Raw genomic sequence first — 72,089 nt, forward strand, 5'->3', positions numbered from 1 at the left:
ATGCAATGGATCAGGCTTTAAGTTTAGAGAAAGAGAGATTAAAAATCAATAGGTAGTTTCTTTTGTTTTGCTTGAGCTTTGCCTTGCCTGAGGACGGACAAAGTTTAAGTGTGGGGGGATTTGATGAGACTAAAAAGTACCATATTTTTATCCCCTAATATTCACTCTTTTACATTTATTTAGCACTTAAATGGACTCATTACTGTTGTATTTCGATTCAGGGCATAACCCACAACTTTTATTTTTTGGGTTTTGACAAATTCGGTTGGAATCGAGTATGAAACCGGGCCCGAAGTTGGAGCAAGTTCGTAGCCAGACCCATTTCACAACTAAAGCCCAACTCGCAGAAGAACCTTGAAGTATCCCAGGTTATCAAGCAGCCCAACTCAAATTCAAGAGCCAAGAGTCCCAATTTCGAATGTTATCTCTTGAGAGAGAGTCTTATCAGATCTAAAGTTTTGAATGTAATCCTAGAAAGATAAAAGGATTGGATTAGATCACTAGATAATGGATATTATAGGATTAGTTCAAAACAGATCAGGACTTTCTAAGCTAAGGTTAATCTCCTAGAAGGAGTTGGAAAACAACCCTTTCCCTCAGCTATATAAGGGGGGGGGGGGGGGACCAGCTCTAGCATCACTCAAGCATCCAAGAAATCATTAAGCAACTCAATCTATCAAGAAGAGCAGTTCGTCCTACTGAGAAGCAGAGCATGGAGGGATCGAAATTCATGAGCAGCTAACCTTTTTCTTTCTACTTCAAGGGGGGAGGTTCGATTGTGTCATCGTGAGGTTCTGTATTTAATTCAAATCTTGCTTTTTAATTCAATTATTCATTGGTTCTTGTGCATATTCTCATTGGATGTTAATGTTAATTAGTCTGACAAATTAATTAATGTTGATTTTCCTACTGTTATCCATAGTTCGGTGATCCGTAATTGTCACGAGTAATGGTACAAGTAGCAATTAGGTTAATATCTTTCTAGGTCAGTTGTTCATAACAGCCTTTGACCAATGTATTGACATGTTTTAACCTAAAGGGAATCGATGGAACACAATTCGATAATTGCAACCATCTCAATTATTGTTATTTTGGTTTAACTCTTTTCACAAAGCTTAATGCTATCACTAATTGATATGGAATGATATCGTACCCTATCGATTAGTGATAAGTGTTGATTGAATGCTGGGTCTGGTCAGCTGAATTAGGAAAACACAAGGTTTATTATGGCTATCTTAATAAATCTAAGGTTAAATGCTTGATCTGCAAGACCACTGAAGTCTACCAGTGATTCGACATAGTACCTCTTTTACTGCAGAAATTTAATTGTGAGACTAGCACTAATTTTGAGGGCTTCGACAACCCGTGATCGGTCTCCCCTATAAAATGGGAGGTGGCGAGCCATTTTACTTTGCCATTTTGAGTGAGTGGTCATAGGAGCTCAGCGAGAGTTAGTTCTCGACTGGTGCTTCAGGTGTCTTGTAGTGTGACTCTTCGGTAAGATGTCTTCATCTTCCTTGTCGTTTTGTTCTTCCTCTTCATCTAGCTCTTGCACGTTGGGTAATGAGTCTGAGCCGAGGTCTCACCCCGAGGCCACCGCGCTCATGGCCTGTGAAACTGATGCCTAATTCCCTTACATACTTAGTCGTCCTTCTTTGCTACTACTCACTTCACAATACATCACCCTGTTGATGTTCACATACTTCTTACACCTGAAGAAGCACTAGTAAGGCTATTATTACTTTTTGGCTTGGAAACACAATAAGGTGCTCATTGAAGCCCCCTCGGTGAAATACTAGGAGGGGTTCTTCATGCACTGTCCGGGGGGCTAGCCATTCCCTGCCGAGCTATCAATCCCAAGGACTAAGATGAGGGCGTCGACCGAGACCGAGCTATCTAGGGAGGAGTTAGCATCCATTAGGAGGATAGTGAGAGTAGATGTGCAGGAGTGCACATCATTTTCCAAGTTGATCCGTGTTGAGCTGATAGAGCCCTGGCTGGTCTGTCCCTGCTTTAGTGAGTTCCCATTTGCTCTGCTTCCTCGGCTTTGACTGACTTGGTTTTTTCTAGCAGATATGGCTGTTGTGGATGAGGAGGAAATAACGAAGTGCATGCAAGTTGCCGCGTAGAGGAGGGCGACGGCCTAGGCTGTGGCGACTCATCAGTAGCGTCGCCCCGAGGTCGTGAACCCTTGGCTGCACAAGAGACTCTGGCTAATTGGGAGAGATGTGGTGGACATTGTCTCTAAAAGGTCTCCACCATGGTCCACATGACGGAGAAGTCTTGAGGTCCCATCTCCAAATCTGGTGGTGTTGGCAACCGAGCTGTATAGGTCGGGTTGGAGTGTTTGGCCGAAGGACACTCTGGAAACTGAGGGCATGCTTGAGCAGCTAGCTAGGGGCATTCTGTTGCCCGAAATCCGTAGGGAGACTAGTGACTACATGAGCAGGGTGTTGGAGAGCATAGCCATCTAGGATTCTGTTGCGGTAAGGCTCTTTGCACTGCCTTTTCTACTCATTAGTGTGACTTTCCATGCTCATTGACTTGCATTTTCCTTTTGTAGGTTGTCTATGCGATGACGAAATTGGTTGACCAAATGTGTACCCTCCGTTAGATGGCTAAGTCTCGGGAGGGTGAGTTCTCCCATCTACAAATAAAGATGGCCAAGCTTAAGCAAGTGGTGGCGGCCAAGGACGAAGAGTTGCGGTGTCTGAAGAGTCATGCTCGTGAGCTCAAGGGGACTGTGACAAGGCACAGGAGGCAGAGGTGAAACTGCTTTGCACCAACGAGGCGGTTTCCAAGTACAAGGAGTCTGAGGAGGAGTTCTAGATTGCCCTTGACGATTTTGTTACGGGCTCCTGGCAAACCGTCTTTGCTCACTTCCAGAGGAGGGTCATGCGCAAGTACCCTAAAATCACCACATGGTCCCTTTGATGTTGAGGCACTACGAGTTGAAAATTCTGCCCCGACTAGTAGCTTGGCCACCCCCGAGGAGGTGGACCCTACAGATAGCAAAATTGGCCTGGATTGGTGCTATTTTCTTCTTTTTTTTGTACATACCTTTGTATGCCAAGCTTATAATCATTGTATCAACTTCTTAAGTAATGGGACTTTAGTCTTTTTGCCGAGCATGTTTTGTGTTGTTTCTTCTTCTAAGTTGTTCCACTTCCGAATTAGGTTGGTCGATAGGGTCCATAGGCTGTGCTTCTTCTATACTTGCTCTTAAGCTAGTCGGGGTTTCAGACTTGACGTTGTGGTTGGGGTCTTTGGCTCTATGGCCTTGGTTTCATGTTGGCCGAGGTCTTGGGCTTGACACAAGATAACTAGGGTGGTCTTCAACTTCGTGGCCTTGCTCTCATGTTGGCCGGGGTCTTGGGATTGTTGAGGTCTTTGACTTCGTGGCCTCGGTCTTATTCTAGTTGAGGTCTTCGGCTCTATGCCCTTAGTCTTATGCTGGTCGAGGCTTTTGGCTCTAATTCTCATTGGCCGAGGTCTTTGGCTTAATGGCCTCAGTCTTATGCTAGCCGAGGTGTTTCCAAGATCTCAACGTTATCGGGGAGCTTGGTGGCACCTGGTCTTAGAGAGCTTTACGTTCTTTGACTAGGCTAGCTGTGGTGCTCAGTTAGGTTTGCTTTGGCTACAAGCCGGGAGGGTGTGCAAAGTTTGATGGCCATCCTCTTACCATTATGTGGCGGGGACATCGTTCCTGTAGTGTCCATGAAGGGCTTGTTGGGCCTCAGCCGTTATAGATCAATTGGGTCTTTGTTGAGGTTGCCATCGTAGTGCAACCATTGGTTAACGTGGAGTTCATCCAGACTGTGTGTGGGCGTTTGGTTGTTTGTGCTTGAAGAAAATTCCTTATTTATTGTGTACAACCCCGTCGCCACTAGTGCTCAGCGCTAATTGTCGTCAGTACATCTTAGTCTTGGCACTCTAGCTCCTCATAGTATGTCTTTAGCGCCTAGTTCCCCCCTTTAAGGGTTGTCTCGCCCGAGATGACGGCAATGACCTCAATTGAGGGAGCTCAGGCTGGGGCTCGTCGGTGCGGTGCAACTCTTCTCTGGGTCTATGCTCTTTTATATCGATGAACCCACAAAGGTATCCACATCAGACAAGGTCTTCCGGGTGGTGGCAAAGGTCATGGCAAGTTTCAGTGTCGTAATCATGGTCTCAATGGAAATCACAATACCTGTCCCGATTCCTCTAGTTGCCCTAGGTTTTCATTTTTTTGACCCACTTGATGAAACTGTGGTTGAGGATCTGCACCAATATTTTTGCCCATGTCATGTTCATGGGAGTAAAGTTCTTATACATTGACGGTAGGGTCCTCGATCATGTTGGTCCTCTTTACTCCTTTGTAGTGCTTGGGCTTCCTCGGAGTTCATGTACTTCTACACATGATTCATGAGCACGGTTAGATTGGGCGAAGGATTCTTTTGTAGCGAGAAGCTAAAAATTGAGGAGTGCAACCCACTCATGATGGCTACCACAACTACCAATTAGTCTAGAGCTTGGACTTGAAGGGCCACGATATTGAACCTTGCCAAGTATTCCCTCAAGGTTTCTCCTTTCCTTTGCCGTACTTGCATGAGGTTGACGACGTCTTCTAGTACCTTTGGTTGATGGTGAATTACGCCAGGTAGGGGTGGATTTGAGCCGAGCCAAGCCAAATACTTAGCTATTCAAGCTCGGCTCGCAAGAATAGTATCAGGCTTGAGATTGAGCTCGATTGAAGCTAGAGACTTGAGCTCGAGCTCAACCTGGTTCATAGCTTGCAAGTTTGAGCTCAACTATAAGCCAAGTATTTTTTTTGAAAAATAAAAATTATATGTATAAAATTATTATTGTTTATTTTTTAGACAAAAAATTAAGAATTATAAAAATTATTAAATATTGTATATACAAAAAAATAATTATAAAATTATTTACTATTATACATGGAAAATAAAAATACTATATTAATAAAAATTTTATTATATGTATGTATGTATGTATGTATGTATGTATGTATGTATGTATAATAAAAATTATTTATTTAATACTAGGCTTGCAAGCCTCACGAATTGAGCTTCACTAGGCTCAAGTTTAGCTCGACTAGCAAACAAGCCTATATATCAGTCTTGAATTCGGCTCGAATCTCAATTTAAACTGAACCGAGCCAAGCTCGAATAGCTCGTGAAAGGCTCGGCTCATGGCCACCCCTAGTGCTAGGAACTATGCCTCTAATTGTTCCTAGGAATATATGGACTGCACTAGAAGGAGGCGTACCAGGTTTGGCGAAAAAGGCCTTACAGATGAGACCCTTAGAGGAGCCGTGTAGCATCACTATCGCCTTCAACCCCTCAATGCGATTGTTGGGATCCGAGGCTCCATCGTACTTCTCTAATTGAGGGGGTTGCCATCTGACTAGGGGAAGTTCATCAATGATCTCCTAAACGAAGACGAGTTCCTTTGTAGGCTGTTTGTGGTGCTGCTCTAAGGATCAGGCCATCAGAGGAGCTGTGATTCTATCCGCTTGGTTGTGTTCCAGTTCGGCCAAGTGCTCTCTTAGTTTCTGATTTCTGCGTCATTGTCGGTTGAGACCATGTTTGCGGATTTTTCCCCTTTTAGGATCGTAGGCTAGTCTCAGACCGAGCTAGGTTCGGCTATCGAGATTGATGAGACTGAAAAAAACCCTATTTTTGTCCCTTAATTTTCATCTTTTCACATTACTTTATCACTTAAATAGACTCATTACTCTTGTATTTCGGTTTAGGGCAATAAAGAAGGCAATTGGAAGAAAACAGGGCAAATCGGGTGATTTTGCATAGTTTCAGTGATAGTCAGTAATCTAGGCCTAACTCTCAATTCCAGACTCCGAATTGGACAATTAAAGAAGCATTAGAAATACGAAAGGAAGGCCCACAACTTTTATGTTTTGGGTTTTGACAGATTCGGCCTGAATCGAATACGAAAACTAGCCCAAAGTTGGAGCAAGTTTGCAGCCAGGCCCATTTCACAACTTAAGCCCAACTCACAAAAGTACCTTGAAGCAGCCCAAGTTTTAAAGCAGCCCAATTCGAATTTAATAGTCAAGAGTCCAAATCTCGAATGTAATCTCCAAGGAGAGAGTCTTATCAGATCTAAAGTCTTGAATGTAATCCTAGAGAGATAAGAAGATTGAGATTAGATCATTAGATAAGAGATAGGATAGGATTAGTTCAAAGAAGATCAAGACTCCCTAAAGATAAGATGATCTCCTAGAAGGAGTTGGAAAACATCCCTCTCCTTTGGCTATATGAAGAGGGGGACGAACCATCTCTAGCATCACTCACTCCTAGATCCAAGAGTTCATCAAGAAGCTCAAGCAAGCAGTTCCGGCTATGGAGAAGCAAAGCATGGAGATTGCGCAAATCATGAACAACTAAGTTTCTTTTTCTGGTTCAAGGGGGGGAGGTTCAATTGTGTCATTGTGAGGTTCTATAGTTAATTTATTTTATTGCTTTTTAATTCATGTATTCATTGATTCTTGAGCATATTTTTTATTTGATGTTAATGTTAATTAGTCTGACAAACTGAATTAATGTTGATTTTCCTACTACTATCCATGATTTCGGTGATCCGTAATTGTCACAAATAGTGGTACAAGTAGCAATTAGGTTAATATCTTTCTGGGTCAATTCTTCGTGACAGCCTTTGACCAATGTATTGACATGTTTTAACCTAAAGGGAATCGATAGAACAAGATTCAATAATGACAGCTATTTCAATTATTGTTATTTTGGTTTAACTGTTTTCACAAAGCTTAATGCAATCATTAATTAATATGGAGCGCTATCGTACCCAGTTGATTAGAGATAAGTGTTGATCGAATGTTGGGTTTGGTCAACTGATTTAGGAGAACACAAGGTTTATTATGACTATCCTAATAAATCTAAGGTTAAATGCTTGAATTGCAAAATTGCTGAATTTTACCTAGGATCGATGGCCAATTGATTCAACCCGAACCCTTGAATCAGAATTCAGTAAGACTGATTTTCTCTTGTTTGTTTAGTTTGTTATTGCTTTCTTATTCTTTTAAATTTTAGTTATTTTCCCACTCAATTACTTTATCCATTCGGCTAAGAGATCATTGATTTGCTCCCTGTCGAATTTGACCTAATACCACTTTTTACTGCAATTATTTGATTGTGGGACTAGTACTAATTTTGAGGGCTTCGACAAACCCATTAGAGATCAACAATTGTTGTTGATGTTGGCTGAGCCGTTTGCCAGTACCCGAGTGGCAGAGTGATGGGATCTACTACGGGTGTCATGCATGTGAGGCCGGGTTGGGGAGTTGGATCTTTTGGATGGTTGTAGTCGTTTGTAGTCGGATTGAGCCCTATGCCTATTTGCGTGACTCCTTTTGCGGTCCTTGGTGTGAGGATCGACTATAGTAGGCACCTGCGCGGCAAGGGAAGTAGCTTGGGGGGCGTATGTTGGTTGCCCTAGCGTCTCCATCATGGTGAGGATACGATTGACCTTCTGTTGCATGGCTTGGAACTGCGTAGGGTCAATTGCTACCTAATGTTGGGGCTCTCAAGGCGGGGAGCTACGAAGTGAGCGGGATCCCTAAGATGGGGAACGGGCTCTGGAGCGGTTGGATGTGTTCTTACACAAGGTTGCTTTTAGTGCACGAAAAGGGATTTGGGAAATGACTTTTTGAATGTTTCCCACAAATGATGCCAATATGATGTTGTCTGATATGAGGTATTCCAAACCGAGGGCGCAATTAGATAGTCCTGCCAACTGGATGAGGCCAAGGTGGAAGGATGAAGTCGCGCACTGAGATCTACAACCAGGAGAAGGGTCAAAGGCCCGAGGAGTTATTCCCTGGGTAGGTAGTTCGACACTCAAGTTAGTAGGATAGAAAGGGATGCAGTCGGGACGAGCAAGTTGAGACAATGTTGGTTCGAGTCGAAGAGATAGTTGTGAAGAGGTATTCAAAGAGTGATGAATTCCAAGAGTCCCTTACCTCGAATGTGTTAGACAGTTTTGTATGCCCTTAGCTTCAATCAAGATGATGTATTTTATGAGTTTATTGTAAATGAATAAAAGTGCATATTTGATTCATGTTCCCTTGGTATGTTTCTGTGTAATATCCTTAAACTGGACACTTAATGAGACTCGTGTTAGTTTAGAATGTTTACAGCTAGTGGGTTGGTCTGGGGAGACCTATCCTGACAAGGCTGACACTGTGGTGCCACCAAGTCGGTTGGGGTGGTTTGTCTCAGCTACTAGGGTGAGATCCTAGGCACATATAGTGTAGGATTAATTGAATCTATGAACTGGACCAAATTTCTAGTATTGCCTTGTACCTTGGAGATTGATGGGCAAAACTGGAAAGTTACACCCGACTCCTAGACTTGATTATGATACTGCACTAGGTGTCAGATTGGACTGTATACCAATCAGTGAGATCCTTAGCGGGGGTCAAAACCTAGGTATGTTGGGACAATCTGAGAATTCATCTAAGTGGGTGATCATAGTGACAAGATCAGCCCCTTTGTCGGACAAAGGTAATGATTGGGGATGCACTCTCACTGATGGAAACCAAGACTGCTGGCAGCTGATTTCAATCGTTGAGATTTGTTTTGCAAAATATATTTTATATGAGATATAAAAGTATATATAAATATATATTATGGTTTCAAAAGATTTGCAAAATGTTTTAATTCCCGAGATCCATATAAGCAGAGAGTGCAACACTGTTCCTTGCAGCCGAGGGAGAGGTCCTCTTTTGTTAGGCAGCGTATGATCATTATTGGCTGAGAGGTTAAGTGTAAGACCATTGAGGATAATACCTGATGGGCTAATCTTGCATCTGCCCACAGTCCCTGGGTGTTACAAGGTGGCTTGGCGTAGGGATCACTTAGGGTAAGTGTTGGACCCATAGAGACCATGAGATGGTTTTCAGGGGGTGCACTGTCCATAACAGTGTATTCGACCAGGCTTTGTAACAAAGGCTGGGTTAAACCCACGTGGCTGATGTGTAGATCAATGTTTGGGTCCCACGCCATACAAGGAAGCCCAATTGGGCAGCAGTTTGAAAGGCTAAGTGAATACATAACCTTAAATGGGCCTTAAGTCCATTTCGAACTGGGCTAATTTGATTAGTCATTTAAAGGGGTGAATTTTGAGATGGATCAGCTGATAGGATTGGGCCCAGACCCTATCCACTTAGAGAGTCCAAGATCTAAATAAGATTTAGATTTGGAAGCCTCCTAATTAGATTGGGAGATGGCTGATCTAATTTGCAGATAAGATAAGGGTTATCCTTTATTACTTAAAGGGACTTCCTATCCAAATATGATTTGGATTAGCAACTCTTAATGGGATTAGGAGCTGATCCCTTTGAGATTATAAAATGAGGAGGGGGCGACAACCTTTAGACATGCAACCAACACACTATTGTCTTCAGAGCTGAGATCACAAGAAGAGAAAATATGTACCCTGCGAATACTCTCTTGCCGCCTCCCTCCTGCAGCCGCCACCTCCAGTAGTTCGATCTTGATATCAATCTTTTGGAGAAAATATTGGTTGGAGTTGTATTCACAAGCCATCCAGTTGATTCTTGCAAAGGGTTAAGTTCTTTTGAAAGAACGCTGTTGATTCTGCTCCATCCTGCACTGTGCCATTTTCAGTGGGAGTAGATTTTGGATCCTTCCTTGGGCGTGAAAACCTCCATTGGGAGATACTTTTTCTCTGTATCAAATATAATCCCTTCCTACTCCTTTTGGTTCAGATCTGGTTCAGTTTATGGTTCAAGAATGATCATTGAAAATATGATTTTTTAAATAGGGAATTCGATTCCCAGTTGAAGGGAGAGAAAAATTTTTGAAATTTGCCCCCTTATTCTGCAATCTTTGGGCGTCCATGTGATGGATATCCTATTCCTTCAGAATGGGGAATACCAAATACCTATTTATAGTTGGGCATTCGTGTCCTAGATGGATAGGGCTTCCGGGATTGTTGAAATGGTGGCATTTGCCGAGGTCTTTAGGAAGTTCCCTCTTCCCTGGTGGAATCTGCTTCCTTGCCTGTGCTGGACATTCCTTCTTACTTGTACTCTTTCATTATGTGTGACATTGGCATGACCTGAAAAAGAGGCACAGAAATCACCACGTGGCATTCTTGGCCAACTTAACCATCACTCAAGAATTGCTAATCTGATCCAAATCCAATCAATTGAAATCTCTTAGTTTTAGGTGATCATACTTGGGACTTTTGTCTTATTGAATGAATAACCTATAGTTGCTACCTTCTAGGGAAAATAAGTTAGGTATTTTTGCTCCTGATTTAATTTCTAAATAAGCTAAGCTTACCTTGTTAGCAACACTATAATTAATCTTCATTACTTATTCAGTTATAAGGCATTATATTAAATATAGTCTCTATATCGTCAAATAGTCGTAGCCCTGGTAGGGGTGATCATTTCTACTAAGGCCTGCAAGGCAGCCAGCCTGCACATTATAGGAAGGCTTTTGCGTTTGACTTTTATAGGGCTTAATCGGACCCGTTCAAATTTTGATAAAAGCTATACCCAAACTTGACTCCATACATAATATTTTATATTATATAAATTATAATATTTAGTATAAATCATTATTTATATTAAATATATACATAATATATTTAATATATTATGAATTCCATGCTTGTTATACCAATTGTCTTAGAAAAACCAATTCCTCCTTCCAAACTGAGTTTAAGGCTCTGGTGAAAGAGTACAAATATAAATATGTTTCATGCAAATATAAAACTTTTGTATTATATTTTGTATTTTCACTCTTGTTGATCAGGCTTAATAACCTATCTCAACAGCCTTAGCAGCCATGTATTGAAAACATCTCTATTTTCCTTCGTGACAAGATGTTCCCGATATATAACTATAATGCTTGCTTGCTGTTAAGATTAGATCCGGTCTTAAATGGCAATTCAGATATCCTACCCACAAGAATCCAGTCTCTCTCCTTTTTTCTCTCTCTAGTGTTTGTATATTATCATTTATAGGGAGATGTTCCTATATTTGGTTGCAATGCAAATAATTTTTCATTAATGCAAAACAATAGCAGTGCAAATGATTTGAATATAAATTTTGACCTATTTTTGTTTTAGATTTTAACTTATTTTATTTGATTGGAATACAAATGAAGTAAATTAAGACATGAAGCAGAATAAAGTAAACTCCAAAAATAAAATTAAACAAAAATTTGTATTTTTTATATTTGCATTCTCATGCACTTGTGTTGGCAAATAAATTTACACTCTAATCAAAGGCAGCCTTAATGTACAGATGTAGTGAGGCGTGAGAAGGATTATTGTGGGTAGATCCAAATGGAGCCTAAACTACGCATTGACAAAACAATGGTTGTTGCTTCGAACCATTTTGCACATCGCTCGTGTCTACAAGGTCAAAACGGTATCAGGGGCTAACAGTTACCATTTTACGTGGCAAGGTTAACTCAACCAGCATCCTCCACGTGGCAAGAACAACAATTATTATTGTCTTGCCGAGATGCAATTCGGGTAGACCCATAAAGGGAATGTGTGAATCAAGTCACTGACCACATGTTGATTGTTGATACAACATTCTTCGCCCATTGATCAGAGCCGTTGATCAAATCAACAATTTGGCACGTCTTCCATACCCCTATCTAAAAACAAAAAGCCGACATATACGTAAATATTTCTCCAAAAAAGAAAAAATAATATTAATACCAAGAAGAAACAAAAGAAGGGCTTCTTCTTACCAAAAGTTTCAGTCTCCTTTCTTCCTCCCTCCCCCTCTTCTTTCCTGCATTAAACCCTCTGGATGTGGAATCCCCATTGTTTTTTTTTTTTCTCGTCCCTTCAACTGCCCTGGCCATGAGAGAACAGAAATAGAAACTCCTGCACCTTCCCCTTTACCGGTTCGATCCACTGCCTCTGAACCGCGTGAACAGGTGCGAGTCTCTAATGATCGAAATATAATAATTTCGTTTTCATGTAGGATGGCTAATTAGCGTTGGATTTAAGCACGCGTTAACCGATCGAATCAAGGAAGCTTGGAACGCATATAAATATCAGAAGATTCAGTTCGTATCGTATCACTCTACTTTCTCTGATTCATGCTCTCTCTCTCTCTCTGTTTATATCCGAATTGCAGAAACTAAGTCGATTCGGATTGAAGAACGTGAAGCCAAATGTTTGGTTCGAGTAACCGTAAGTCATCATTTATTGCATTTCGATTCATTTTGTTGTCGGGTTCAGCCTGTGTGTCTATTGGAAAGTTTGCTTGAATTCTTTTATGATATTTGCGCCTCTCTCTCTCTCACTCTGTACTTGTATATATTGGTTTGAAATTTAGCTAGTAATATCGAAAGGATTTTAGTGTTTCTTATGATTTTTGTACTTATATCGGTTGCATTTGTTATTTGTTGCGACGTCTCACATCGTCAATCTTTCGCCTTCCACCAATCGCTTTTCTTTTTTTTTTTGGTTTCTAGATTCACCTCTTTAAATTTGGTTGTAATTATGAATTTCAATGTTGCACGGTGGCAAATGTCTATTTTAGCAGTTCTTTCACCATTTTTTTTGGAAGTTTGGATTTTGGATGCATTCCAAATCTTGCTGCATGCCTGAATCTTTAGTTCACTTTTAACCAACTGTCGAGTGGGTATCTTTGAGTAAAAGGACCGTCAAAAGGATGTTTCTAGATTTTACATAAATATGGTTGCAACTTGTGTATCTTTCTTTTGGTGTGTTATTTCTCATGTGTGTTTCTGTTCTTGGAGAATTTTCTTTTTCAAGTTGTTTCCGGATTTTGTTGCTATAATTGATGAGTGTTCATTCACTGTCGTTTAACAGCTTTTGGGCAGTCTTCCAGCAGCCCGTTTGGATCCCAATCAATTTTTGGGCAGACCAGCAATTCTAACACCAATCCTTTTGCTCCCAAACCCTTTGGTAGTACCACACCATTTGGTTCACAGACAGGGAGTTCCATATTTGGTGGCACATCAACTGGTGTATTTGGAGCAACTCAATCTTCTTCACCTCTAAGTTCTACACCAACATTTGGTGCTACATCGTCACCAGCTTTTGGAAATTCAACGCCTACATTTGGTATGATTTGTGACATATTGTTGAGCTTTCATAATGTGTATTGTTATTGTTAGTTTTTTGATAATAAAGCAAGCATTTTTAACCTGTTATCTTTATCATTGGTCTGATTCTACTCTGTCCTGCACTGTGCCAAGGAACTGTCTGATAGTTTGGATATTGCGATATCAATTTTCATTATTTTCAATACATGAAACATTAATAGCATATGCGGGTATCTTACTTGTTTGTGCATAAATGTAAATAAAAGGCATCACTCCAAACCAGTATCCCAACAAATAAAATAAAATAAAATAAAAGTTTAACTTCCAACCCTAAGAGTGTATGAAACCCTCTAAAAAATTAGTTTGGTTTTGTTTTTCTAACATATATTTATATTCATTTTTGTCAGAATAGAACCTCTTTACCTACATTCATCAAATGGAGGAACTATTTGTTGTCATTTTGTGTATTTGTTATCCATTTATGTACTTTATTTGTTAAATAGCCTTTCTTGACTGGCAATTCTTTTACTTGTTCCTTCTTTTATAGGGTCTTCTATATTTGGGCAGAAGCCTGCATTTGGAGGATTTGGGTCAACTCCTACTCAATCAAGTCCATTTGGAAGTACATTTCAACAAACACAACCAGCTTTTGGCAGCAGTTTATTTGGTTCCTCTTCACCTTTTGGTGCATCAAGTCAACCTGCCTTTGGTGCTACAAGTACCCCTGCCTTCGGTGCTACAAGCAGCCCTGCCTTTGGTGCCACAACTACCCCAGCTTTTGGAAGCACAACAACACCAACATTTGGCAGTACAGGCACAACATTTGGTGTATCTAGTGCACCGGCATTTGGTTCTGCGGGAGCATTTGGGACTTCAAGCACCCCTGCATTCGGTGCTTCCAGCACTCCTGCATTTGGTGCTTCCAGCAGTCTCGCATTTGGTGCTTCAAGTTCTCCTGTATTTGGTGCTTCAAGTACCCCTGCTTTTGGTGCTTCAAGTACTCCTTCCTTTAGTTTTGGTTCAAGCCCAGCCTTTGGTCAATCAACTTCTGCTTTTGGTAGCAGTCCATTTGGGGCAACTACATCCCCTTTCGGAGCTCAGAGTTCTCCTTTTGGTGAGTGCTTTTCCTATATTGGTGGTTCTACAATTTGGAATGCCAATGGTGATTTGCATACTACTACAAAGGGGTTTAGGGAAAAATTTAGTGGGTATATTTAATGTCTTTTGTTCCACAAATACCTGGGTTTTGATATTTTGTTGAAATTTACATACAGGAGCCCAGACAACTACACCAACATTTGGAGGCACAGCATTCGGGCAGTCAGCTTTTGGAGCTCAGCATGGGGGAAGCAGAGTTACACCTTACACCCCAATAGGTGAGGTGGATGGCGGCACTGGTACTCAGCCCGCTGGAAGGCTGGAGTCAATATCTGCTATGCCCACCTACAAAGATAAAAGCCATGAAGAATTAAGGTGGGAGGATTATCAGTTGGGAGATAAAGGTATGCCTTATGTAGTGATATGAATGCCTTGAGATATTCTGCTTTTACTTTCATTATATGTATATTTCTAATTTTTATGCATTTGCATAAATATTTGACATTTCAGGTGGGCCAAATCCTGCTGGTCAGCCTACAGGTGCAATTGGTTTTGGTTCCCCTACTTCACAGCCAAGTCCATTTGGTGCTTCACCTACGTTTGGACAGTCTTCTGCAAATCCCTTTTCCACTTCAACATCTTCTAACCCATTTGCTCCAAAAACGAGTTTTGGTTCTTCAGGTTTTGGTACCTCATCTACTGCTGCATTCAGCTCATCACCTTTTGGCTCATCATCAACAACAAACCCATTTGGAACAGCTTCATCATCTACATCTATATTTGGTGCACCATCAACCCCTGCATTTGGAGCTAGTTCATCCCCATCTCTGTTTGGTGCATCAACAACATCTGCATTTGGGTCATCACCCTCAATTTTCGGGTCTTCTTCTGTTCCAGGAACGACTTCAACATTTGGTTCTGGCTTGACTTTTGGCAATACCCAGTCATCTCCATTATTCCAGTCTACAACACCTTCAATTGGGCAGACAAGTTCTGCTTTTGGACAGGCTACCTCTGCTTTTGGACAAAGTACAATTTCTTCCTTTGGTCAGCAAAGCATCTTCAGTACACCATCAACTGGTTTTGGAGGGAGCCTGTTCTCAAGCACCCCATCTATGCCTTCTACAAGCACTCCATTGGGTTTCAGTCAAACAACTGTAAGTCCCTTGGACAATTATAAACATGTTTATTTTTAACATCCTTAAATTTCTTATCTTGATGTTGCATATGAGAAAGGGGCTGGATGGGGAGGTTGGTTATGGTTGGGAAAACCTCGGCTTGCATCTTACTGAGTTAATTTTGGATTGTCATAAACCATACTGAATTTGCTATATATATGCAATCTGGGGGCTTAGTGCACCATGGAGAGGGTTACTGTTGAGTGTTGTCAATACTGCCTAGGGGTGTAAATGGATCGAATTCGAATCAGATTAAAAAATTCGATACTAGCAGGTAGCAGAATTCTGAGGTGAAGTCCATCCGTAGCCAAAGAGAAAGCAAAAGTGCCTAGGGGTGTAAATGGATCGAATTCGAATCCGATTAAAAAATTCGATATCTGAATTCGTTTCAATATCCAACGGATATTGAAAATTAATATTCGAATTCGAATCCACTTAAATATTCGAATATTCGATTTGATTCAAATTTGACTAATTAATTATTTTAGGTAATTAATAAATATATAAAATAAATATTTTATTTATATAAAGTATATAAATATATAAATATATAAATTATTTATATAATTTAATTATTATATATATAAATTATATAAAACATTTAAAAATTTTATATATTATATATAAGAAAATAATCGGCCGAATTCGGATATTTATCGAATCGAATAAGGTCATATCCGAATTCGAATCCGATTAGCTTTTCGGTATGAATAGGATATCCAAATTTGACTGGTTAGATATTTGAATTATCTGAATTCGATTTGATTATATCGAATCTCAAGTTCGAAATCGGATTTTTGAATACTGTTGACACCCCTAAAAGTGCCCCCAAAATCTAGACACAGAAGATCAGGAGATTAGTAAGTGGGTTAAAGTCTCACCATTGGGTCTCCTTTTTTGGAGCATATAACAAATGTTGATTTTGCTGAGGCCCACTTTCCAACAAAAAGCCTTAACCTTGTCCCTACTATATGGGGTCAGTTACATGAATCTTATTCTGCCATTGCATTCTGTTCAGTGCCATATCCATTGTTAATTTATGATCCTTTAAATCATTTCTAACTAGTTATATGGATTTGATAATCATAATCCATATAATAATGCCACAAGACTGTATATTAATGATGTGGCGACAAATTCTTCTTACAATCTTTTCGATGGTTATTCTTAAATTACTAGAATTACTTTTCCACCTTCTACATTTTATTTAATCCCTGTTAGGTTTAGTTATTGTTTTATTCTCATTCTAGGTTACATTACATTTTCATTTAGTAACTTTTTGGTTTTATATGTTTTTCATTTCTAGTCTTTTCTTTCTAATCCTTTTCAGCCAGCAGAACCTGCCCAGACAACTGGGGTATTTTCCTTCGGAAACTTTGGCCAGACACAAACAGGTATTTTAAGATAGCATGGTTTCTTCATCTTTCATATTTATTTATTTTTAACTAATGGCTTCAACTCTTTCTATTTCAGCAGCTTCAAGTGGCTTTGGTGGTGTGTCAAACATTTTTGGTCAGAGTACCTTTGGACAACCGTATGTTTTATCTCTTTTCTCCTCTCTCTCCTGACTATTTTCTAATTTTTGTCAACTGAAAAACTTGTATCAGTTTAGTTAGTTAGGGCCATCCAATGGATCGGTTTTAGTTTGATCCAGTTGAGTTGTGTCCAACCTACACCTCAACTTGTGCAACAGGATTGTTAGAGGTGGGTTGTGTGGAATCCTTAGTTCCTCCATATGGGGTTTGGCTACGTAAATCCTGTTCTCCTTTTCGCTCTTTTCAGTGTCATATCTGTTGTTAAATGCCCTCAAGTAATTGTCACTAGTTCAAGCCATTTCCTTTTTGGTCTGCCCCTAGCTCTTCTAGACCCTTCACCTTACAACAGGTCATTTCTTCTTACTGATGTTGTAGATGGTCAACATGTGTTTTTTTGGGTTGAGTTGTATTATGCATCTTGCATCTCCATAGTGTTAGTGGTGCATGAAAAGTTGTTTCCTTTGGTATTTCTAATCAAGTGATATCCTTCATATCTGAAATGAAAAATGCAAAGCACTTAACTAAAGATAGGATCTACTGATGTCGGTTTCTCTGTATTATGTTACATGGTTCTCTTTTTCTTTATTCATTTAATGATTCATACTTGTTCATATTTATATCTTTAACAGGTCCGCAACTCAGAGCACTGCTGTTGTTCAACGAGCACCTGTTGCCAATCCTTTTGGAACTCTTCCTGCAATGCCTCAGATATCTATTGGTCACTCTGGGTCTGCGCCCTCAATTCAATATGGAATTTCTAGCATGCCGGTATAGCTTGCCTACCCTAAAACTTGGTCTTTATGTAACAGGAGCTTGTTTGATCCTAAAATATATTATTATTAGGAAATGTGCTTTTGTTTCACTAGTCCCTGATGTTTTACATTTGTGGTTGTTTTTTTTGGGGCCTTTCACAACATTCTGCTTATAACCATTGAGGAAGGGTCTTCTTAGCTGCTATTTAGTAGATTTACTGCACAAGTTCTTTTTTCTTCTTTCTGGATGAGTAATCAAAAAGTTTTATTAACAAACTTAGAAGGATGTAGAAAAAAAAGGGAAAAGTAGATCTGGTGCATAAGCTTTATATGCATGTGCTGTTTTCATGTGATATTACTTTGCTTAATTCATTTAACTTGGCATCATTCCCAAACAGGTTACTGACAAGCCTGCTCCAGTTAGAGTTTCCTCCTTGTTAACTTCTCGACACTTGTCCCAAAGAAGGATTCGGTTGCCTGCAAGGAAATATCATCCAAAAAGTGATGGTCCAAAGGTAAGAATTTGGTTAAGGAAGCTTAATTGAAATTTTTTGTGGTACTGTTTTGGTAAGATAGCTCATCAGATTCATCCCAATTTGGGTCTATCTATATCTGGGGTCTGGTTCCAATATGAAAGCCATTTACTGGAAAAAAGCTTAATTGCTGTTTTATGCAGGTTCCGTTCTTTAGTGATGATGAAGAAGTGTCTGGCACACCAAAGGCAGATGCTCTTTTTATCCCAAGAGAAAATCCAAGAGCACTAGTTATTCGGTCGACAGACCAGTGGCCCTCAAGAACCAGTCTTGAGAAATCGTCTTTACTCAAGGAAGCAAATGGCCCTGTCCATGAAAATGGTAATCTTTTTTTCCCTCTTTTTTGGGTCTTTGCACCAAACCGGATAAACATGATGCAGTGTTGATCATGAATGGGGGAAGTGCTCAAAATGTGATTTGTGCATATTAGTGTTTTCAGGGTCTTGTTGATCTCACATAATCTCATTAACTGGTACTGTGTACAACGAGAAACTGTACAAAAAAGGACCTCAAAAAATGTCCACTCTAAAAAAAGTATGATCAGAGGTTACATCATTGAATTTTGTATGTATTGACAACCATCTCCTAATGGCATCTATGGCTGAATTGATGACCTCGGCTTCAGAAGTGGATGTCTGATCAAACAACCTTCTGTTTCTTTCTGACCACACAGCCCAGAGCACTGCTGGAGGAACAGAAGCCCAGCAAAGTCTCCCTTTTTTGGACAGTCCAGAAATCTGCCATTCTTCTGAAAGAGCTTTAACTGATGCTGGCATGCACCAGTTCAAATTCAGTGATTTCAAAATGCAGAACTAAACTTACAGTAGAGGAAAAGATGTCCAACAGACTCCACCTCCTCATTGCATAAACAACACCTGAGATATGGAATGCTCATTCCTTTTTTTATCAACATTTCCTTAGACAAGCATCTCTCGAAAGCTGCAACCCAAACAAAAAACTTAATTTTTGAAGGAGCTAGATTCCCCCAAATGGCCCGACTAGGAAAAGGATCTTCAGTCCTCCCCACTAGCTTATAATAGAAGGATTTAACTGTGAAGACCCCAGTTTTGGTCTTTTTTCAGCATTTTGCATCTTGGGAATGGAGATTCAGCAACCTGCTGAATTTCCCAGTCATTGAAGCTCCTTCTAAAAGAAGCAGACCAACACATGCTATTCTCCTAAAGTCTGAATGAGTCTGCTACTAAGGCTTCTTTATCTGAGGCCACATCGTATAAGTCAGGAAACAGCTCCTTTAGGGGCCTGCCACCAATCCAGTGGTCTGACCAGAATTTCACTTTTCTTCCATCTCCCACTTTAAATCTGATGCAGTCGGAGAACTTTCTAGCTGCCTTACATATTCTCTTCCACACTCCACATCCATATGTTTGAGGGGGTGGTCCAGCATCCCACCCATTGTTCCTTAGGCCATATTTATCCTCTATCACTTTCCTCCACAGATTATTTGGTTCTGTTGAGAATCTCCATAGCCAACTTCCCAATAAAGCTATATTGAACAGCTTTATTCCCAACTCACTAAATGATACTTGTGAAACTCTTTCCAGCCTTTCCAAAGAAAGTTTCTCGTCTTTTTCTCCATTTCCTTTGCCACCTCCGGTGGGATGGGAAAAAAGGTCATAAAGTAAATTGGAAGACTAGCTAACACACTTTTGATTAGTGTGGCCTTTCTACCTTTAGAGAGATATCTTAGCTTCCAAGTTGACAGTTTTTGATCCATTCTTTTTAGAACTGAGCCCCAAATAGCTTTAGAAGGACATTTAGCTCCAAGGGGCAGACCCAAGTAATTTGAGGGCAGCCTACCTACTTTGCATCCCAAAAGCTCAGCCAAGTCTTGAATATTAGGCACTTTCCCCACAGATATTATCACTTTTTGCTAAATTCACCTTCAGACCTGAAATAATCTCAAACCAGAACAGTAGATATTTCAGTTTTATAAATTGATCCTCTGAAGCATTGCAGAAAAGGAGCATATCATCTGCATGTTGTAACATGGGAATTTTTGTCCAATTAAGACATTCCTAGGGATAAAGAATGCATATATTTTTTATTTATATCCAGGAATAATTCTTCAATGAAGAAATTGCTATTGTAAGTTGAAGTTGTAGTTTCTCTAGCCTGTAGGCCATTTTACATTATGAATAGGCTACTTTGGCTTTAGGCAACCAAAAAAACTAGCATGTGATGTCAAACTGTTCTCAGTAATAGCAATCTTCTTCTATTATGCTAGGACGGAATATAAGCAAATACCAATTAGACTGCAGGATTGCCACTAAAATTTCATTTAGAAAGAGGGACATTTTTTTTGACGAGTAACTTCAATTTTATTATTTTATTTTATTTATTTTTTGATCAATAACACTTTCATTAATTCATCAGTAGAAAATTTACAAGTGGAAGTAGGGAATTAGCTGATCTCTTAATCCAACATGTCTTAATTTCCATCTCCTGCACCAGCCATTTGAATTTCCTCTTCTCATTGTTATACTTCCAAAGACCATTTTGTTCTTTGGTCAGCCACCTCTGAATCCCCTTCAATTATAAGTTTCTTGATGTTCAATTCCTTAGCTTTCCGGTCTCCTTCCATAACTGCACGTATCTCAGCTCTAAGGGAGTCTCCCACTCCAATTAGGCCTGAGAACATAGTAGAGATGACCCCATTTTCATCTCTAAAAACACCCTCGATCCCTGATTGTCCCGGGTTTCCCCTACTGCATCCATCAAAGTTTAATTTCAAGAATCCACTAGGTGGGGGGGTCCAAGCCACACTCATTACTAACTTGATCTGCGTGCAACTTGCAATTTCACCCCACTTCCTCAACATGTCATCCATAGTGTAATCTGTGAATATTTCTAGAGATTTCAGCCACTGTACAACCCTAACCTGTATGATAGCCCTCAAATCTGTTGTCCCTCTCTGAGTTTCTGAGAATATCCTAGAGTTCCTTTCTTCCCACAATGTCCAACATACTGCAGCCCTTAGTCCTCTCCACATTGTCCTTCCCCTTTTTAATCGCCACCTGAAGGAGGGGGCGAAAAGGCCCTACATGTCTGATGGGGGATTCCAGCTGCATCCAAATAAGGAGAAAGCCCAATTCCACAATGACCTCGCGAAGTGGCACGACACCATTAGGTGAAAACCAGTCTCCCCATCTGCTTTACACAGAACACACCACTGAGGTGACAAGCAAGTATTGGGTCTCTTCTTTTGGAGTAGATCACCGGTGTTGATTCTTTCCAGATAGGCTTCCCAACAAAAACGACCAACCCTAGGAGGTATAGCTCTGCACCAAACCTCACCAACAGGAAAAGGGGACAGGGTAGGACTGGTGGACTGACTTAAGACTTTGAAGAACGAAGCACAAGAGAAAATGCCATTGGGGTTAGGTGTCCAAATTCTAGAATCCATTCTAGTGGGGTCTAAGACAACGTTATCAAGAAGTGCAAGAAGGCTCGAAATACAGTCGAAATTTGAATCCCTCAAATCCCTTCTTAGACCCAAGTTCCACCCAATCCCAGAAGTGGAAGAGGGCAGGGTGGTGAAAGACGAGATCGGCTCATTTTTCAAATCAGAAAGAGCGTACAAAGACGGAAATTGATCCTTTAGAGGGGTGCTCCCCACCTAGGTTTGTTCCCAAAATTTTATGGAGTTATCGGAATTCAAGTCATACCTGATATTAGGAATGAAAACTGGAAGCAGGTCATGAATGGCTTTCCAAGGAGAGTTGCTTGTGATCCTAGCTCTGATTCCAACGTCCCATCCGTTGTGCTCCATCCCATGAATACTTGCCACTATTCTAGCCCATAGCATCTCCTCCATAGGAAACCTCAACAGCCACTTCCCCAGCAGAGTCATATTCCTTCTCCTAATACTCCCAAGCCCCAAACCACCACACGACTTACTCCTGCACACTATTTTCCAGCTAACTCTATGATCCCTCTTCTCTTCTCCCGGCTCCCACAAGAAATCTCTCATTAACTTCTCTAATCTGTTAGCAATCTTCATTGGATTTTAAACACCGACATGAAGAAGATGGGTAAGTTAGCAAGCGTGGCCTTAATTAATGTAATTCTCCCGCCAAGAGAGAGGTAATTCTTTTTCCAGGATACCAATCTTTTTTCAAACCTTTCCATCACCGGGTTCTAGAAGCTCTCTCTCGTGGGATTATCACCTAATGGTAATCCTAAATAGTTCAGAGGCCACCCCGTGACTTCACACCCCAGCACTTCATCACTCTCCCTGATCTCTCCCTCCTCCAAATTCACCTCCACTACACAGCTTTTCCCAAGGTTAACCTTCAAATTGGACAATTGCTCAAACAGTTGTATCACCGACTTTAAATTCCTGATAAACCTCACATTACCACCTTCACAAAATAGAATCGTGTCATCAGCAAATTGTAAATGTGTGAGGGGGGTTTCCATCCTCCCAACCCTTCGGCCTCTAATGAGCCCCCTAGAATCTGATCTGTGAATCAATTTCCCCAAAACCTCTGCAATTAAAATGAACAAGAAAGGAGAAAGGGGGTCTTCTTGTCTTATACCCCTACTGGCTGGAAAGAAATCTACCACTGTCCAATCCAAAGAGAACAGGAATCTATCCAACTTAGAGCAAATGGGTCTAGATTGGAGATTTGACCATGTAAATGCCTTATGCGCTAGGGGAATCTCTTTAAGCTCAAAGGCATCTACAAAACTGTTAAACTTCCTCATGCTTTTTGTCACCCTTTGGTTAATCTTATTGGACTCTTCCGAGAACCTTATCACATTGAAGTCCCCACCCATGCACCAAGGCCCATCCCACAAACCTCTAACATCAGCCAGTTCCTCCCACAGCTCCTTTCTCTCTCTGTAATCATTCGGTCCGTAAACATTTGTGAGCACCCACATATAATCATCCTCTTGCTGCTTAAACTTCATGGAAACCGAGTACTTTCCGATCAACTCCTCCATCCCTTCAACCACATCCCTCTTCCACATTGTTACAATCCCCCCGAAAGTACCCCACGATGGAGCCGCCACCCAACTAATCCCCCTGGCTTTCCATACACTCCTTGCCCATTTGTCACTAAACTCCATTCTCTTAGACTCTTGCAACAGCACAATGTCTGGGTTATACCGTCTTATTACCTCTTTTATTGTTGCTCTCTTCTTTGCACTCCCAATTCTTCTCACATTCCAACTAAGAATCTTCATTCCGCTTCTTTTACAAGCCCCTTGCCACCTACCCGCTACTTTCCCCCCTTCCTTCTATCTCCTTTTACCTCGAGCTTCTTGTCTCCTTCTACATCTCTCTTTAGTCTCTCTACTTCACTCAACCTCCTCTTCTTTGTTATGATCTGCATCTTCCTCTTCTGTAAGCTTTCTTTCAACTCGTTCAAATCCTCCAGCCTATAACCCCAACTTCCCTACAATTTTTGCTATCGTGTCTTCTCTCACCGATTCCACCACCCCTACCCTTCCTACAGAATTCCCTTCATCTCTGTCCACCTGCCTTTCCTTCCTCTCCTCTAGTCCCACCTTAGTTCTTTCCTCTCCAACCTTCCTCCCCTTACTGTTACCTCCCTCCTTCCTTGCTTTCTCCCCGTAACCCTCTCCATCTCTACCCTCATTCCTGTCCCTCCTCTCTTCCTTCTTCCCCTTCCCTCCTCCATATCAGCTGCCCTTCCACATCCTTAAACACTCTTTCAATGATTTCCCGCACTTGTCCACTTCTATACCTTTCTTCTCGCACCTTCCCGCAATCCTTCCTTCCCCTCTCCCCCCCCTCAGAGAGCCCGCCTACTAGCTCGGCAGCATATTCATGGGCTACAGGACATGGTACAGGAACGGAATCTGGAACCAAAGACACAGGAGACACATTAGTATCACAAACCAAAATCACATGGTTACCTGGGACTGAAGGACAAGCTAGAATAGGACTGCTCCCAGCCTCCTCTTGTTCCGAAGGTTGGTAACCAATTGTCTTCCTGAGTTGGTTGGGAAGTACTTCTGTCCTTTGGTCAATTTGGTGATCTTTCCACTCTACCCCTGGGTCACCCCTAGATAGCATATTCCTGCTCTGCTTCCGGTTCTCCTGGTTTTCCCCTTCTGAAAAACCTTGCGCACTCTGTGGTCTTGGGAATGAGATAATCCGATTGCAGTCTTCATCTTGGAATAATCTTGCATTATTCCACCCTTCCATATCACCTCCAGCACAACTGCCTTCATCGTTTACATTGCCCACGCTAGAGCTATCGACAGAAAGGTCCTCCGGTTCACCATCGTCTTCACCGCACTGCACCCACCCTTCAAACTTCTCTTTCTTCTCTTCAGTTCTTCCCCTAGTGAAACTTAGCTCCGGCCTCTCTGAGAAGCCTCGCACGGGGCTAAGATCCTTCAAGCTGCGTCGGGAGACCCACTGTAACGCCCTCTTCTTTCCTGGTTTCCGACGCTGCGCGCATTCCCCCTTTTGGCTCGCGGCTGGGGACGATGATAGACCGAAACCGATGTCTATCATAGTCGAAACCCCAGTCACGTGTTTCTTTAGTGGCTCACGTGCCTTATAAACAAACTGGGTCGGGCCCTCTGGCCTGTTTGGGCCTTTAAGAATACCATTAGCCGCCCATATGGGCTTTTGCTTTGTCCCATTTGTAAGCACCCGTGAGCTCACGTGACTTTTAAGAAGGTCACGCGCGTCCAGCCTTGACCCCGGTTTGGTTCTAACAGGTTTAAGTTCAAATCTTCCTTGGCCCAACCTCTTTTCCCTGTTCAGAACAGTCTTGGCGCCAGTTACAACCTGTGCAAAGGACCTGCCACCCTCCAGACTGCTCACTTCTTCCACACGCGAAAATCCCACCCCCTGCCTACTACCCTTTTGTTTCTCCAGCAAATGTTTTTCCAATTTAGTGAAAGTGCTTTTCTTGTTTGAATCCTCCAACCCTTTCTTGCCACGCAGCTCTTCTTCAACCTTCTCATCTCCCTCCATACGAGCCTCTTTCCAAAGCATCGATTCAGTGGATGAAGCCAGCCACACTGAGTAGCACTGCCTTTCGACTAGCACCTCTATCTTCCGAGGTATCTCCTCAGGTTTTACTCCATTCAATAAAATGGAAGCTGAATGAAGGTCTCCCCAAAAGGCCCCTCCATACGAGCCTCTTTCCAAAGCATCGATTCAGTGGATGAAGCCAGCCACACTGAGTAGCACTGCCTTTCGACTAGCACCTCTATCTTCCGAGGTATCTCCTCAGGTTTTACTCCATTCAATAAAATGGAAGCTGAATGAAGGTCTCCCCAAAAGGCCCCTCCTAGTGATCCTCCACACATCAAAGCAATGGCTTCAGCAATTTCTTGCTTCCACAAATGAAAGGGAAGGCCTAACAGACGCACCACCACTCCATCTTCAACAAAGAAATCTTTGGAGTCTGATCCTGGACACCATCTTGAAACTGTGAAATTTCCAAGCTTAGCTTGGATGTTTAAAGCCTCAACTTCTACTCTGTTCTCAAGCAAATCCAGCAAAGCCTTGTTCTTCTCAAAGGATGTTAAAATAAATGTGCTCTTCAACTTTAACCTTGCTGTTAACAGATCTGCAACTTTCCTCCAGTCAAGAATGGGAGCTGAAGCTTCAACTATCAATTTACTTTCCCAATCCCCTCTCTGTATGTTTACTCCCATTCTGTAATTGCCTACCCCAGCTAACACTAAAGGAGTCTCTTGCTTAGTCTTGTTCACCATACTACTAGACCTGCTTATCTTCCTTTTTGCTATTGCTTCTCTTTTTACACTCATGCGTTTCAGCAGTTCACATAAGGTGCCAAGAACTGCCTTCCAGCCCTGACTCTTCCTTCCTTCTGGAAAGCAGATCATCTGCTTTCTACCCTTGCCAAAAAATTCTGTCAAGGAGATAAAATAACCTTTAAGGTTTCTCTTACACTCTACAACCACCCTTCTTCCTGATTCTGAGAAAAGCTTTTTCCAACTATTTTGCTTGCCTTTGTTACTTGCACCTTCCACAAACTCCTTGAGCCCTTCAATTACCCCCAGTCCTTCTAACAGCACCATCCCTCTCTTTGCTTCCCTGATAGGAGTTCCTTAGATTCAATCTTCAAAAATTTTTTCCAATGGCCTACCTCCACAAATTCTCCCATCTCAGCTCCTCCCCCTCTCCCCATCTCACCCTCTCAGTAACCTTCTCTTTGCTTCACCCTCTCACCCTCTCACTCTCTATCCTTTACCAAAAACATCTTTCATGGCCAAAACTACTTCAGTAACACCAATAGCTTTGAGAGCTTCTATCTGGGACAAATTCAACAATCTATTGTTTGAATCATGATTATCATCAACTTCAATTTTATTATAAAGTCAATATATGCATAAATGCATGGAACCCAAAGGGAAGTGTGAGATTCACCTCTTTAGATTGTTAAAAATCAGAAAAAACATTACAATTGAGCCCAATACAAGTGATAGTAAAATTTATCATCACTTAAAAATTATGAATTTATGGTAAAAATGATTCATAGGCCCAAGTGAACAGACAATGAGGAGCGAGGCAAACGAAAGGCATTCTTTACTGCAGCATGTCACAAGTATTTACCTTACCAAGAAAAAATTCCAAGCAGAAAGTTTGAATTTTGAGCGGGATAGGCATACTCCAAGTTTCTTTAACTGAGAATCCCACCTATTGGAAGTCCACCCCTTGGTAGCTGATAAATTACATTAAAGCTGCATTGTTTGTGGTTGACAAAAGAGCAAATCTGTTGTAATGGTATCACTGTCGTTTCAAGAGGAAGGCAACTGATTAAGCAAACAAAATGATTCTAGGCTAATGGTTCTTTACAAAACAAAGCAAAACATCTATGAAGCACTTGAACTGATTTAAGTAAGGAAGATGATTCTGTGCAAAATGGATTTTTACAAAAAAAACATCCTTGTCTCCTTGAAGCACTTGATCACATCACCATAATGCAAAACAATGATTAGCCTTTAATTATTGGCCCGGACAAAAGGCTCTTATAAGATAATCTACCATTTTTACGTACCTATGATCCCTGCATCCTTTCCCTTATCACTTTCTTTATCCAGCTTGTTGTTATCCATCTAAACCATCATCATTTTTTTGATAAGTAAAAGAAAATATTATATTAAAGGGAAAACAGAAAAGGAATACAACCGAATCAGGTGTTAAGATAACACCCCACAAGCCCTACAAGGCCTCCAACCCAATTCTAAAACAAACAAACATACAAAAGGCAAGCTCAATAGGCGACACTTATACCTCATTCACACAATGTGGCAGTGGAGCACAATTACTCTTAAATCTCTCCAATCTCTTCACAGCTTCCTTCCTTGTCCCAATTTTCTCCTTCAAGAGCGTCTGCCAGTCTCCTCGCATTTTCTTCTCTCCTCTTCCTTTCAAAGGCTTCCAAAGCTTTCCTAACAATACTTTCCCCTCCCAAAAAGAATAAGCCTAGAGACTTTCTGATTTCCACTTCTCTATCAACTAAGCTCTTCAAATTCTCTAAACCATCATCATACTCAAGTGAAACAAGGCTCAAGTAAGTGGTTGAACATGAAGATGCAGTTCTTTTTGTTTTCTAGGTCAAATTAAATAGTACTTCACTACAACCAGGAGGAGACCTTACCAACCAGCTAGCTGGCACCTTGCAAGGATAGGGCTCACCTTCACCATGAAACCAACAAATATAGATCTTTTTGTTTACTGGATCAAATAAGACCAGCCTGCCATTTTGTGCAAGGCTGTGAGAATGTGTACTTCATAAATAAAATGATGAAAGATTACCAATCAAAAGAGTGGAAAAGAAGAAAAAGATAAAAGAAGTAAGGTTGGAACTGGATAAAATGCTAATGTTTGGTAGGTTAAAAGTATAAAAAAGAAAAAAATAGGATATACAAGGAACTGTCATTTTTCGTTAGATAAAAGGGTAGTCGACCAAGTACCAAACAAAAGTCATCTGAAGTATATCTTCCCATTCATTCTTTATTATACAAGGGATGTATATATAACATGAAATAAATGGATCCTTACTCATTAAAAAAAATAAATTGATACTTATGAGGCTTATGCCCCATGCTTCAAGCAAGTGGAATGCCTCGTGTCATGCTTTTGTTTCTGAAAATTTGACATGAGTTTGTATGTTGTGAGCATGTTTTTGATTTGCTAAGTTTTCTTTCTTTATTCTATTTAATGCAAAGAATGCATCAGCACTGCCTCAATGGGATGGTTCAAAACTTTAAGTTTCTGATTGCATCAATGCTAGTTCATAATTCCAGGACCAAATGCCTCACTTTAACTTGCTTGTGTTTCTCTCTCACATCCTCGATTGTTGTTTCTCTTCTGTTATCTCACAAATCTTCTTTGTAGTTGTTGAGGTCAAATCTGGTGTATATTCTGTTATCGGTGTATGTGCTATTGTTCTTTGAAAAATTTGGGCTATATTTAATCAGTAAGCTTCATGGCCATTGGTTAGTAGGTGAAGCTGGGTTTCAACCCCAGGTATTAGTCCCCGATCTGATTTTATCAACTATAGTGCAAGTGTGCTTTGTTCTGGGCATTCCAAAATAGTGGAGGTAATGTTGAGGGTGACGATGATAAGTTCTGTTACCTGGGAGTTATGGCTATGTTTGATACTCAAGAAAATGCCTCAAAAGATAAGAGAATAAAAACTTAGGAAAAGAAACACAATATTCTGAGTTTTCTGACAATTAGTTGTCAAAGAACAAGTCAGAAATTTGAGATCTTTTTAATACTTAGAACTGCAGGACCCATTTTAATGTTGAAATGGTGGTCTCTAAATGATATTTAACAGTTGTTTTGTGAATGCCACTGATTTTCTGTCAGCCTTTTTGGAAAACATGAAAAATTTAAGGGTAAACGTAAATTACAGGGAACTAACCTGTACTTTGGGGGTAGTGACACTTAAGGGCACAAACTTTCATTTGTGACAGAGGGCTACCCTGTACTTTCAGATTCCAACACTCCGCTCCCTCGTTAATGGATGTGATGGTAAGGGCAAATTTACTAAAATGCCCATTTGAGGTAAACTCAATTCTTCCCCTCTGTTTCTTCTGAAAACTGTACTTTCATATTGCAAAACTTCACTCCCTCTCAAAAGTCAAAACTCGGTTTGCCTGGTCTTTGTTCACAGGCTCAACTCCTTTTTTTCTCTTCTCCTCCTCTCTGCTGCCACCACTAAATCTGCACCACTTGCTCCATAACCAAACTAACATGGTTGAGAAGGAGAGCTGGTTCGCCTCCTGCCTCCTTCCTTTTCCTTGCTTCCTTCCTCCCTCCTGCTTTCTCTGTCATGAGCTTATAACAGAACCCATAGCAGGTAACTACCACCAGTTCATAGTCCAGTCACACCCTGCTCCTTTCTCTTCTGTCTCTTCTTTTTCTTCTCTTCCCCGTCTTTCCCCTTTCAGTTTTCTGTTTCTTCTCCATTTCTCATCCTTTTTTTTAAAAGAGGTAATGTATGAATTTCTTCTCATCCTTTTCTCTTCACCAGTTACTGTTTTTTGAAGAAATGTATGGACCAGTTACAGGCAATCAAACAAGCAAGTATCATTTGCTGTAACTTTTATCAATTGATCTTACAAATTGTATAAGAAATGTTACACCTGGATGATGAGTCAATTTTGCCTCTTCAATGCTCTTTCTTGGGGGCTAGCAGGATTCCGTCTAGCTGAAACTACCAGACAAAGCCATTTAGAATTTATAGTAACTCATCAGCTAGCATCTTCTAACAGATCTATCATACCTAAAATATCACAGCAATTGATTGAATGAGTTTTGTAGACTCATCGGAGTATTAAATTCTTGTTACTTACATGATGCCTACAGAAATCTTTGCTGGATAAATCATATAGGAAGGCAATCAACAGCTACCTGCATTTTAAGGCGGTGAAATAACTTGACAACAAAACCAAGACCTATCAAAATAGAATGTCGAGTGTGGCTCAATCAGTTTGAATTTCAGTTAATTGAACCTTAAACTTGGGGCTTAACATGGTCCAAATATTGAGAGGAACAAATTGACAAAAGGAGCTGTAAGAAAAATAAGTTTGGAGGATGACATCTTGAGAAATTCTTGAATGGTAGCTTGCTTTGAATGACCACATACTGCATATTAGAGCCAAAGTCATTAACAAGAATCAAGTTACAAATGCCATCTCTTTAACTGCCAGCTTCCCTCTACCACGGCCTGTTGTGAACTTAAGCTATATGGGGCTTGACTAACAACATGCTTATCTTCTCTTTGAAGCATGGGCCTAAACCAAACGCTTGAATTAACAAGGTAGCTGTTCCTTCAGTTCTTCAAGCCTGTGCTGAAAAGCCCAGTCTAACATGGGAGAGCTTTGTTTTTTTATCTGAATTGAGTTAGTGCTTCCGTTTCCTTCTTTTCTTCTACTCTGTTTTCTTCAACCAAATCTGTGCAGCCACAGACCATCAGCCACCATTGGAGACCCATGTTCAATACACAGTCTCATCTCTCCTGTCCAAAACGATGATCACCCCAGCAGAACCAGGTTTCTCTTCCATCCTTCATTCCAAAAGAGAGCCTCATTCATGATGTCAACCAAAACTGGAAACATCTCCATTATAGCCAGAATCAAAGCATCCGAGTTAATCCCTTCAAACAATAAAAGATCCAGGCCCCTTACATCTTTTTCCTTCATTTCTACCCCCTCCCCTTCTGTTCAAAGATTGAAAACAAGCCAAAACCTACCTGTTATTGGCTCTCCTCATTCCATGTTTAAGCTCGGTTAATGCATTCACCTAGCCTACACTGGTACCTCCACTCTGTCCACTATTGGTGGTTGGAAGAGACCCTGCTAAACCACCACTCATTTCCTTCTATAACCAGTTGGACACCAACCCTATTCAAAGGCTCAAACCTATAAACCAAATATGAAGCCATGATCTGTTACTGCCCCTAACAGTCTTGCTCTTGTTCGGTTTCCAATCGAAAATCTCTCACTGCCACCTCATTCATGTTAAACTCGGCCCTCACAATCTAGCGGTAGCAGGCTAGCAGCTAAGAAGGCAACACGAGGGGATCCAATGACCACCTTTTTTATGCTTTTTATTACAATGGCTAGTCACATAAACAAGGAAAGAGTAGTTTAGGGTTTTTTAAATGTTTAAAGCTGCACATAATATCACATGTGAATCTTCTCACTCCTTACCTGACGGAATGCTAATGGAGGGAGTAAAGTGTTGGAATCTGAAAGTACAGGGTAGCTCTCTGTCACAAGTGAAAGTTGGGCCCTGAAGTGTCACTATTCTTTTTATTTCTATCACTTTTTTTTCAGTAGATTTTTAGATGAAAGAAATAACTGCTGAGTGTCAGATGATTCAATGGAATTAATAAAGTTTGTCTGACCTATATTTTGTGAGGATCAAATAGAGGCACTCTAATAAGAGAGTGCCAGAAAATTCTTTCTAGATTTTAACTAAATTCTTGTGTTTCCTGGTCAACCAGACAGCCTATATTTGCACTTCCATTTACAATTTTCTTTAGAGGATGAGATACTCTTAGGTTCATGCCTGATTGTCTTTCTTTCCTCTTCTTTTTGACATGATACTCTGTCATTCAGGAAAAGCATCTGCAGAGGTGTCTGCTCCTTTCACAAATGGCTTTATATCACAGGATAAAGATAGTAAGCACTAAGCACTTGGCTTTATTATGCTCCTCCATATTCAGATCTCACCTCTTGTTTTTATTTATTCTTTTTTAATGTTCTCTTTTGTGTTTATTTTCCTGTTAGTGAATCTTTAAGTTGTTTATTTGCTTCTTTGGTTCGTGTTTTGGTGAGTTTAAAGGTGTAAAGATATGGCAAAGTGGGAGGACAGAAACTTTATTTTTAAAATTTACTTCTGCATCAACTGAGAATGCGAAGTTAGTTGTTGATGGTTGAGAGGTGTTAGCTTGATATCTGGGCATTTTTGCCCCCGATGAAGTATCCTAGAGTATGCCTGGAATCTCCAGAAAAATCAACCACAAAGATACTTACATAAAATAACTAGATTAATTCTATGCAATGTAAGGTAAGATGTATATACAACACAATTATAAAAGCAAGGAAATAGTTATAGAATAAATGAAGATATAGTCTACAAGAGTAAGCTTTTTATTTATTTTTACAATATTCCTATGCAAACTCCCCTAGCAGTAGCACTAAGGATTAGCAAGAAGTTCAATTTTTTATTGCAAGTATTGGCTGTTTCTATTTGATGGAAAAATTATTAAAAAGGAAGGAGTTTAATTTACAAGTAAAATGGAGCCTCTCCATAACCCAAAATTGTTAGATAAAGTTGTATCTAGAAGTAGCATTAATAAGCATTACTTTACCTCATTGAAAAGGGAAGTAGTACAAAAAAAGAATAAACAAAACTGAAAATCTACAAAATTGGTGACTGAAAAATGAAAAAGAATTTAAAGAGAAAGTGAGTGAAGTCAAATTTAAATCATATGACGAACTCTATCATAACCTAGGCACCAAAGAAGGAGAAAAATGGAATTTATAAACTTGCAAAGATAAAAGAAAGAAAAAGCAGAGATTTAAATTGTGTTATATGCATCAAAGAGGAAGATCAAAGAGGTGAATGGGTATGGAGGAGGAAGACTTTAAATAAGATATGAAGAAGGGAAGGGCATTAGGACCTAATGGTATCTAAATATAAGTTTGAATGGGTATGGAGGAGGAAGGCCTATTGCGGGATTAAATTGCATGAGCCACAATATGGAACTTCGGTAGAAAGAGGTTATGGCATAAAACGAGCATGTAAAAAAATCAATGTGGTGTTGTACTTTGCCGATGAGATAAATCATGAAAGCTTATCTTTCTATTAAGAAAATGGATAGGAGAAAATTTTAGAGAAAAGAGGGTTCTTTACGTGGTATTCATTGATCTAGAGAAAGCATATGATAGAGTTTCTAAAGAGATAATATGATGCCTTTTAGAAAATAGTAGTGCCAAATAAGTATATGAACCTAATTAAGGGCATCTATTAGGATGTATATAATCAAATATTAGGACACTTGTGGAAGAGACATCAGAGTTTCCAGTTGCAACTGGACATCACCAAAGCCCATAATTATTTGCAGTAGTCGTGGTTGAATTGATTTAATATATTTAGGAGGAAGGATTAAGTGCAAGATTTATGGATTAATACCTTAAAGCAAGAGGTTTTAATAATTACAGAAGTTGAAAATAGGGTTTACTTAGGAATGAAGACGAAGAGATATTTCAATGTGATCTCTTCTGTTACATTAGTTTGATAATACATGACAAGGGAGAAATTTAGGATGTTGCCTATATATAATCAGAGTGGGATGGGCAAAATGGAGTGGTGCATATAGGATTTTGTCATAGGAGAATATCATTTGGGTGGAAGGAAAATATTATGAAATGGTTATAAAGCCAGCAATATTGATGGAGCAGAGTGTTGGGTCAATAAACGTGTTCACAAAAAAAAAAAACTAGTGTGGTGGAAATGCGAATGTTGAGGTGGATGAGTGGAAAAACTAAAAAGGATAGGATCAGAAATGAACTTATTAAAAGGAACCTAGGAGTAGCTCCAATAAGCACTAAAACGAAAGTACATTAAGAAGGTTTGGGAACTTGCAGAGAAGAACATCTACAACAGCAGTAAGGGGATGTATGATCTGTTACAAGTTGAAGGGTTAGAACTTAGAAGAGTTAGGGTCAGGCCAAAAAGGACATGGGTTGAAGTAGTGAGAAATGATTTAAGGGCCCATAATTTAGCAATGAATATGACACTTAACAGAATGGAATGACAGAACATGATTCATGTAGTCAAATCCCATATAGTTGGGACAAGGCTTAGATTGATGATGATTTCTCAAAAGAAAAAAAAAACAGAGTAAAAGGTAGTTAATATTTGATCCCCCTTTTCCTCATGGTGTGTTCTCCGTTAAGTCTTATTTCCTCAAATTGGCGGTGGGCTCTTCTAATTCTTCTTTTTTGAAAGGAAGGTTTAGCTTTCTGTGGTCCCCCTCAGAATGTCCTTTATTTGGGAGGCCAAGGAAAAGAAAGGGGCAGTGGTATCTTGTGCCTCATATTTGCCTAATGTACATGAAGGAGAATTTTGCAGTCACCTCCTCATCAATTGTGAGGTAGCTTGATAGGTCTTTACCTTTGGTTCTACTACCTGAGAGCTGGTTTGAGGGAGTTCACCCTCCTGAAATGGGCTTGTGGGTAAGGAAGAGCAGAGTGGGGAGAGAGAGAGAGAGGTTAATGGAATTCTTCATTGCCTCATGCACTCGCTAATAGGCCTATATAATGTATGGCCAGCTAACAGACTTCTAACAAACTCTGATCGTCTTGCATGATCTCTTGATAGAATACAATTATTCTTCATGACGTTGATGTCGCATATACATAAATTTGATGGGCGGTATTATATGCGTGATGTGTGTAGTGCTCTGGGCTGAGACTTGGGCCTGAGTCGCGCCATCTGGGCTGGCTTCCCTGCTGGACCTAACATTCCCTCCTTCAAGAATGACCTTGTCCCCAAGGTCAAGGGTGGGGAACTGCTTCTGAAGTTGATCATGATCCTCCCATGTGGCATCTTCTTGAGGTAGGCCACACCAAATGACTAGAGCCTGTTTATAGACTTTGTTGCCTTTTCGAACCCAGCGAAGATCCTTAATCATCAGAGGTTCGAATAGTACTTCTCTCGTTTCTGTGAATTGAGGAAGGGTGGGGTTGATAACATCTGTGGAAGCCAAGCAAGGCTTCAGAAGGCTGACATGGAAGATAGGGTGCAATTTGTATTCTGTAGGTAAGTGGAGGCGGTAGGCGACAACCCTAATTCGCTTTGCCACCTGAAATGGGTCGAAGTATCTTGGAGATAACTACTGGGATGCCTTTTGTGCAAGAGATGCCTGTCTATAAGGTTGGAGCCTTAGATAGACCCAGTCCCCAATAAAGAATTCTAATTCTTGATGCTTCTTATCATAGGCTAACTGCATACGTTGTTGGACCTGTTGTAAATAGAATTTGAGGAGCTTAAGCGTGCTATCTCTTTCCTGTACTTGTGCCTCAACCTCGGCTAAAGGGGATGTGCCCAGTTCATAAGGCAAGATGGATGGAGGATCACATCCGTAAAGCACTTTGAGTGGAGTCACTCCGATTGAGATCTTGAACGTGGTATTATACCAATATTCGGCCCATGGTAGCCATTGGGCCCATTGTTTGGGTCTATCAACCACAAAGCACCTCATGTATGTTTCCAAACAGTGGTTGACTACTTTAGATTGTCCATCCGTCTGAGGATGGTAACTGGTGGGGTGCATCATCTTAACTCCTTGAGCTGTGAAATAGGCCTTCTAGAAAGTACTCATGAAGAGAGGATCCTGGTTTGTTAAAATAGAGTGGGACGTTCCGTGGAGTTTGGCCACTTCTTTGATGTAGGTCTGGGTCATTGTGGTTGCTGAGTAAGGATGGGAGAGGCCTATAAAGTGCACATACTTAGTTGGTCCACCACTACTAACACCACTGATTTCCCTTGGGACGTGGGTAACCCAATTACAAAATCCATGGTAACTTCTTCCCACACTCCCTCTGGTATGGGTAGAGGTTGCAATAACCCTGTTGGAGTCTAAGTGCTATATTTTTTCTATTGGCAAGTAGCATATCAAGCAACAAATTCTTGTACCATTTGTTTCATACCCTTCCAATAATAATGGGTTGCCAAGTGTTTATAGGTGCGGAGAGCTCTAGAATGACTTCCTTGGGCTGAGTCATGGAATAGCCGAAGTAACTCCTGATGATACTTGGACACTTTCGGCACAACCATATGGCCTTTGTAGAAGAGAGTACCATTCCTGATTGTGTACCCTGAAGTCTATGAAAAGCCCTCAAGGATTTTGGCCCGGATTTGAGTCAGATGTGGGTCATCATCGGCCTCCTATCTCAGCTGGTTAGATAAAGGGTAATTCAGTCGTGACAAGCCCATCACGTGAATGTTATTGGCTCTGGAGAGTGCATCTGCCATCGCATTAGAGGGCCCAGGCTTGTACTCATGACAAAGTCGAACCCCATTAACTTGTAGGCCCACATATGTTGGTCAGAGCCTAAAACTCGTTGTTCTAGTAAGTGTTTGATGCTGCAGTGGTCTGTCCTGACAATAAACCTTTGGCCTAGGCGGTATGCTCTCCATTTTTGAACCGCCAGGGTGATTGCCATAAGCTCCTTCTCGTAAGTAGATTTTGCTTGAGCCTGAGGAGAGAGAGCCTTACTGAAATAGGCCAAGGGGTCGGCCCTGTTGCATTAGAACTACACCTATTCTCTTACCTGAAGCGTCAGCCTCCACTATAAAGTCCAGGTTTGAAATTAGGAAGGGCCAACGTAGGTGGGGTGGTTACTGCCTTTTTGAGTGCTTGAAAGGCTTCTTCGGCTTTTTGATCCCACTCAAAGGAATGTTTCTTTAGCGACTGAGTGAGAGGAGCGGCAAGGACCCCATACCCTTTGATGGACCAGGTAAAAACCCGTTAGCCCCAGGAACCCCTTGAGGGCCTGTGGAGAGTTGGGCCTGGCCCAGGTGATCATGCAGTCTATCTTTTTTGGGTTTATATGCACCTGTCTTCCAGAGATGATGTGCCCCAAATAACTGATCTGGGTCTACCCAAATGAGCACTTGAGGGTTTAGCGAACAATTGGTGTTGGCGCAATAGTCCTAATAGACACTACAAATGTTCTAAATGGGAGGCCCAACTTGGGCTGTAAGCAAGTATATCATCAAAGAAAACGAGCACAAATAGGCGCAAGAAAGGTTTGAAAATCCCATTCATGAGTCTCTGGAATATGAAGGGTGCATTTGTTAACCCGAAGGGCATCACTAGAAATTCAAAATGCCCGTCTAAGGTTCTGAATGTAGTTTTGTGAACATCCTCCAGGTGGACTCGGATCTGATGGAAGCCTGATTTTAGGACATCTTGGAAAAAGTATTGAGCTTGTCCCAACTCATCAAATAGTTCTTCAATCAGGGGTATTGGATATCGGCCTTTAACCGTGATTCGGTTCAAGGCTCTATAGTCCACATAGAATTTCTAGTTACCATCTTTCTTTCTCACCAAAATAATCGGTGACGAGAATGGGCTGTTGCTAGGCTGGATAAATCCCTTGTCTAACAGTTTAGTCACCATACGCTCCACTTCTACCCTTTGATAATGGGGGTAGCGATAGGGTCTAACATTGGCAGGTGGGGCTCCAGGTTGGATGGGAATCTAGTGGTCATGGGCTCGAGGGGGTGGCAATGAAGTGGGTTCTTGGAAGATACCAGAGTAGGTTTGAAGCAGTAGCTAGAGCTATTTGGTTTGGTCCGGGGAAGGGCCAGTGTCTTCTGAGGGTGGAGTGACCGTAGGCCCAATGGGCATCGAGCCCATACTCATCAGTAAGGGAATAGAGCCATGTTGGTAGTTCTTAAGTATAACCTCTAAGCTGTCAGGAGTTATGGGTTGGGTCTTAAGTCTTAACCCCCTTTAATGTGTAGGAACTTCCCTCATAGGTGAATTGCATTGTCAAGTCAGCCCAATTACAAACCACAGGGCCCAGTAGTTGTAACCATTATATGCCCAAGACAACGTTTGCCCCAGTGAACTCTAGCGGATGTAGGTCCACTCTAAAGCTGTATCCTTGAATCTTCAATTCGACCAATCTACACCTCCCCTCATGAGAGATTTGGTGACCATTGGCCACGTTAACTGCAAATGGTGATATGGGCTCTATCACTAACCCGAGTTGTTTGACTAAGCTTGGAGTAATGAAATTCAGGGAGCTCCCACTATCAATCAAGACAGCCCTTCTCTTCCCCGATATTTGCCCCTACACCCTCATGGTTCTTGGGGCCTGAAGGGAAATAACACAATATCTACCTCCGGTACCACCTCCATTTTTTGAACCCCGGGGTCGCTGGTTTGTGATTCAAGATCCTCCTCTCCTACTTGTAGTAGATACACATGCTGGGCCTTGCATTTGTGACCTGGGACGGATTTCTCGTCACAATTATAGTAGAGGCCCTTCTCCCTACGGGCCTGCATTTCCGTCCAGGATAATTTCCGGTAAGGGAGGGTCAGTGCTCCAGCTCTCTTGTTGGGTGGAACAGGTAAGGGAACCGGTTTAACATTGGTTGTGGTTGGGGTTGGGGTCGGAAGAAGAGGACCAGATTTTGACTTAGTCTTGGTGTAGGGTCCTTTTTGGGCTAGGCCCGCTTAAGGCCTAATTGGCCTCCCCAGCTTCTTAAGTTGGTCCAACCTCTCCTCCTGAAGCTTAGCTAGTCCCACCGCCGCCAAGGTTTAAAATGTTGATGTCGATGGAAATGTCGCTTACCAAAATATAGGACATATGTCAAAATGTCGGAAATGTTGAGGGGAAATATTGTAAAAATTAGAGACATTGTGGAAATATTATGAAATATGTGGAAATATGCAATGATATTTTGTAAAATGATAAAAGAAGCATTAATACATATTTCTAAACTATTATCTTATTCCCAACCATTATATAAAGCTAAGAAACTAAGATCAATAACAAATTAGTAAATGACGATTTATCGATTTATTATGCATTTTGATGTTTTTACAAGGTTATTTGATATTTTCTTTTCTTATTTTTAATTCTGATTTATTATAAATTCTAATACATTTATTTCACACTAGTAAATAGAACTATATTTATTCTGATTTTTTAAATATTAAAGTTATAATACATTATGTTTTATTATAAATTTAATAAACTGATTCTTCGTTTTGTAGTATTAAGATTATGATAAATTCTGATTTCTTATAAAACTTCATGTATTTATTATGATTTTAATACTAAACTTATAATAAATTATGATTTAATAAATTTATTCTGATTTTTTATATTAAATGTAGAATATGATTTATTATAAAATTTAATAAACATTTTCTGATTTTAATAAATATTTTAAAAAATACTAACTAGTTAATATTTTATTATTTGAAAAATATTTTATGTTTTATATTATAAAGTAAATAATTTATTCTTTTGTTTTTATATTTTGTTAATTATTTTTTATAAATAATTTATTTGAAATATTAAATAGAAATTATTAATGGAATAATTTATATTAATATATTGTATTATAATAATATAATATACTAATATATTATATTATTAATGTACATTAGTTGATATAAGAGGAAAAATTGTCTTTTTTTTTGGTTATTTGGACCAATTTGGTCAACACTTCTGAAATATAGGAAATAATGTAATTTTATATTACCATCCATTTTCATGTCGGTGAGCCTCGACATCGACATATGTCGGGCGACATTTCGCGACATTTGAAACCATGACTGCTGCCATCAAGGTGGCCATGGTATTTACTTCGACTTTGATGTCATCACTTAAGCCTCCTATAAAACATCCCACCAGAGCGGATTAGGGCCCCCCTAATTCTTTTAGTGATTTTATCAATCAATGGGCCTAGTTGCAGATTAGGCAATAGGGGGGACTGCTTTTGGGAAGGCTGTTGTTCGTGCTGTAATGTGGGGCATTTGGGAGGAACATAATAAGAGAATCTTTGTAAACAAGACTTCTTAGAGGGTCTGAAAGGGAGAACCCTCTTCCCAATCAATTCATAGATGTTAGACAACAAAATGTCTAGAGGCATTTCAGCTGGTGATTTGGATAGAAATCTGATACAGGTTCTGAGCTCTCCTACTTTGCTCTTCCCAATAAGAGTTGGTCTTGCTCGGCCTCCTACCGATTACATCATCCAGTTTGATGGTGGTTGCAGAAGCCAATCCGGGTGAGGCAGGCATTGGTGGTCAGATTACAAGGGCTAATGGAGATGTGTTCTGGGCATTCAGTGGGCCTATTTGCATCTTTGATACTGCTAAAGGTGAGATCTTTGCTTTGTTAGTGGGCCTAAGGGCTGCTGCTGCTCTCTGTTTCTCTTTGGTGGTGGTGGAAGCAGATTCTAGGAATGTGATCAGATGGATGAACAGTTAGAAGGAAAGCTTATGGAGGTTTGATAGTGCTTTAAGTGAGAATAATAAATCTCTTCATCCATGTCTTATTCCTTTAGATGGATTCAGAGAGTCGGATTGTGTGGCCGACTAAATTTGGGGTGGGAAGAATTTCTTTGTATAGTGATAGACCAATGCCTCTGTAATTGTTGAGGCCTTGAGGGGTTCATTTTGGCTTTTGGATCTTTTGGGTTGGGCTGATTTTATTTTTCTTCTCTTGCTCATCCTTCCCTTCTTCTTCTACCACTACTACTACTATACGTTTGATTATTTCCCTTGAAATACTGCAATTGGGAATTCATCCTCATTCTTTTTACCTTTTAATCATTGAACTAGTGGGAGGAAAAGTAGTTTAATGAGTTTGGAGGTATTTACTGGTGCACTTGTATTACGTTCATCTCATACATGGTTATACTTTCTAATGTTTTATGTTCCGTCCACTTGGAAATTTTTGCCTATTAAATAATTTGGGTTATTAGTGTTATCTTTATTCTTATGTGCCTTTAAACTTGATGCAGGGAATCTTGCTGAAAATGGAGCAGTCAAGGTCAAAATAAATCAGAAGCCAAATGGATTACATGATAATTCCACGGAAAAGGGGGAATCATATATTACACTTGCTGGGCACAGAGCTGGTGAGGCTGCAATTGTATATGAGCATGGAGCTGACATTGAGGCATTGATGCCGAAACTCCGGCATTCTGATTACTACACAGAACCCCGAATCCAAGAATTGGCAGCCAAGGAAAGGGCTGAGCCAGGGTTCTGCCGCCGGGTGAAAGATTTTGTTGTTGGAAGGCATGGCTATGGCAGCATCAAGTTCATGGGTGCGACTGATGTAAGACGGCTTGAGCTTGAGTCCCTTGTCCAGTTTAACAATCGGGAGGTGATCGTTTATCTTGACGAAAGCAAGAAGCCTCCAGTTGGACAAGGCCTTAACAAACCTGCTGAAGTAACTCTTCTCAACATAAAATGCTTCGACAAGAAGACAGGAAAGCAGTATACGGAAGGGCCAAGAGTAGAAAAGTACAAGGAGATGCTAGTGAAGAAGGCCCAAGACCAAGGAGCAGAGTTTGTGTCCTATGACCCTGTCAAAGGGGAATGGAAGTTCAGGGTCAATCACTTCAGCGAATACAAGCTTGGAGATGAGGATGATGATTTTGATGTGCTTTCTGGGACGGATTGTTAGACAGTAAAAGCAAAGTGTTCTAAAGATGTGGGTAATGGGAAGAAGTTTTTGTATAGCAGCAGCAGCCAGCCAAGGGATGGATTACCTAAACGTGTTCTGAATGCTGTATCTTGGCGTATGTGTTGTTGTGATCCTTTTTCTTTTTTGTTTCTTATTATAATTTACTTTTTCAGTTTGTAGCAATTAGTGGGTAATTTTTTTCCCATGCTTTTGCTTCGGTTTCCCTTGTCTAAATTATTGCACAGCCCCTCTCCCCTTCGGAAATCTAGTTGTGATGTAGATGCAGAAAAATGTTGAAATTGGTAACAAGCTTATGGTATTGTTTATTTTTAACATGGGGAGGGAATTGCTTGGGACACAAAACTCAGACACTTAGTGTGGTATTATAATTTAAAGACAACCTAATTCGACACCTAGTGTAGTATCATAATCGAGTTTAGGGGTCAGGTGTAACATTCTAGTTTTATTCATCTATTTTCAAGGTCCACGGTAATATTGGAATTTTAGTCTGGTTCAAGGTTTCAAAAAAACCTACACTGCATGTATTTCAGGTTTCATTCTAGTAGTTGAGATAAGCCACCCAAATCAACTTGGCGGCACATCAATGTTAGCATTGACAGGATAAATCTTCTTAGATTTATTTAATGGTTATAAAGATTCTAAACTAACATGAGTCTCATATGTGTATATAATGGTATTACACATAAACATATCATAGTAACATGAATCAAATATATACTTTATTCATTTACATTAAATGTCATAATGTACATCATTCTGATTGGAACTAAGGGTATACAATGTCTAACAATTCCCACTTGCACTTAGGTTCAATCTGGTACAAGTTGGAGTCCTATTATTTTCACGTGTTTCTTAAACACATTCTGTGACAGTGGTTTAGTCAATAGGTCTGTTACATTTTTCGCTAATGCTACATTCTGAATCAGTATGTCATCTCTTTCAACTATCTCCCGTTGTATATGGTACTTCATCTTGATGTGTTTCAACTTCGAGTGGGCTCGTGGCTCCTTAGCCTAAGCAATGACTTTAGTGCTATCACACAACAATGGAATGGGTGATGTATTGGATGGAATTACTCCCAATTCGTGAATGAACTTCTTCATCCATACAGATTCTTTGACAACTTCACTTGCACCAATGTATTAGGCTTCGGTTGTGGAATCCGTCGTGGATCCTTATTTGCTCCTTAGCCTAAGCAATGGCTCCAGTGTTGTCACACAACAATGGAATGGGTGATGTGTTGGATGAAACTACTCTCAATTCGTGAATGAACTTCTTTATCCATACAGATTCTTTGGCAGCTTCACTTGCAGTAATGTATTAGGCTTCGGTTGTGGAATCCGTCGTGGACCCTTGTTTGTTCCTTAGCTTAAGCAATGGCTCCAGTGTTGTCACACAACAATGGAATGGGTGATGTGTTGGATGAAACTACTCCCAATTCGTGAATGAACTTCTTTATCCATACAGATTCTTTGGCAGCTTCACTTGCAGTAATGTATTAGGCTTCGGTTGTGGAATCCGTCGTGGACCCTTGTTTGTTCCTTAACTTAAGCAATGGCTCCAGTGTTGTCACACAACAATGGAATGGGTGATGTGCTGGATGGAACTACTCCTAATTCGTGAATGAACTTTTTCATTCATACAGATTCTTTGGCAGCTTCACTTGCAGCAATGTATTAGGCTTCGGTTGTGGAATCTGTCGTCGACCATTGTTTACTGCTTTTTGAGCAAACAACACACGATCCTATCGTGAAGATATAACTAGATGTAGACTTTCTATCATCTAGATCTGATTGGAAATCGGCATCAGTATACCCCTGGATCTGTAGTGAACTACCATCAAATACCAGAAAAAACTTTTTTGTCATTCGAAGGTAATTTAGTATGTTTTTCACAGCGGTTCAATTCTCCTGTCCGGGGTTAGATTGGTGTCTTTTGACTACACTCACTGCCTGAAAAATGTCAGGACGAGTGCACAACATGGCATACATGATGCTCCCTACGGCTGAGGTATAGGGAGCCTCTTTTATACCCTCAATCTCTTCGGGAGTCTTGGGAGATATGCCCCTAGAGAGAGTGATTCCATGTCTGAAAGGAACATTTCCTTTCTTGGAGTTCTCTATGCTGTATCTCTTAACTATTTTGTCAATGCAAGCAGATTGGGATAATCTTATTATCCTTTTCGATCTATCTCTATAGAGTCGAATACCTAGTATGTAGGAGGCTTCTCCAAGATCTTTAATGGAGAATTGTTGTGAAAGCCACACTTTCACCATAGTCAACATTACTACATCATTCCCAATGAGTAGAATGCCATCTACATACAGAACCAAGAATGTAACCTTATCACCACTGGTTTACCTGTAGATACATGGCTCATTCGGATTTTGCTCAAAGTCAAACTATTAGACGGTGGAGTCAAACCGAATGTTCTAACTCCTAGAAGCTTGCTTAAGTCTATATATGAATCAATTCAGTTTACATACCATGTGTTCTTGACCCGCAGCTATGAAACCTTACAGTTGCTGCATATAGATATCTTCAAGAAGATCTCCATTCAAGAACACAGTTTTGACATCCATTTGTCAAATCTTGTAATCATGGTACACTGGTACAGCTAACAGGATCCTAATGGATTTAAGCATGGTCACGGGTGAAAATGTTTCCTCGTAATCGATTCCTTCTTTCTGAGTGTACCCTTTCACCACAAGACAAACCTTGTAGGTCTCAACCTCACCATCGGGGCCATTCTTCCTCTTTCAGATCCATTTGCAACCAATTGCTTTTACCCCAGGGGGCGGATCTATTAGAGTCCAGACTCCATTGGTCTCTTGAGTCCATCTCAGCTCTCATGACATCTACCAACTTCAAGGAATCTATGTCCAACATAGCTTCCATATAAGTCATGGGATCCTCTTCACTGGTCGTGGCTTCTATCAAGTAACTTTCTTGGTCATAGCTAAAAAGAAGTGGGGGCCTGGAAACCCGAGTAGATCTCCTAGGTTGGTTATTTTTTGGAGTTGGTGGGACATCTCTCACTACCCCTGAGCTCTCATCATCAAGAACAACTTCCTGATGATGATTATCCGGGATGTATTCTTCTTCTAAGAAGTGGGCATTTCGAATGCAAAACACATTTTGCTCTTTTGGATCATAGAATAAGTAACCCATAGAGCCTTTGGGGTAGCCTATGAAAAGGCAATGGCTGGTATTGGATTCCAATTTGTCAGCACCTGTTCTTTTAACATATACCGGACAACCTCAAATCTTCAAATTTCTCACACTTGGTTTCTTACCGATCCAAAGCTCATAGCGAGTCTTCAGAACGGATTTGGTTGGAACCGGTTCAGCACGTATATCGCAATCTCTCATGCGTAACCCCAAAAGGATGTGGGTAGCTCTGAGTGTATGAGAAGTGATCGAACCATATCCAATAAAGTCCGGTTCCTCATTTTTGATACATCGTTTAACTGTGGTGTAGCAGGAGGAGCTAGTTGTGATACTATCCCATTGTCCTTTAAGTAGTTCCTGAATTCGTTAGAGAGATACTCGCCACATCGATTTGATCAAAGGGTCTTAATTTCTCTCTCTAACTATTTCTCGACCTCTTGCTTGAATTCTTTGAACTTTTCAAAAGATTCAGACTTATGTCTCATTAGGTACACGTAACCATACTGTGAGTAATCATCGGTAAAGGTTATGAAATAAGCATGCCGGTTATGTGTCATAACATTCAGGGGACCACATACATCAGTATGTATAAGGTCAAGTGTGCCTGTACATCTTTCAAGCTTACCGTTAAATGGCCGTTTCGTCATGTTACCCTGAAGGCAATGTTCACAAGTTGGAAGATCTTCTATAGTTAGAAAATCCAAAGGACCATCCTTTACCAGCTTTGTGATATGATCTATATTAATGTGGCCAAGTCGGTAATGCCACAGGCACGTGGGATTCACTGTATCATGTGTTCTCTTCTTGGGGATTATTTCTGACGTAGTTTTGGTAAGGTTCATTTCCAGAGAATGATGGAGAACATAGAGACTATTCTCAAGTTCTCCGTATACGAGGAATTTGTTATTCCGTTTAATAGTAATCACATTATTGAATAAGATAAAATAACCATCCATGCACAATTTTTAGACAAAAATCAAAATTTTCTTAAATTTGGTACGAAAAGACAATCTTTTAGTACAATAATTCATTATCTGAAAACTAATTCTATAGTTCCTATGGCTGTAGCTGCAACTTTTACAAAAGTCCCGAAGTAGAGTGTCATTTCTCCGCCACTCAGTCTTTTGCTTATCTTGAACACTTGCAGTGAGTTACACGCATGAGTTGAAGCTCCGGAGTCCATACACCAGGAAGCAGAAGTGACCAACAAATTGGTCTCTATGATAAAAGATTCAAAATTACCTTTCTTCTTAGTCTCCAAAAATTGAGGACAGTTCCTCTTCCAGTGGTCGGCCTATTTGCAAAAGTGACAGACATCCGATGCCTTATCATTCTTTTGCTTCTTAACTTTGCTATTTTTCTTCTTAGTCTTTCCTTTAGCCTTCCGCTTTCTCTTGCCCGATTAGCCACATTCAACAAGCATGGCTATTGGCTTATCCTTCTTAATCAGTTATTCAGCCCTTTGCAACATATTGTTGAGTTCCTGAAGGCTAACATTTAGCTTATTCATATTATAGTTCATAGTAAACTGATTGAATGAGGGAGGCAGGGAATTGAGGATAGCATCAATTTTAGTGTCATGGTCTAGCCCTGACCCGAGAGCCTCTAGTTCATTAATATAACCCATCATCTTTAGACAATGGTCATGAACCTATTGGTTCTCAGTCATCTGTGCGGTCATAAACAACTTTAAGACCTTCTAGCGAGTATAACTGTTATGTTCCTCATACATAGTCTTTAGACTATCCAATATGTCTTTGGACACTTCAATCTTATCGAATTGTCGCTGTATCGGATTATCCAAAGAGACTATAATATAACATCGAGCAAGATAATTTTTCTCCTCCCATTCTTGATACTCTCTTCGTCTGGCCTCAGAAGCCCTGTCACCCAAACGATCCGGAGTAGGGTTTTTAGCAATTTTGTTCAATTTCTCGGACGTTAGGACCAGCATAAGGTTATGGAACCAGTCAGCATAATTTGGGCCCTTAAGCTTGTTGTTGTCCAACAATTTAGCGAATTGACTATTTGCCATTTTTGATAAAGGGCAAAGCAAATATTAGTCCACAACCTTATTTGATTCATGTTATCTACATATATAGGACTTTTAATCTATGTTTCACTTCCATTTATTCATCTCTAAGATTTTCCTCCTATCTTAGTGACGGAGACTGTGAATTATGTCTTTGGAAATGTGAAAAATCACATTGGGTGCATGGAGCCATCTGTTTTAGCTGCATAACCCCACCACCTTTCTGTGAAGGATCATATCCACTCATCTTATGATCTTTCCCTTTGGCCTCTGTCAGACAAGGTTCATTGCCATTTTAGGTTAAACCTTTCTGTCTAGTGAATGCTCACCCATCATATTCATGAACGCCAAGGTACCATGAGAGAGTCTTCCATTTTAGGATAGGCCCTTCCTACATCAGTCTATGACGCCCCTATCATCTTATGAAACAATCCAACAGATCCAACAACAAATGGATAACCCAATTTTATGGTGTGTTTTCTCATTACTGAATGACCCATCTTCATGTTAATGATTGAAGACCTTTAGAGAGTTCATCATTTGAGTCTTCCTATCACATGCACGCATATTTCAGTGGAGAGAACGAAATATTACACCCTACTTTAATTTAGGTCAAACCAAAATGGCTCGCAATGACTTTAATAAAGCTAGATTTAGATGGGCCCTAAACGACTAGAGTTTTGCACGACTCCTCTTGGAGAGGAAGCTAGAGTGGGGCCCACCATGAAGGGAGATCATCCAATGATCTTAAGGACACCATGGCAATGATGTGCGTTCAACCATGGTGTGCGCAAGAGCTACTATCGAATCAGCTTGGGCCAAGTACTTATGGCCCATGAACGTTGCACATCACACATCCATACATCACATGCATGAAAAACATAATTGATCTAATCAATTAAATAACTGTAAAACTCATAATTAAAGCCCATATAAATTTTCATAATATTACTCATTAATATTATCTAGGTAGATGGGCTGAATTGCAAAGAACAGTTCGGCCCATATAGCTTTTATACTGAAATGGGCTAAAGTAGTTTTAACATATTAAAAATGGGTTTTGCAGATATTGGCTGAATTGCATCTTGCAATTAACCATCAACTCTTGGACCCATGAGTGAAAAATTAGGGATGAGAACAACCCCCATCGAACCATAAATTCAGTCCAACCAGTTTGGTCCAATTTGGTTCGAATGGGTCTATGGTTTGATTTTTAATTCAAGATTTAATTCAAGAAAAATTGATTTGAACCCTGTAAAACAAAAGTTAGATCGTAGTATGCAGTTTTCAAAACTGCAAATCACAAATGGCCGAACCCATATCTGCGAAAATCTCTCATCTACGCAATCTGCTTCAACTATGAATGAAATAAAATAGAAAAACCTATTTTCTATTAATATTACATCAGAATTGAATTCCTATACATTCTGTCTAAAAATAAAAAAAATAATTCCAGACCAAGAATGAAAATAATATTACATCAAAACCGTTAGACAGTTTTGTATGCCTTAGCTTCAATCAGAATGATGTACTTTATGAGTTTATTGTAAATGAATAAAAGTGCATATTTGATTCATGTTCCCTTGGTATGTTTCTGTGCAATACCATTAAACTGGACACTTAGTGAGACTCGTGTTAGTTTAGATTGTTCACAGCTAGTCGGTCGGTCTAGGGAGACCTATCCTGACAAGGATGACACTATGGTGCCACCAAGTCGGTTGGGGTAGCTTGTCTCAGCTGCCAGGGTGAGACCTTAGGCACATATATTGTAGGATTAATTGAATCTATGAACTGGACCAGATTTCTAGTATTGTCCTAGACTTTGGAGATTGATGGGCAAAACTGGAAAGTTACACCCGACCCCTAGACTCGACTATGATACTACACTAGGTGTCAGATTGGACTCTCTTTGATATACCAATCAGTGAGATCCTTAGTGGGGGTCAAAACCTAGGTATGTTGGGATAATCTGAGAATTCATCTGAGTGGGTGATCATAGTGATAGGATCAGTCCATTTGTCGGACAAAGGTAATGATCGGGGATGCACTCTCACTGTTGGAAACCAAGACTGCTGGCAATCGATTTTAATCGTTGAGATTTGTTTTGCAAAATATATTTTATATTAGATATAAAAATATATATATTATGGTTTCTAAAATGTTTGCAAGAAGGTTTTAATTCCCGAGATCCATATAAGCAGAGAGTGCAACACTGTTCCTTGCAGTCGAGGGAGAGGTCATCTCTTGTCGGGCAGTGTATGATCCTTATGGGCTGAGAGGTTAAGTGTAAGACCATTAAGGATAATACTTGATGGGCTAATCTTGCATCTGCCCACAGTCCTTGAGTGTTACAAGGTGGCTTGGCCTAGGGACCACTTAGGGTAAGTGTTGGGCCCATAGAGCCCATTTGAAGGGTTTCAGGGGGTGCACTGTCTATAACAGTGTATTCGACCAGGACTTGTAAGAAAGGTTGGGCTGAACCCATGTGGCTGATGTGTAGATCAATGCTTGGGTTCCACACCATACAAGGAAGCCCAACTGGGCGGCAGTTAGGAAGGTTAAGTGAGTACATAAGCTTAATGGGCCTAAAGCCCATTTCAAATTGGGCTATTTAATTAGTTAATTATGGGGCGAATTCTGAGATTGATTAGTAGATAGGATAGGGTCTTGACCCTATCCACTTAGAGAGTCCAGATCTGAATGTGATTCAGATATAGAAACCTCCTAATGAGATTAGGAGAAAACTGATCTAATTTTCAGATAATATAAGGGTTTATCCTTATCACCTAAAGAGAAGGCTGATCCAAATATGATTTGGATAAGAAACTCCTAATTGGATTAGGAGCTAATCTTTTAGGTTAACAAAAGGAGGGGGCGACAACCTTTAGAAGACACACACATTCAGATCCTCTTCAGTGCTGAAATCAAGAAGGAAGAATTAAGCATCCCTGTAGAATTCTTTCTTGTTGCCTCCCTATTCTTGCCGCCCTGTTTGCCAGTTCGATCTCTAGTTGTGGGAGAAGTCAAGATTCGATCTTGACATCAGTTCTTTGAGAAAGAATTGATAGGAAGTTGTGCTCACGTGCCATCCTGCTGATTCTTGCGAAGGACAGAGTTCTTGGAAAAGAACACTACTGATTCTGCTCCATCCTGCACTACGCCATCTTCAGTGGGAGCAGTCTTTGCATCCTTCCTTGGGCGTAAACACCTTCGTTGGGGGATACTATTTCTCTGTATCAGGTATAATCCTCTCATACTCCTTTTTGGTTTAGATCTGGTTCAGTTTATGGTTCAAGAATGATCATTGAAAATATGATTTTCTAAATAGGGAATGCGATTCCTAGTTGAAGGGAGAGAAAAATTTTTGAAATTCGCCCCTTATTCTGCAATTTTTGGGCACCCATACGATGGATCTCTCATTCCCTTCAGTGGTATCAGAGCCATGGTTCAAATCTTAAACCAATTTGTTTCAGATCTGAACCTGCACAAATGGGCAGAAGGTGTTCTACCCAATTTGCACAGATATGGGTTTTGAGAAATTTGTTCCCAAAATTAATGGGCGAATAATCTAAAATTGATTTGCGCAGGGAACCTGCAATTTTGCAGATTTTGGATTGTTTGATTATATTTGGTCTGTAAAATAAATTTTTTATTTTTATTTTTAAACTGAATGTATAAGTATTCGATATGATGCAACCATTAATAGAAATATGATTTCTATTTATTTTTATTTTTGATCAAAGATGGTGGCGTAGAAAGGGAGATTTTTTAGAGAAGGAAATTTCACAGATGGGAGAATTATAATCTGCGATTTACAGTTTATGAAACTGCAAACTATGATCTAACCTCTATTTTGCAGGATGGATTGTGCGAACAGCCATGTTTGACTGATTATTGTTTTCTTTTATCCGTATTTAATTTCAGATTATTTTCTTGAATTAAAGATTTAATTAAAAATCAAACCCTAGACCCATTCGAACCAAGATTGGTTCAAACTGTTTGGACCAAATCTAGGATTTAGTCAAGGCTGAAAGTCAGCCCTAATTTTCCCACTATTGGGCCTGAGGGTTGATATTTAATTAAATGGTTAATTCGGCCCAACCTGTAAAGGCCCAATTTTAAATAATTAAAAATGCTAAAATCCCACTTAACACATAAAGCTATATGGGCTGAACCATTCGGCCCATATACCTAAATAATATTAATGGTTAATATTATGGATTTAAAATGGGCTTGAAATGGGCCTTACAGATGATTAATTGATTGGATCAATTTATCCCTGCATGAGATGTATGGATATGTGATGTGCTACGTACATGGGCCATAATTGCTTGGCCCATGCTCAATCGACAGTGGCTCTTGTGCACACCATGGCTGAATGCACATCATTGCCATGGTGTCCCTTTTGGTCATTGGATGACCTCCCTTAGTGGTGGGACCCGCACTTCTTCAATGAAGGGATAAGATATCATTCACATGGACGCCCAAAGATTGCAGATTAAGGGGCGAATTTCAAAAATTTTCATCTCCCTTCAACTAGGAATCGAATTCCCTATTTAGAAAATCGTATTTTCAAGAATCATTCTTGAACCATAAATTGGCCAGATCTTAACCAAAAGGAGTAGGGAGAGATAATACATGATACAGAGAAGCAGTATCTCCCAATGGAGGTGTTCACGCCCAAGGTAGGATCCAAAATCTACTCCCACTGAAGATGGCGCAGTGTAGGGTGGAGCAGAATTAACAGTGTTCTTGCAAAAGAACTTGACCCTTCGCAAGAATCAACTGGACGGCTTGTGAATACAACTCCCACTAATCTTTTCTCCAAAAGATTGGTATCAAGATCAAATCTTGATTTCTCCCAAGAACTGGAGATCAAACTGCTGTAAGCGGCAGCTGTAGCAAGGAGGCGGCAAAAGAGTATTTGCAGGGTGTAGAATTCTCTCTTCTTATAATCTCAGCTCTGAAGACAAGGATCTCTGGATTGCATTACATTTCTAAAGGCTACCACCACCTCTTCTTTTTATAGACTTAAAGGGATCAGCTCCTAATCCCATTAGGAGTTGTTAACCCAAATCATATTTGGATTAGAAGTCCCTTTAAGTGATAAGGGATAACCCTTATCTTGTCTACAGATTAGATCAGCCATCTCCTAATCTAATTAGGAGGTTTCTGGATCTAAATCTCATTTAGATCTTGGACTCTGTAAGTGGATAAGGTCTGGGCCCAATCCTATCAGCTGATCCATCTCAGAATTCGCCCCTTAAGTGACTAATCAGATTAGCCCAGTTCGAAATGGGCTTAAGGCCCATTTAAGGTTATGTATTCATTTAGCCTTCCAATCTGCTACCCAGTTGGGACTCCTTGTATGGCGTGGGACCTAAACATTGATGTACACATCAGCCACATGGGTTCGGCTCAGCCTTTGTTACAAGGCCTGACCAAATACACTGTTATGGACAGTGCACCCCTTGAAACCCATCAAATGGGCTCTATGGGCCCAACACTTACCCTAAGTGGTCCTTATGCCAAGCACCTTGTAACACTTAGGGACTGTGGGCAAATGCAAGATTAGCTTATCAGGTATTATCCACAATGGTCTTACACTTAACCTTTCAGCCCATAATGATTATACACAACCGACAAGAGATGACCTCTCCCTCGGCTGCAAGGAACCATGTTGCACTCTTTGCTTATATGGATCCCGGTAATTAAAGCCTTTTTGCAAATCATTTCGAAATCATAATATATATACTTTTATCTCATATAAAATATATTTTACAAAACAAATCTCAACAATTGAAATCGATTGCCGACAGTCTCATCAGTGAGAGTGCATCCCCGATCATTGCCTTTGTCCGACAAAGGGACTAATCCTGTCACTATGATCACCCGCTCAGATGAATTCTCAGACTGTCCCAACATACGTAGGTTTTGACCCCAGCTAAGGATCTCTCTGATTGGTATATCAAAGACAACCCAATCCGACACCTAGTGCAGTATCATAATCGATTTTAGGGGTTAGGTATAACTTTTCAGTTTCGCCATCAGACATGCTTTAAAGGTCTCAACCCTACCATCGGGGGCCTTCTTCATCTTATAAATCCATTTGCAACCGATTGCTTTTACCCCGGAGGGTGGATCTACTAGAGTCCAAACTCCATTGGTCTCCATTGAGTCCATATTTGCTCTCATGGCCTGCACCAACTTTTGGGAATCTATGTCCAACATAGCTTCCGTGTAAGTCACAGGATCCTCTTCACTAGTCAAGGTTTCCACCAGGTAACTATTCTGGTCATAACCACAACGGACTGGTGCCTGGATACCCGAGAGGATCTTCTAGGTTGGTCACTACTTGGAACTTGTGGGACATCTCCCACTACTCCTGAGCTCTCCTTATCAAGAACAATTTCCTGACGATGGGTGTCTATGATGTAATCGGTCTCCAAGAATTGGGCATTTCGACTGCAGAACACTTTCTACTCACTTGGGTCATAGAAAAGGTAACCTATAGAGCCTTTTGGGTAGCCTACAAATAGGCAACGAATTGTCTTGGATTCCAACTTGTTTGCACTCGTTCTTTTAACGTGTGCTGGACAACCCAAAATCCTCAAGTGTCTCACACTTGGTTTTTTTCGGTCCAAAGTTCATATGGAGTATTTGGAACCGATTTGGTTGGAACCCGATTCAGCATATAAATCACAGTCTCTAATGCGTAACCCCAAAAGGATGTGGGTAACTCTGAGTGTATGAGAAGTGATCGGACCATATCCAATAAGGTCATATTCCTCCTCTCTGAAACACCGTTAAGTTGTGGTGTAGCAGGATGAGCTAATTGTGATACTATCCCATTAGGTCGAAGGGCTTTAATTTCTCTCCGCAACTGTTTCTCAACCTCTTGTCTAAACTGTTTGAACTTTTCAAAAGATTCAGACTTGTGTCTCATTAGGTACACGTAACCATATCGTGAGAAATCATCTGTGATGATGATGAAATACACATGTTGATTGCGTGTCGTAACAGTCAGGGGACCACATACATCAGTATGTATTAGGTCAAGTGTGCCTGTACTTCTTTTAGGCTTACCGTTAAATGGCCGTTTTGTCATCTTTTCTTGTAGGCAAGGCTCACAGGTGGGAAGCTCTTCTACATTTAGAAAATCTAAAGGACCATCCTTTACTAACCTTGTGATTCGATCAACACCGATGTGGCCAAGTTGGTAATGCCACAGACACGTAGGATTAACTGTATCACAGGCTCTCTTGGGGATTTCAGCCGACGTAGTTTCGGTTATGTTAGTTTCTAGAGAAGGATGTAGAACATAGAGACCGTTCTCCAGTTCCCCATATGCGATGAATCTGTTGTTTCTTTTAATAGTAATCATATTACTAAAGAAGACAGAATAACCATTTGCACATAGTTTTGAAACAGAAATCAAAATTCTCCTTAAATTTTCTACATAAAGACAATCTTTCAGTACAATCATTCATTCTCTAAAAAATAACTCCATGGTTCCTATGGCCGTGGCTACAACAGTTGCATTAGTCCCCAAGTAGAGTGTGACTTCCCCTTCACTCAGCCTTCTGCTTATCTTGATCTCCTGCAGTGAGTTACACGCATGAGTTGAATCCCCGGAATCAATACACCAGGACGCAAAAACTACCAATAAATTGGTTTCTATAACACAAGTTTCGAAATTACCTTTCTTGGATTTCAGGTAGGTAGGATAGTTCTTTTTCCAGTGGTCGGTCTTCTTGCAGAAGTGACAGGCATCCGATGCTTTGTCTTTCTTTTGCTTCTTACCCTTAGTGGCTTTCTTCTGATGCTTCTTTGCCTTCCTCTTTCTCTTGCTCGTCTTGCTAGTTTCAACAAGCATAGTTACAGGCTCATCCATTCTAATCAGTTCTTCGGCTCTTTGCAACATATTGCTGAGCTTTTGCAAGTTGACATTCAGCTTGTTTATGTTATAGTTAATGATGAACGGATTAAAGGAATGAGGCAAAGAATTAAGGATAGCATCTATCTGGGTTGCAAGGTCTAGCCCGGATCCAAGAGCCTCCAGTTCGTTGATGTATCCCATCATCCGAAGACAATGGTTGTGAATTTGTTGGCCCTTGGACATTTGTGTGGTCATGAACTGTTTCAAGACCTTTTGTCAAGTAGAATGATTCTGCTCTTCATACATCGTGCTGAGACTGTCCAATATGTCATTCGCAAGTTCGATCTAATCGAACTGCCTTTGTATTGGGTTGTCAAAGGAGGCAATGATGTAACACCGGGTAAGGGAGTTTTTCTCCTCCCATTCCTGATAGTCTCTCCTTCGGGCCTCAGAAGCCCTGTCACTCGGACGCTCCGGGACAGGATTCTTTGCCACTTTGTCCAGCTTTTCAGAAGCTAGGATCAGCATAAGGTTCCTGTACCAGTCGGCATAGTTTGATCCCTTAAGCTTGTTGTCATCAAGAAACTTTGCAAAAGATTCGTTTGCCATTTTCTGATAAAAGAGCAAACATCAGTCTACAACCTAATTTGATTCATGTTCATTTCATAGATATGGATTTTAATTTACGATCCATTTTCATTTATGCATCTCTGAGATTTCCCCCTTTTCTCAATGACGGAGACTACAGGTTGTCTTTGGAAATGTGGGAAATCACATAGGGTGCATGAAGCCAACTGTTTTAGTTGCATAACCCCACCACCTTTCTGTGAATGATCATATCCACTCATCATATGAGTTTTCCCTTTGGCCTCTGTGAGACAAGGTTCAGAGCCGTTTTCAGGTAAACCTTTCTGTCCAGTGAGTGTCATACATCATCTTCGTGAACGTCAAGGTACCGTGAGAGAGTTCCCATTTTCTGGTGAAGCCCCTCCCACATCGGTCTATGACGCCCCTATCATCTTATGAAACACTTAGACAAGCCCAACAGCAAATGGATAGCCCATTTTCTTGTGCGTTTCCTCATTAATGAAGGACCCATCCTCATGCTAATGATGGAAGGCTTTTAGAGAGTTCATCATATGAATCTCCCTATCACCTGCACTCATATTAGCTGGAGGGAACAATTAATTACGCCCTAGTTTGATTTAGGTCAAACCAATGTGGCTCCCACTAACTTTCTTAAAGTCAGATTTTGGTGGGCTTTAAATCGGCTAGGGTTCTGCACGTAACCTCTTGATGAGGTGTGCGGCCCACCACTAAGGGAGGTCATCCAATGACCAAAAGAGACACCATGGCAATGATGTGCATTCAGCCATGCTGTGCGCAAGAGCCACTGTCGAATGAGCATGGGCGAAGCACTTATGGCCCATGTACGCAGCACATCACACATCCAAACATCTCATGTAGGGACAAATTGATCAAATCAATTAATTATCTGTAAGGCCCATTGGAAACCCGTTTTAAATCCATAATATTAACCATCAATATTATCTAGGTATATGGGCTGATTTTGTGTTACCTAGTTCGGCCCATATAGCTTTCTCCTTTAAATTGGGTTTTTAGCAGTTTTAACTATTTAAAACTGGGCCTTTACAAGTGGTGCCGAATTAACCATTTAATTAAATATCAATCCTCAGGCCCATTAGTGGGAGAATTAGGGCTGACTTTCAGCCTTGATTAAACCTTAGATTTGGTCCAAACAGTTTGAACCAATCTTGGTTGGAATGGGTCTAGGGTTTGATTTTTAATTAAATCTTTAATTCAAGAAAATAATCTGAAATTAAATAACTGATAAAAGAAAATCAATAATCAGTTAATCAGGGCTGTTCGCATAATCCATCCTGCAAAACAGATGTTAGATCATAATCTACAGTTTCATAAACTGCAAATCGCAAATAACGAATGTCCCATCTGCGAAATCTCCTTCTCTATGAAATTTCCCTTTCTGCGCCGCCATCTTCGATCCAAAATAAAATTAAAGAAAAATCATATTTCTATTAATAATTACATCAGATCGAATGCCTATACATTGAGTCTAAAAATAAAAAAAGATTATTTACAGACCAAATGTAATAAAAAAATCAAGAAACTGCAAATCTTGCAGTTCTCCCTGCACAAATCAAGAATTCGATCTCCTTTTGTACGAACAACCCATAAATCAAGAAAATCATATAAAACTATTCTAAACAATAATCAGATTTATATAAAATTAATTTCAGATTATTTGCCCATCAATTTTGGGAACAAATTTCCCAAAACCCATATCTGCGCAAATTGGGTAGAACGTCTTCTCCCTATTTGCGTAGGTTCAGATATGAAATAGAATGGTTCGAGATTTGAACCATGGCTCTGATACCACTGAAGGGATAGGATATCCATCACATGGACGCCCAAAGATTGCGGATTAAGGGGGCGAATTTCAAAAGTTTTTCTCCCTTCAACTGGGAATCGAATTCCCTATTTAGAAAATCATATTTTCAATGATCATTCTTGAACGATAAACTGAACCAGATCTGCACTAAAAAGAGTAGGGAGAGATAATACCTGATACAGAGAAGTAGCATCTCCCAATGGAGGTGTTCACGCTCAAGGTAGGATCCAAAATCTGCTCCCACTGAAGATGGCGCAGTACATGGTGGAGTAAAATCAGCAGTGTTCTTCTAAAAGAACTTGACCCTTCGCAAGAATCAACTGGACGACTTGTCAATACAACTCCCACCAATCTTTTCTCCAAAAGATTGGTATCAAGATCAAATCTTGATTTCTCCTAGGAATTGGAGATCGAACTGCTGTAGGCAGCGGCTGCAGGAAGGAGGCGGCAAGAGAGTATTTGTAGGGTGCAGAATTCTCTCTTCTTGTAATCTCAGCTCTGAAGACAAGGATCTCTGGATTGCATTGCATGTCTAAAGGCTGCCGCCCCCTCCTCTTTTTATTGACTTAAAGCGATCAACTCCTAATCCAAGTAGGAGTTGTTAACCCAAATCATATTTGGATTAGAAGTCCCTTAAGTGATATGGGATAACCCTTATCTTATATGCAGATTAGATCGGCCATCTCCTAATCTAATTAGGAGGTTTCTAGGACTCTCTAAGTGGATAGAGTCTGGGCCCAATCCTATCAGCTGATCCATCTCAGAATTCGCCCCTTAAGTGACTAATTAGATTAGTCCAGTTCGAAATGGGCTTAAGGCCCATTTAAGGTTATGTATTCATTTAGCCTTCCAATCTGCTACACAATTGGGCTTCCTTGTATGGCGTGGGACCCTAACATTGATGTACACATCAGCCACATGGGTTCGGCCCAGCCTTTGTTACAAGGCTTGGCCGAATACACTGTTATGGACAGTGCACCCCCTGAAACCCATCAGATGGGCTCTATGGGCCCAACACTTACCCTAAGTGGTCCCTGGGCCAAGCACCTAGTAACACCCAGGGATTGTGGGTAGATGCAAGATTAGCCCATCAGGTATTATCCTCAATGGTTTTACGCTTAACCTCTCAGCCCATAATGATCATACGCTGCCCGACAAGAGATGACCTCTCCCTCGGCTGCAAGGAACAGTGTTGCACTCTCTGCTTATATGGATCCCGGGAATTAAAACCTTTTTGCAAATCATTTCGAAACCATAATATATATACTTTTATCTCATATAAAATATATTTTGCAAAACAAATCTCAACAATTGAAATCGACTGCCGGCAGCCTCATCAGTGAGAGTGCATCCCCGATCATTACCTTTGTCCGACAAAGGGGCTAATCCTGTCACTATGATCACCCACTCAGATGAATTCTCACACTGTCCTAACGTACCCAAGTTTTGACCCCCGCTAAGGATCTCACTGATTGGTATATCAAAGACAGCCCAATCCGACACCTAGTGCAGTATCATAATCAAGTTTAGGGGTCGGGTATAACTTTCCAGTTTTGCCCATCAATCTCCATGGTCCAGGGCAATACTGGAAATCTGGTCTAGTTCAAAGATTTAATTAATCCTACACTGTAAGTGTATAGGGTCTCACCCCGGTAGCTGAGACAAGCCACCCCAACCGACTTGGTGGCACCACAGTGTCAGGCTTGTCAGGATAGGTCTCCCCAGACCGACCCACTGGCTGTGAACATTCTAAACTAACACGAGTCTCATTAAGTGTCCAGTTTAAGGGTATTACACAGAAACATACCAAGGGAATATGAATCAAATATGCACTTTTATTCATTTACAATAAACTTATAAAGTACATCATTTTGATTGATGCTAAGGGCATACAAAACTGTCTAACAATCAAGTGGTTACGTGTGGAACCCTAGCCGATTAAGGCCCACTGAAATATGACTTTATGAAAGTCAGTGGGAGCCACTTTGGTTTGACTTAGATCAAACTAGGGCGTAATTAACTGTTCCCTCCAACTAATATGAGGGCATGTGATAGGGAGATTCATATGATGGACTCTCTGAAGGCCTTCCATCATTAGCATGAGGATGGGTCCTTCAATAATGAGGAAACACACTAGAAAATGGGCTATCCATTTGCTATTGGGCTTGTCTGAGTGTTTCATAAGATGATAGGGTTGTCATAGACCGATGTGGGAGGGGCTTTACAGAAAATGGGAACTCTCTCATGGTACCTTGGCGTTCACGAATATGATGGGTATGCACTCACTGGACAGAAATGTTTACCTGAAAACGGCCATCAGGGTAAGACCCAAGGCACATGTAGTATGAGATTGCTTGAACCCTTGAACCAGACCAAATTTTCAGTGTTGCCCTAGACCTTGGAGACAGATGGGCAAATCTGGAAAGTTACACCTGACCCTTAGACTCGATTATGACACATCACTAGGTGTCGGATCGGGCTGTCTTTGATGTGCCAATCAGTGAGATCTTTAGTGGGGGTCAAAACCTGGACATGTTGGGGCAGTCTGAGAATTCATCTGAGTGAGTGGTAATAGTGACAGGATCAGCCCCTTTGTCGGACAATGGTAATGATCGGGAGTGCACTATCTCTGATGGAAATCAAATGTTCGGCAGTTGATTTCAATCGTTGGAATTTTGTTTTACAAAGTTATATATATATATATATATATATATATATATATATATATATATATATGTATATGTTCAGTTTCAAAAGATTTGCAAAAGGTTCTAATTCCCGGGATCCATGTGAGTGGAGAGTGCGACATTGTTCCTTGCAGCCGAGGGAGAGGTCTTCTCTTGTCGGGCAGTGCTTGATCATTAAGGGCTGAGAGGATAAGTGTAAGACCATTTAGGATAATACCTGATGGGCTAATCTTGTACTTGCCCACAGTCCCTGGGTTTTTATAAGATGGCTTGGCTCAGGGACCACTTAATGTAAGTGTTGGGCCCATATGGTCCATGTGATGGGCTCAAGGGGGTCACTGAGTCTTTCAGTGAATTCGGCTGGGCCTTGTAATAAAGGCTGGGCCGAACCCATGTGGCTGGTGTGTAGATAAATGCTTGGATCCCACGCTATACAAAAAAGCCCAACTAGGCAGCAGATTGGCAATTGGTTAAACACTGAACACTAAATAGGCCAAAAGCCCATTTCGAACCGGGCTGATATGATCACCAGTTCATGGGGTGAATATAAGATTAATGTTAGTAAAAGGATTGTGTCTTTAACCTTATCCACTCTAAGAGACCAGATTCAATTTAGATTTGAATCTGGTAACCTCCTAATGAGATCAGGAGTTAACTAACTTAATTTGCAGATAGGATTAAGATTAACCCCTATCCAAATACTGATTTGGATTGGGATAACTCCCAAAATATTGGGAGGTTTCTTAATCAAGAAGAAAGAGGAGAAAACCCTAACAAAAATATCAGATTTCGAACTGAGGGTTTGAGTAAGCAAGAAACACACCCTGCAATTTGAGATCAGATTTATCATAGACTCCAGAGAGAAGAGACAATTCTGCCCTCTTCGTCCCTGGACTTCTCCTCCTTCAGCCGCCGCCACACCCTATGAAAGAATGGTAGGATCCATCTAATGGACGCCAAAAAGGTTGCGGAATGGGTGGGCGAATTTCAAAAATTTCCTATCTTCTCTCAACTGGGAATCATATTCCCTAAATTTAGAATACAGTATTCAAGGATCCTACTTGAACCATAATCAAACCAGATCTGTACCAAAAGATAAATGGGAGGAATATACCTGATCCGGAGAAGCAGTATCTCCCAAAGTTGGTGTTCACGCCCAAAGAATGCTCCAAGATCCGTTCCTGCTGAAGATGTCACAGTTGTGAATGGAACAGAACCAGCAGGGTGCGTCCTACACACTGGATCCTTCACAAGAATCCTCTGGAAGTACTAAACACTGAATCCTTTTCAGTCTTTCTTGCAAGACTGATGTCAAGAACAGATTTCTTGACTTTCTTTTCTGCAAAGATCTAATCTTGCAATGGCAGATGGCGGCGGCAGGAGGAGATCTCCAAAAACAAAAGGTTGAACTGTTTTCTGTTTTTCTGGAGAGTATGAATCAGATCAGATCTGAATTCGCAGGAGGTATCCTATACCTCTTCAAGGTGGTTCGAAATTTCCTCCTTTCTTCTTGATTAAGAAACCTCCTTTTTAGGAGTTATCCCAATCCAAATCAGTATTTGGATAGGGGATAATCTTAATCCCTTTTGCAGATAGAGTTAGCTTACTCCTGATCTTATCAGGAGGTTACCAGATTCAAATCTAATTTGAATTTGGTCTCTAAGAGTGGATAAGGCTAAATGCCCAATCCTTTTACTAACTTTAATCTCAAATTCGCCCCAAGGATGGGTGATCATATCAGCCCACCTCGAAATGGGCTTTTGGCCCATTAAGTGTTCAGTGTCTAATTACTTTCCAATCTGCTGCCCAGTTGGGCTTCTTTGTATGGCGTGGGACCCAAGCATTGATCTACACACCAGCCACATGGGTTCGGCCCAGCCTTTAATACAAGGCCCAGCCGAATTCACTGAAAAACTCAATGAACCCCTTGAGTCCATCATATGGACCCTATGGGCCCAACACTTACATTAAGTGGTCCCTGGGCCAAGCCATCTTATAAAAACCCAGGGACTGTGGGCAGGTGCAAGATTAGCCCATCAGGTATTATCCTCAATGGTCTTACACTTAACCTCTCAGCCCTTAATGATCAAGCACTTCCCGACAAGAGAGGACCTCTCCCTCGGCTGCAAGGAACAGTGCCGCACTCTCCTCTCACATGGATCCCGGGAATTAAAACCATTTGCAAACAATTCGAAACCGTACATATATATATAAATATATGAATTTTGCAAAACAAAATTCCAACGATTGAAATCAACTGCCGGCAGTTTGGTTTCCATCAGAGAGAGTGCATTCCCGATCATTACCCTTTGTCCGACAAAGTGGCTGATTCTGTCACTATGATCACCCACTCAGATGAATTCTCAAACTGCACCAACATACCCAGGTTTTGATCCCCGCTAAGGATCTCACTGAATGGCATATCAAAAGTAGCCTGATCCAACACGTAGTGAAATGTCATAATCGAGTCTAGGGGTTAGGTGTAACTTTCCAGTTTTGCCCATCTATCTCCAAGGTCCAGGGCAATACTGGAAATCTGGTCCGGTTCAAGGATTCAAGTAATCCCATATTGCATGTGCCTCGGGTCTTACCCTGATGGCTGAGACAGGCCATCCCAACACTTGGTGGCACACTAGTATCAGCCTTGGCAGGATAAATCTCCCTAGACTTATCCAACAGCTGTGAACATTTAAAACTAACATGAGTCTCTATAAATGTCCAGTTTTAGGGTTTTACACAGAATTAAACCAAACAACATGAATCAAACATGCACTTTATTTATTTCCACTAAATAACAAAAGTACATCAAATCAGATTGAAGTTAAGGGCATACAAAACTGTCTAACAGCTCCCACTTGCACTTAGGTCCAATCTGGTACAAGCCGGAGTCCCATACTTTCCACGTGTTTCTTAAACACCTTCTGTGTCAGTGGCTTAGTCAATGGGTCTGCCATATTATCCGCTGATGCTACCTTCTGAATCAGGACGTCCCCTCTACCAATGATCTCCCGCAGTACATGGTACTTTCTCTCGATGTGCTTCGACTTCGAGTGAGCCCGAGGCTCTTTAGCCTGGGCGATCGCTCCATTGTTGTCACACAACAACGGGATGGGAGATGTGCTGGATGGAATCGCTCCCAATTCGTGTATGAACTTCTTCATCCACACGGCTTCCTTGGTAGCTTCACTTGCGGCAATGTACTCGGCCTCGGTTGTGGAGTCTGCAGTGGACCCCTGTTTGCTGCCCAGCAAATAGCACACGATCCTATCGTGAAAACATACCCAGATGTAGACTTTCTATCATCTGGATCCGACTGGAAATCGGCATCGGTATACCCTAGAACTTGCAGTGAACTACCATCGAATACCAGACAAAAGTCTTTTGTCCTTCGAAGGTATTTGAGTATGTTCTTCACAGCAGTCCAATGCTCCTGCCCTGGGTTTGCCTGGAATCTGCTTACTACACTCACCACCTGAGCAATGTCAGGGCGAGTGCACAGCATGGCATACATGATGCTCCCTACGGCTGAGGCATAGGGAACGTCTCTCATGCTCTCAATCTCCTCAGAAGTCTTGGGAGACATCTTCTTAGAGAGAGTGACTCCGTGCCTGAAAGGAACGTTTCCTTTCTTGGAGTTCTCCATGCTGTACCTTTTGACAATTTTGTCAATATAAGCAGCCTGGGATAATCCAATTATCCGTTTCGATCTATCTCTATAGAGTCGAAGACCCAATATGTATGAAGCTTCTCCAAGATCTTTCATGGAGAACTGCTATGATAGCCATACCTTGACCGAAGTCAACATTCCTACATCTTTCCCAATGAGTAGGATATCGTCCACGTACAACACCAAAAGGGTGATCTTATCCCCACTGGACTTCTTGTAAACACAGGGCTCATCCGGATTCTGCTCAAAGTCAAACGTTTTGACTGCAGAATCAAAACGGATGTTCCAACTCCTAGAAGCCTGCTTAAGTCCATATATGGATCTATTAGGTTTACATACCATGTGTTCCTGACCAGCAGCAATGAAGCCTTGCGGCTGCTGCATGTAGATATCTTCACTAAGATCTCCATTCAGGAACGCGGTTTTGATATCCATTTGCCAAATCTCATAGTCATGGTACGCTGCTACAGCTAGCAGGATCTTAATGGATTTAAGCATGGCCACGGGCGAAAAGGTTTCCTCATAGTCGATGCCTTCTTTCTGAGTATACCCTTTCGCCACCAAGCGAGCTTTAAAGGTCTCAATCCTGCCATCGGGGCCCTTCTTCCTCTTGTAGATCCATTTGCAACCAATTGCTTTTACCCCGGGGGGCGGATCCACTAGAGTCCAGAATCCATTGGTCTCCATTGAGTCCATTTCAGCTCTCATGGCCTTCACCCACTTCTGGGAGTCTATGTCTAACATAGCTTCCGCGTAAGTCACGGGATCCTCTTCACTAGTCAAGGTTTCCACCAGGTAACTATCCTGGTCATAACCATATCGGACTGGTGGTCTGGATACCCGGGTGGTTCTTCTAGGTTGGTCATTACCTGGAATTTGTGGGACATCTCCCACTGCTCCTGAGCTCTCCTCATCAAGAACTATTTCCTGACGATGGGTGTCCAGGATGTAATCAGATTCTAAGAACTGGGCGTTTCGACTGCAGAACACTTTCTGCTCACTCGGGTCATAGAATAGATAACCCACCGAATCCTTTGGGTAGCCTATAAACAGGCAACGACTGGTTTTAGATTCCAACTTGTTCGCACTTGTTCTTTTAACATGTGCAGGACAACCCCAAATCTTCAAGTGTCTTACACTTGGCTTCCTTCTGGTCCAAAGTTCATATGGAGTTTTAGGAACTGATTTGGTTGGAACCCGATTCAGCACGTAGATAGCAGTCTCTAATGCGTATCCCCAAAAGGATGTGGGTAATTGTGAGCGTACGAGAAGTGACCAGACCATGTCCAACAAGGTCCTATTCCTCCTCTCTGAAACACCGTTGAGTTGAGGTGTAGCAGGAGGAGCTAATTGTGACACTATCCCATTGGCCTTTAAGTAGTCCCTGAATTCGTCAGAGAGATACTCGCCACCTCGATCTGATCGAAGGGCCTTAATTTCTCTCCCTAACTGTTTCTCGACTTCCTGTCTGAACTCTTTGAACTTTTCAAATGATTCAGACTTATGTCTCATTAGGTACACGTAACCATATCGTGAAAAATCATCTGTAAAGGTGATGAAGTACACGTGTTGATTCCGTGTCCTAACACTCAGGGGACCACATACATCAGTATGTTTCAGGTCAAGTGTGCCTTCAGATCTTTCAGGCTTACCGTCAAATGGCCGCTTAGACATCTTACCTTGAAGGCAAGGTTCACAAGTGGGAAGATTTTCTACGGTTAGAAAATCCAAAGGACCATCCTTTACCAGCTTTGTGATTCGGTCAATACCGATATGGCCAAGTCGGTAATGCCAGAGGCACGTGGGACTTACTGTATCACGATTCATTTTCTTGGGATTTTCGACCGACGTAGTTTCGGTTAAGTTGGTTTCCAGAGAAGGATGTAGAACATAGAGACCGTTCTCTTTTTCCCCGCATGCGATGAATTTATTATTCCGTTTAACAGTAATCACATTACTAAAATAAACAGTATATCCATCAGCACACAGTTTTGAAACAGAAATCAAATTTCTTCTCAAGTTCTGTACATAAAGACAATCTTTAAGTACAAGTATTCCTTCTTTAAAAACTAATTCTACGGTTCCTTTTGCCGCTGCTGCAACACTTGCAGTTGTTCCCAAGAATAATGTCACTTCACCTTCACTCAACCTTCTGCTAACTTTGAACCCCTGCAGTGAGTTACACGCATGAGTTGAAGCCCCGGAGTCAACACACCAGGACACAGAAGTAACTAACAAGTTAGATTCTATGACACAAGTTTCGATGTTGATCGAATCACAAGGTTGGTAAAGGATGGTCCTTTGGATTTTCTAACTGTAGAAGAGCTTCCCACCTATGAGCCTTGCCTACAAGGCAAGATGACAAAACGACCATTTAACAGTAAGTCTGAAAGATGTACGGGCACACTTGACCTAATACATACTGATGTATGTGGTCCCCTGAGTGTTAGGACACGGAATCAACACGTGTATTTCATCACTTTCACAGATGATTTTTCACGATATGGTTACGTGTACCTAATGAGACACAAGTCTGAATCTTTTGAAAAGTTCAAAGAGTTTAGACAAGAGGTCGAGAAACAGTTAATGAGAGAAATTAAAAGCTTATCGATCAGATCGAGGTGGCGAGTATCTCTCTGACGAATTCAGGGACTACTTAAAGGACAATGGGATAGTATCACAATTAGCTCTTCCTGCTACACCACAACTTAACGGTGTTTCAGAGAGGAGGAATAGGACTTTATTGGATATGCTCCGGTCGCTTCTCATACACTCAGAGTTATCCACATCCTTTTGGGGTTACGCATTAGAGGCTACGATTTACGTGCTGAATCGGGTTCCAACCATATCGTTTCTGAATACTCCATATGAAGTTTGGACCGAAAATAAACCAAGTGTCAGACACTTGAAGATTTGGGGTTGTCCAACACACGTTAAGAGAACGTGTGTAGACAAGTTGGAATCCAAGACCAGCCATTGCCTATTTGTAGGCTACCCAAAAGGCTCTATAGGTTACCTATTCTATGACCCAAGTGAGCAGAAAGTGTTCTGCAGTCGAAATGCGCAATTCTTGGAAACCGATTACATCCTGGACACCCATCGTCAAGAAGTTGTTCTTGATGAGGAGAGCTCAGGAGCAATGGGAGATGTCCCACAAGTTCCAGGTAGTGACCAACCTAGATGATCCAAAGGGTATCCAGGCCACCAGTCCGTTATGGTTATGACCAAGATAGTTACCTGGTGGAAACCTTGACTTGTGAGGAGGATCCCGTGATTTACGCGGAAACTACGTTGGACATAGACTCCCAGAAGTGGGTGGAGGCCATGAGAGCAGAGATGGGCTCAATGGAGACCAATGGAGTCTGGACTCTAGTTGATCCGCCCTCCGGGGTAAAAGTAATCGGTTGCAAATGGATTTACAAGTGGAAGAAGGGTCGAGTTGAGTCTTTCAAAGCTCGTCTAGTGGTGAAAAGGTACACTCAGAAAGAGGGCATTGATTATGAGGAAACTTTTTCGCCTGTGGCCATGCTTAAATCCATTAGGATCTTGCTACCTTATGGTTAGTGGTGGGTCCAACAATGAAGTTGAAGCATAACAGTTTTGGAGGGGGTAGAAGAGTTGTTTTGTGTTTGACCCACCGCTGAGGTTCTTCATTTTGTGTTGGGACTGGTTCTCCTGAATAGAAAGCAATGCAAAGGGGTAGTTATAAAGCATGTTATAAGGAGCCACAATGACATTAAATTCAATAAGATTGAGCCCCAAAGGAATAGGGTTGTGTGCAAAAATTAAAGTTGCTTGTGGACATTTTATGTTGCATTGGACAAGAGCACACATAAATTTTAGTTGAAAACATATGTGCCAGAGCACAAGTGCCAATGGAACTTAAAAAATTCTAGATTGACTTCTAGAGTACTAGCTGATTTCTTCACAGAGATGATACAATTTTCAGCTTAGAAGTTGGATAAGAAGTATTTCTTAGCTGGTGCTAAGGGGTAATTGTTTTGTGATGTCACCCTATCATAGTGCAGGAGAACAAAGCAAAGGGTGAAGGAGCACTTTATAGGTGACCTTAGTCAGAGTATTGGTTAGTTTATGATTATGTTGCTGAGTTAGTGAGATCTAACCATGGCAGTTCAGTGTATGTAAATGTTCATAAATAGACTAAGGGTGATAAACCCATTTTTAGAAGGTTTTATGTATGTTATGATGCATGCAAGAGGGAATTGCTAGTTATTGGATTGGATGGTTGTTTTTTGAAGAAACTACGTCATGGTGAGCTTATCTTAGCTATTGGTTGGGGTGCAAATAATCAGATGATGCTAATAATATGGGCGGTTGTGGAAAGTGAAAGCATTGATAGTTAGAAATGGTTCCTTAGTTGTATGATGAATCATATTGGTATCATAGAGGCAACTAATGCTAGTTACACTATTATCTCTTACTTACAAAAGGTATGTACATGACCTTGTTGGAGTAATAATGCTAACTTTGTGTTATGGTTGTGAATTTTTTAAGAACAGGTGAAGGCAATTGTAGAGCTAATACCTCATTTAGAGTAAAGGAAGTGCAAGGCATGTCTTTGCAAACTGGAGGAGGAAACATAAGGACAAAGAATTGCAAAGGCAGTTCTGGATGTGTGCTAAAGCCACTACCATTGTTGAATTTTACATTAAGCTAGAGAAGCTTAGGATGTTGAAGCCTTGTGCCAAAGAAGATGTATTGAAAGTATATCTAGTCCAGTGGTCAAAGACATATTTTCCGACATTATTGAAGTGTGACTGTGTTGATAACAACATGTCTGAGACATTCAATGGAAGCATCATTTAGTTCAGACATAAGGCAATTATTTCAGTGTAGGAAGATATCAAGGTGAAGTTAATGTCAAGGATAAAAGAGGGAAGAAACTTTGTCTTTAGGTTAAAAGGAAGGTTTGAACCAAGATATGGGAAAAGATAGAGGAATACAATGAAGAAAGTGCTCAAACTAGATTAGTCTAGAATTGGGAGTCAGGGTATGAGGTTCAATGATAACTCTGTATTTTGATGCCTTAAGGGCATCATTTCAGGGGTATTTTTGGTTTTAAAATAGTCAAAATGTGTTATCTTCCCAGTTAAATTCAATATTGTGACCTCTAAGGGTCTTTGTGCAAATCTTGTGAAAAATTGGGGAAGTTTCATTGCTGAAATGCAGCTTTTGGGAAGATGGTGTGATTCTAGCTGGGGGGGGTGTTTTTGTAAAATATTGAGCACAGGACTGCGCCTCCTCCTATCTGCTAAACCCAGAATGGCACCCCTCCTACTATATTAGCATGCTTCCCTATCCTTACCAAACCCTAGGGCACATTCTAACTCATTCTTTTCATCCCTAACAAACCCTAGCCGCCCCTAGTTTCTAAATCTCTACCATCCATCCCTTCTAATCTCCACCATTCATTCTAGAGTACTCTCTTTTTAGCTTTTTAACCCTAGGGTGCCACCTAACATCTAATCCTCACCATTCAGCCCCTAGCCACTAGATCTCAACCCTCTATTCCATTCTCTATCCCAACCATCCACTCTAGGGTGCCACCCACTCCTTTTAATCTCCACCTTTCAACCCTAGGTGCCTCAACCTCCTCCACCCATTTCTATGAAGGGATGAGAGATCCATCATATGGATGGCTGAACCCTACAGGAGGTTGGGAGAAATTTCAAAAATTTTCTCTCCCATCTGGGAATCGCATTCCCTATTTTAGAAAATTGCATTTTCAAGGATCAATCTTGAACCAAACCAGACCAGATCTAAAACCAAAAGGGAGGAGAAGGATATACTTGATATGGAGTAGCAATAACTCCCAATGAAAGTGTTCACGCCCAAGGAGAAAACCAAAACCTGCTTCCACTGAAGATGACACAATGTGAGGTGAAGTAAGATCAATAGGACGACTCTTCAGCAAGAACCGAATTCTTCAGCAAGAATGGAGTAGAGGGCTGGTGAGCACGACTTTAGATTGCTTCTTCTACCAAGGAACAATATCAAGAACAATTCTTGATCACTCCCACAAGTGGAGATCGAACTGGGTAGGGGCGGCAAGAACAGGGAAGAACTCTGCAGTTTGTTGTGTCTTGTCTTGTGTTTTTTCATGTCCACCCAACTCTCTTATTTATAGCCTTAAAGAGACAACGTCCTAATTTGGTTAGGAGTTTCCTAATCCAAATCTTTATTTGGATCTGGACTCTTTATGTGATAAGGATAGTCCCTTATCTTATCTGCATTTTAAGATCAGTTTAATCCTAATCAAATTAGGAGTTTCCTGATCCAAATCTTTATTTAGATATGGACTCTTTAAGTGGATAAGACTTATCCTCTTATCCTTATCTGCTGATCCAAACCTAGATCTGCCCCTATTTAATAAATCTAATTAACCCAATTCGAAATTGGGCTTTAGGCCCATTAAGTTTATGTGCTCACTTAACCTCTTAACCTACTGCCCAGTTGGCTCTCTTTGTATGGCGTGGGAGCCAAACTTTGATCTACACATCAACCACATTGGTTCAACCCAGACTTTTTTACAAAGCTTGGCCGAATTCACTGTAGGAGACAGTGAACCCCTGAGTCCATCACTATGGACTTTTAATGGGCCCAACATTTACAATAAATGGTCATTGGGTCCAGCCACCTTATGAAAACCCAAAGACTGTGGGCAGATGCAAGATTAGCTCATCAGGTATTACCTTCAATTGTCTTACACTTAACCTCTTAGCCCATAATGATCAAACAGTGGTCGAAAAGAGAGGACCTCTCCCTCGGCTACAAGGAATAGTGCTGCACTCTCTGCTCACATGGATCATAGGAATTAAAACCTTTTGCAAACATTTTGAAACCATAATATATATAAATGTATATCTCTATATAAATATATTTTGCAAAACAAATCTCAACATTTGAAATCAATTGCCGACAGTTTAGGTTTTCATTAGAGAGAATGCATTACCCGATCATTCACTTTGTCCGACAAAGGGGCTGATCCTATCATTATGATCACCCACTTAGATGAATTCTCGGACTGTCCCAATATACCCAGGTTTTGACCCCCTCTAAGGATCTCACTGATTGACATATGAAAGACAACCCAATTCGACACCTAGTGTAGTACCATAATCGAGTTTAGGGGTCAGGTATAATATTCCAGTTTTGCCCATCTATCTCCAAGGTCCAGGGCAGTACTGGAATTTTGGTTTGCTTCAGGGTTTCAAGAAAATCCACACTGCATGTACCTCAGGTCTCACCCTGGCGGTTGAGACTAGCCACCCTAACCAACTTGGCAGTACATCAGTGTTAGCTTTGGCAAGATAAATCTCCCCAGATCTATCCAACGATTGTGGAGATTCTAAATTAACACGAGTCTCATAAGTGTCCAGTTTAAGGGTATTATACAGAAACACACCACAATGACATGAATCAATTATGTACTTTATTCATTTACAATAAATGTCAAAAGGTACATGAATCTGATTGAAGCTAAGGGCATAACTGTCTAACATTCTAGACCCCCAAATCTCAACCCTACATAATATTGAGTGCCATTTCCTTTTCTTCTCAGCCTTAGGATCATCTTAGAACCAATCTAACCCTTCATTAGAAACCCTAGGACCCAGATCTTTGCTAAAACCCAGCTGCCGCCCCTCTTTTTCTCTTTAATCCTAGTTGTATCCACCCTTCTTTATAAAAAGGATCCAAGGGCTCCTGAAGAGGGGTTGGATTCTATCCCCAAGTAAGATGGCAGGCTGATTTTGAGAAGTTCAAGGATAGAGGAAGAGGAGGACACCTAGGCAAGAGGAGGGGTTCCTACTTGTAGTTTGCCTAAGCCACTACTACCACCTCTGGATTCGGATCCCAACCATTAGTCTTAGATTTAACTTTTGTTCTTTCATTTCCAGTTCCATTTTTTTTTCTTTTTGCAATTTACTTTGATTCAGTTTGATTTTTGTTTTCTTTTATACAGATCTGGAATTCGGCCAGGTAAGACGGAAGGCCTAGTTTGAGAAGTTCAAGGGTCAAAGGAGAGATCCGGGGATTGCTACCTCTGATTGGATTACAGACTTTTTTTCATTCATTTTATTTATTTATTTCTATTATTTATTTACTTTTCTACACTTTTCACTTCCATCACTGTTCAAATTTTATTTTAATGAATTTCAGTTTAATTAATTAAATTCAGTGTTTCTACAACTCTCAATTGTGTTATCTTTCCCGGATTTAAGTAAATGATAATTTTTCCCTCGCTTCCTTGGGGATACGATCCTTTCTCACAATTTACTACGTTTGTAATTGTTTGAGAATCGGAAAAAAAATTATAAATATTTAAACTGGTATTCCAAAATGGTTAACGACACGCTTTCGGATACACCATCCAACAAGGTGTAAACAAATATGTTATTGACATTGTGAGGTATATCTGCACTTGCAGAAGGTGAGACATGATTGGTATACCCTATCCCCAAGCCATTTGTGCCATTTTCAAAAGAGAAGAAAAGATGGAAGATTATGTTGCACATTGGTATAGGAAGGATGCCTTCATGAAGACCTACCTACCAGTATGCCATGTGGCTAGTGATTGGGATGAAATTTTGGTCCAAGTCCACTACTAAAGCAACTAAGCCACTAGCATCAAGCAAGAAGAGAGGAAGGCTTAAGAAAAAGATGATTTTAGAGGAATGGGAAACTCCTCAAGGTACAACACTTGGTAGGAGAGACAGGAGAATGACCTGCTTGTATTGCTTCAAAC

The 72,089-nt window shown here is 40.7% G+C and overlaps 1 protein-coding gene across 7 annotated transcripts; it reads left to right on the forward strand.

Moving 5' to 3' along the window:
* Window positions 1–11,759: 11,759 nt before the first annotated feature.
* LOC148860892 (nuclear pore complex protein NUP98A-like) lies at window positions 11,760–41,797 on the forward strand. 7 transcript variants are annotated; one of them, XM_088985699.1, is made up of 13 exons: window positions 11,761–11,966; window positions 12,170–12,225; window positions 12,871–13,125; window positions 13,654–14,220; window positions 14,381–14,608; window positions 14,715–15,361; window positions 16,713–16,776; window positions 16,856–16,916; window positions 17,547–17,685; window positions 18,068–18,184; window positions 18,346–18,523; window positions 31,820–31,882; window positions 40,764–41,797. In XM_088985699.1, the coding sequence occupies exons 2-13, from the start codon at window positions 12,207–12,209 to the stop codon at window positions 41,432–41,434; spliced, it is 3,009 nt and encodes a 1,002-aa protein (XP_088841825.1). In that variant the 5' UTR covers window positions 11,761–11,966; window positions 12,170–12,206; the 3' UTR covers window positions 41,435–41,797. The 7 variants fall into 7 exon arrangements, with proteins under 7 accessions (XP_088841824.1, XP_088841825.1, XP_088841826.1 ...); XM_088985701.1 differs by having other exon boundaries at window positions 11,763–11,966; window positions 16,859–16,916; XM_088985698.1 differs by having other exon boundaries at window positions 11,760–12,225.
* The last annotated feature ends 30,292 nt before the right edge of the window (window positions 41,798–72,089 follow it).

This window comes from Nelumbo lutea, chromosome 4 (genome assembly GCF_056320005.1).
Source record: "Nelumbo lutea isolate HS-2025 chromosome 4, American lotus-T2T, whole genome shotgun sequence".
NCBI lineage: Eukaryota > Viridiplantae > Streptophyta > Magnoliopsida > Proteales > Nelumbonaceae > Nelumbo > Nelumbo lutea.

Excerpts from the sequence above, each read along its gene's own strand:
- LOC148860892 (XM_088985698.1), top strand. Across the intron at positions 14,221-14,380 it reads AGCTCAGAGTTCTCCTTTTG|GAGCCCAGACAACTACACCA; the intron begins GTGAGTGCTTTT and ends ATTTACATACAG. Across the intron at positions 15,362-16,712 it reads TGGGTTTCAGTCAAACAACT|CCAGCAGAACCTGCCCAGAC; the intron begins GTAAGTCCCTTG and ends AATCCTTTTCAG.